Source organism: Tetrao urogallus (genome assembly GCF_951394365.1).
Source record: "Tetrao urogallus genome assembly, chromosome: 4".
Lineage (NCBI taxonomy): Eukaryota > Metazoa > Chordata > Aves > Galliformes > Phasianidae > Tetrao > Tetrao urogallus.
In genome coordinates, this window is record NC_136817.1 from 14,942,184 (window position 1) to 15,014,272 (window position 72,089).

The 72,089-nt window shown below is 42.6% G+C and overlaps 1 protein-coding gene across 1 annotated transcript; it reads right to left on the minus strand.

Annotated features, from left to right (window-relative positions):
• Positions 1-18,586: 18,586 nt before the first annotated feature.
• On the minus strand, positions 18,587-47,734 carry SLC20A2 (solute carrier family 20 member 2; the record flags this gene model as incomplete). The annotated part of the gene is made up of 10 exons (XM_079534551.1): positions 18,587-18,751; positions 23,118-23,202; positions 23,885-24,070; positions 35,137-35,725; positions 37,122-37,325; positions 38,001-38,117; positions 40,119-40,215; positions 41,782-41,867; positions 43,101-43,241; positions 47,446-47,734. 10 exons carry the CDS (start codon positions 47,732-47,734, stop codon positions 18,587-18,589), a joined length of 1,959 nt encoding a protein of 652 aa, XP_079390677.1.
• Between the last annotated feature and the right edge of the window lie 24,355 nt (positions 47,735-72,089).

Consider the following 72,089-nt stretch of genomic DNA (forward strand, 5'->3'; position numbering starts at 1 on the left):
ACTGAGCCTCCCACCTCCAATAGTCTCCCCCAAGGTGCAAGTAGGCCACACCACTTGGGTCCTACTTGCACCTTCCAGGGCCATTTTATTTTATGGGTACCTGGCTCTAAATTTTCAGGGGCAGGGAGCAGAAGATTATTTTCATTACCAATCTGGGGTCTTACCTGATGATCAGTGCCCGTAATTTGGATCCTAAGCGGGGTGGCCCATGTCGTCTGCAACATTCTCAGGGCACTGGGTCTGCCGTCTCGAGGTCTTTCATTCAGGTCCCGCAGGGTTTCATACAGTCTTTTTGTCCACCCCTGCAGGGACTGGGAGTCTGTCTTCAGGGCAGCCTTAAGAATACCATTATAACGTTCGATGAGGCCTGCCCCCGTTGGATTATATGGCAGGTGGAATCGCCATTCGATGTTATTTTCTTCTGCCCAGCGCTGTATCGTTGCACCAGTAAAATGAGTCCCTTGGTCGCTCTCGATGACTTGCGGTGTCCCGTAGGCAGACATCAGTTTAGTGAGTGCCTTGATGGTATATGCCTGGTTTGCTTTTGGTACTGGATAGGCCTGCAGTAGCCCACTTGCAGTATCGACACAGGTCAGGGCGTATCTTGCCCCTTCGGAACGAGGAAGGGGCCCGATGTAATCGACCTGCCATCGCTGGAGAGGATTGTGTCCCCTAGCAAGATGGGCTGTTGTTTCGGGCAACGATCTCGGTCTCATCTTGGAGCAAGCGTCGCAATCCTGGCATGCCTGGATGATATCAGATAGTTGTATGGGCAGTCCCCATGCTTTAGCAGCTGCCCACATTGTCTTTTGTCCAGCATGCCGTAGCTTCTGATGTAACCAGCGGGCGATGTTCTCAGATGGTGAATTCTCAATCCATCGAACTCGGGCCAGTGTGTCGGCTTCATCGTTTCCCGGTGACTGTAGGGGCTGATGACCAGAAACATGGTAGACACGTACAGTCCTGTGTTTGACCGTATTCCATATATCTAACCACATGTCTTTGCCCCAGATCGGTCGGGCATGGATAGTCCATTCCTGGGTGGCCCACTGTGCAATCCAAAGAGTGAGCCCCCGGTACACAGCCCAACTATCTGTGCAGATGTTCAGGATACCATCACCGGGTTCCTTGGTTATAACCATCCACACGGCTCGCAGTTCTGCCCATTGGCTGCTCTGACCATCCCCCTCATCGAACCAGATTGTCTCGGTGGAAGGATGATATGCTATTGCTCTCCACTTGCTCGGGTTGCCCTTGCTGGACCCATCTGTGTACCAGGCATCTTCAGGGATAGGATATTTTCCCTCCTGAACGGGACTCTTCTCTGGTGGAGTGACCAGTATTTCTTTTGGTGCATCACTGTGATACGTCACTGGGCCTAGGATCTTCTGGAGTTCTTCTTTCAAGGGTGATGAAGACAGACTGCTCCTTTGGCTGAGATAGGCGACCCATCGTGCCACTGTTTGTGCTTGGGCCACCCCTGTCTTAGGAAGGTGGGTCAGATCTTTCACCCACCCCTGAATTGGCAGAGTGGTCTTGACTATAACTGCAGCTGTTTGAGTTATTGGCTCTACTGCCTGTAATGCCGAATAGGCAGCCAATAACTGTTTTTCAATCATACTGTATCTTTCTTCTGCTCCGTGCCAAACCTGAGACCAGAAACCAATGGGGGTCCGAACAGAGCTCTGGCGTTGCCACAGGCCCCAGCCGAAGCCGTCTTGGGTAACATGAACGTCCAACTCGGCTGGGAGGGTAGGATCGAATATACCCAATGCCTGAGCTTGTTTAACTGCCAATTTCGCTTGTTGGAAAGCATCCTGTTCGGTTTTCCCCCAGTCCCATAGCTGCCCCTTTTTTGTGAGTCTGTATAGTGGCCGTAGCAGCTGCGCCAGGTGAGGTATAAAGGAACGCCAATAACCCAATATACCTAGAAACTCTTGCAGCTGCTTTGATGTTGTAGGGACTGGGAAGGCCTGAACCTTATCTATGACAGCGCTGGGTAGCACCTTGGTCTTTCCTGACCAAACCACCCCCAGGAATTTTACGGACAGGCCTGGACCTTGCACCTTTTGGGGATTTATAGCCCATCCCCTCTGTTGTAAATAGGCAGTTAATGAATCTGCTGCCTGTCCTACTGCCTCCAGTGAGTCGGATGTCAACAGGAGATCATCAATATAATGATATAGGTTAACACCATCAGGTTTTCTCCAATCAGCCAGGTCACGCGCCACTAGATTGTGACAATACGTTGGTGAATGCACGTACCCCTGTGGCAGGACCTGGAAGGTCCACTGCCTGCCTCCCCACGTAAATGCAAACTGATCTTGCGATTCCTCAGCAATTGGAATACTGAAGAACGCATTTGCTAGATCTAGGACACAATGATAGGTTTTTATCTCCCTACTCAATGTGTCCATTAGGGAGGCAATATTGGGTACAGCCGCATGAATAGGCGGCGTGACCTTATTTAATTCTCTGTAATCTACTGTCATCCTCCATGTGCCATCCGACTTTCGCACTGGCCATATGGGGGAGTTATACGGGCTGTGTGCAGGTCTTATAATACCCACTTTTTCTAATTCCTGCACCGTTCTCGATATTTCATCTTGCCCACCCGGGAGTCTATACTGTCTAACGTTAGTAATCCGGCGCGGTTTCGGCAGGCAAACAGGCTCATGTTTCGCATGGCCTCTTAATATTGCCTGCACCGCCCGGATACTGATACATCTTTGTCGAAGCCTGAACTCTCCCACAGTTGTTTGGAGAGCCAGACCCCATAGAATATCTATGCCCAGGATGTATTCTTGGACTGGGGCGATAGACACCTTGTACTCCCGGGGTGGGAGACGCCCAACCCCCAATTTTAACCATGTTTGGGTGACAGGAATAGTCTGTCCCCCAAAACCACCAATCATCACTCTGTCACCATCAAATTTTCCCGGATCTCCATAGATAATTGATGTTTCTGCTCCTGTGTCTACCAATGCCATTACTCTCTGAATATTTTTTCGGGACCAATAAATCGTTAATTCTACATAGGGCCTCCGGTCCCGTCTGGAGGCCCTACGGGGACTAACATCCCTTGTCACTCCATGAATTGGGCTAGGGCCAATTCTTTTGCTTCTGATGGCTCAGGCATTGTGGCCCGAGACACCTGAGGTGGCTTCTTTTTTCTGTTTGGAATAATAAAATCTTCTAGGTTCCATGTTGTTGTTGGAACCCTCTCTATAGCTCTTACCCTTGATTTCTTAGGGTAGCTCTGGAATTTTTGATTGTCCTTTAGTTGTCTCCAGAGCTGGAGAAGGACATGGTTGGGCTGGCGGTCGATCTTAGCAAATTGGACCCCAGCCCGAATTAAATCATTAAACATTTGTTTTCGGGATACCCTTATGGGTCCCGATGGAGGAGCTCGAGTAGCTGGCATTTTGGTTTTATTTACCGGCAGGACCTCTGCTTCCTCCAGAAACCGAATATTGCGCCTAGTCCGCAGGCGTTCTGTTTCTCCCAGGTCGGCAACTAACTGGGCAGCCTGCTGGACTACGGCTTCTGATGCTACAAGGGGATTCAATATGGAGACTAAGGTGCCATACAGATGGGAGGGAGCTTGCTGTAAAATTAAATCTCTCATCCCTGCTGAAAATTTAACCATATCAGGGCCATCAAATGTATCTTCATAGATGGCCTCTCTTACACCCAGTTCGCGGATATAGTTTTGAAGGTCCTCCATGGAGGACCACATGCCTGTATGTAAAGGTATGTCTGATTTATTCGGCCATACCATACGGCAGGCTGCCATTAACCATTCTAGTATGGAATGGTTTTCATCACGATATTGATTACCTACATATAACCTCTGTCTGAGAGCAGGATGGATGGTCATGGTGGCCAACTTGGCTATTTCTGGGCCATTCACCAAGACACTTTCTGCCCCAGAATCCCATAGTCTCAATAACCAAGCTGGCACACTTTCTCTAGGCTTCTGCCGAAATCGTTGTACTAAGTCCATTAATTCTGTTGCCGTGTATGGCCGTGCCGTTACATGTAAATGAGTCTGGGCAGGGGGCCATTGATCAGGCGGCACCCCTGCTGGTCTGTCCTGTACTTTTTTTGTTTTCTGGGTTACAACAGGACGGATTTCCAGGGGATCAGTCAGAATAGGACATTCAAGGTCTGATTTGGATTTCTTGTTCTCCTGATCAACGAAGTCTGTTGATTCAGGAGTCTGGTCATCATTTATTGAAATACTACGAATTTGGCCTACGGGAAAATGTAGAATTGGCTTCTTCCCTGTTAAAACGCCAAGTTCGTGCTCTAGCTTTTCAACACGGTCTTTCAAAAGCTGATTTTCCGTTTCTAAAGTATTATTTCTTAAGTCCGCATGATTTAAGGCAGTTAATAATGGCCATGCCACCATGGAGGCAGCCAGTTGTCTTTCTTTAGTAGTGAGGACATCCTTGCCGAGTCCTTGAAAATAGTCTGCCATGCGATATGGGGAGATATTGCCCATAACGCGTAAGGGACCCCATTTTTCAATGATAGTAGCTAACTCATAATAGGGCGATCCCTCAAATCCTGGGATCTGCCCTGGAATCATTTTCTCTAGAGGAATATTGTTCTCCCCCTTGACCCATTTATAGAAATTCCATAAAAAAGACATGATGTTAATTTCAGTATATTTGGCCTGCCTGGCTCGCCAAATGTATAATCAAGATGCTATAATTGCAATATAGTTGTTTAATCAACAGATATCAAGATGTTGTAATCACAATATAATCGAGAGAATCAAGCAAGGTAGACAATGATCACAAAGAGAATAAGCGGAAGAGCTTACCCTTCGGCTGAGCTCACCAGAAGACACCAAGAGAGGGGATCTCCAGAAGAGATCCTTCCCCTCTGGTAGCCAGCTCTTAAATAGGTCTAGGAGGGGTGGAGCCTGGCTCCACCCCTTCCGGCAGCACAGGTGAATTGCCTTCACCTGTGCTCCTCTGGCTGACTCATGGCTCGCCTCAGGTGATTAATCAGAGGTTCAGGCCGTGACTCAGCAGTTCCCATACAGGATGCAATATGAAAGTCTGTACTACACAGAGAGCCCAGGGAGTTCCGAGATTCTGCCTTTCTATAACGTGTTCTCCTCATTTCTTTGTGTTCCTTCTGCTATAGTTTAGTGGCAGCCTCCCACATCCCCATGTCTTTCCCCCAATAGCCTACACTGTCTGTATGCTACCACCTGGAGCCTGGAGGAAATTTTGGCTAAGTAAATAACACTTAAACTGCCTCAGTGATGTAGCCATGCACCTGTTGGTGGCCAGAAATAACATGCTGGAGGAAAAAGAAACATTCAGTTATGTGAATTATTGAAAGGCAGCCAGAAAACATATTTATCTATCTCACAGCCTTCTTCCTATCCACAGATGTCAAAAGCCCATCTTCCAAAGTCTTTCACTTCACCTCTGACAGCTTTTGTGGGGCAGCTGTACTTGTTAGTGTCTGTGTCTGGGGTGCATAAAAACTTGAAGTGTGGAGGCCACGTAATGGCTACATCACCAGTCCCCATTATTTATTCACAAAGACTCATAAAAGGCTTAAAAGAAAATCTCTACATCCAATATTTTGGATCAGATCTTCAACTCAAGACTGTAAAATTTTTTTTTAAATAGCCACTTATGTTCAAATTTGCTGTTTTAAAGTAGCAGAAATTTTGCCATAATTAAAAATGAAAAATGGAGCTGTCTGGGACAGAACGCTCTCTTCTATTGCAATTCTAATCAAATTATCGTGCTACTTCAGTTGCTTCCAATATCTGGAATCTCACTTGTTTGTCTTCCATCTTACCAAAGACCTGTGATCTGAGATGGCCTCTTTCTACTTTGATTCCTTCTGCTTCGTCATCCTCATCCAGTGCATAGGATCATACAGCTGATGGGAGACTGTGGCACAACAGAGACAGGGCTATCGGTGCCCAAAGCCACTGGCAGTGGATAGCGTCACATCACAGCTACCTTCTCACCACATGCCTTGACATGCCTTTGACTACAATCAGAGTATTAGATTTGCACATATAGCAATAGCGGCTTAAGGTGTGCCTTTACAAGCAGAAAAGAAGTAGTTTGAGGATCTGAATTGTGTTCCATGGCCACAGTACAGATGTGGTTTTGGAAAATGTATGTTTTATAAGAAAAACAAAAAATCAAACCCAAAGGAAATTGAGTTTTTCTATCACCAGGCTAATGTTGCAAATTCACTTTCAACATACATGACCAAAACAAATATAAGCAAAAAAGTGCAATTCAACTACTTCTGAGAACACAAGTGGCCAAGTTACTGCACCGTGTATTTGTCTGCTAATAACAAGCATAAAGAACAACTTTTGGCAAGGGGGAACATCAAAAGGACTTTCTCTTTCTGTCATAAGCCCCAGGGCCTATAAAAATAACAGAAACCTTAGTGCATGAATCACAAATGGTCAATAAAAACTTTAAGGCTTGTGTTTACACAGAAATATCTCGAGGAATTACAGAAAATCTGCAGAGGATGCTTCCAAACAAAAGAGCTCTGCTCCCATAGTGCTTGCCAGTGGAGCAAGCATCAAATCTGTAGTCCCCAGTTCAGTTTGCTGCTAATAGCTTATTTTCACTCAAAGCACACTTGTGGGAGTAGACACTATTGAGTTCACTAGAACAATTTCATCATGTCGTTTGGAAGTATTTCTGCTTTTTACTAACGGCTGGTAACTCTGGGGACTTAGGTTTGGCACTGAAGAGATGGAACTTCGTAAATGAGAGATCTTAAGGCACTGGAGCATCACATGTGCCCCTGCTGAACCAGAAATACCTTGTGTCTAGTCATGTGCATCTTAAAAGCTTGGTTTCTTTACGAACTGAAATGCTTCTCTGTTCTTAATCACTTGTAGCTAGCAGCTTGTGCAGCTGATCAGTCCCTAACTACTGTGCGCCTCAGACAGTAGTGAAGGATACCATCTTTTCTCTAGCTACAGCTTATGAGAACTTCAAAACTTAGCAGAATGATCCATGCCTTTAATCCACAACCTTCAGCTTCCAAGTGACATGAAGCTTTAATAGCTACCATACCACTGAAGACTAGGAGTCAATACAACTGCCATAGAATAATTAAGGATGGAAGAGACCACTAAGATTGTCGAGTCCAATCATCAACTGCTCACCACCGCACCCACTGAGCCATGTCCCTAAGTGCCACACCCACATGTTTCTGGAGCACCTCCAGGGAGAATGACTTCACCACCTTCCCCAGCAGCCTATTCCAGTGTCTTATCACTCTTTTGGAAAAGAGGTTTTTCTTGGTATTCAACCTGAATTGTCCTGAATCCTCATCTGTTAATTTGGAACAGAAAAGAGTCTGACTTTGAACTGTAATATCTGACAGCTGCTGCCCACGCCACTTTAACTTGTCTTTATCGTGAGCTCTCTTAAGTGCAAGTGGTTCATATGGACAAAAATTCAGCTGTGTTACAGCAGAGCACACTTTTAATTTATAAAAGCAAGCCAAAATAATATCAGTGCATTCCAGAAATATCTATAAAGGCAGAACTAATGCTGCTCTGTTTTTATTAGTACCCAGTCATGTCAAGATGTATAACAGGCCTTCATGATGGTAATAAATCAGTGACGAGGTTTTCAATAAAAGTTGTACTGTAACTTAGCATAATGTTTTCTGATTGGTAACTGATGAAATCACACTACAAATTTACTGGACACTGCCGGACGGGCAAGGTGCAACCATACTGTTTGTGTTATGCACTAGTTTCCAACTTATAGTAAACTAATTTTTTTTGTTCTGCAGTATTTTCTGAAAAATTTTGAGTGTTCTGGCTCATATTACCTGTGGACATGCTTTAAAAAAATACTTCTAACATAATATTAAGTAATTTAAAATACAAACACATTGAAAGTCCTATGATCATACTGTCTCTTTCATCTTTCGTTGTATTGACAAGTATCACATTGGTGCTGTGCATACTGTTGGATATCCATGTTTTGAAACATCCTGCTTAATTTTATTGGAGGTAAATGTTCCAAACAGAGAGGAATAACCAAAGACCCGTGAGAACACGAGCTGGTCAATGCAACTAAACTTGGAACTGTGAGTAACTGCTCACTGAAGAGTCAGAGAACAAGTTCAGGTTATTCTTTTACCTCCCAAAAGAACATTAAAATACTAGCAGGTTACTTTTCAGAATCCTTTGAAATATGGATGTGCCTTAGACACCATCCTGTAGGGCAACAGGTAGCTCCCTGGAGAGAGAGTATGGGAATAAAGGCATGTTTCTTTCTGGCTCAGCCACTGCCACAACACTGTACAGAACTGTAAAATTGTGAATTCTCACTCTGATTAAGAGAGAGACTTGCAGCCAGCTGGTGACTAGCGAAACCAAACTGTAACCAGTGAAACTGTAACTGTAACTGTTCTCAATCTTGGGAAGACCTCAGGAAAAAACCATGCTGTAACACTCTTGTGGAGTAGTGCAAAACAAACACACGTTGTGCTCAAGCTCAAAGGAGGTCAAGAATTAGCTTTCTTGCTTAATGTGGCCTCTGGTGTTTCCCCTGACAAACACTACCACCATACAAGGGGAGAAGTGCAGCCAGTATGGTGTGCACACGGCACGTAATATTGGGCACTTTCCACCCAGCAACAGCTTTTGGGCCAATTGAATATGCCATCAGAAGGCATTCCCAATCCCACAGCTGCTGGCTCATGGCCCCACTACATGCTTGACCAACCCAGAAGAATAAGGAGGTGAACTGACCCTCAGGACATCAAGAGATCTTCAGCAGTGACTTGCTTTTCTGCCTTTTTTTTTTTTTTTTTTTTTTTTTTTATCCCCAGCCCCTCTCACTCTCTCTTTCTCCTTTCTTCCTTTTTTTTTTCCTCATGCCCTCTCCCAAGTTTTAATAAATTAAAGCACACTCTTGCTCAATCAATGCCTTGACTCTGTTCCAAGTTTTAATTCAAAGGGATTGACATCAGTATAACAAACCACAGGATGCTTTGGCTTGCAACAGAGAGCATGAAGGATTGCACTCTCGCTGGTTGAAGAGATTCTGCAAAGGCTCAGGAATTGTCTCTGGAGGGAAACACAGTTGGATCTTTTCCCCAGAAGGGGCCTGTAGTAACAATAGGGTGCTATTGACTAAAGGGTGGAAAATGCTGGCAATACCATTTTACTACATAAAACCTTCATATTGTGCAATTTGAGAACATAGAAAGGGCTCTCCTACATATGCAGAAACAAGTGGGCATACACTGTTATTTCTGTTGCTCAGACGAGAACCTTGCCCGGCTCTCAGCCCCATCAGCCGGGGAGAAGGAGGAATGGGAACTCCGTACTGCAGTAAAACTAAATACCACATTAAAAAAAAGAAAAAGAAAAAAAAAAAAGCTTCCTCCCAAAAAAGGGTTACAAGAAACAGAGAGCTTCCCTGTGGTTAACTCCAAGTACACACAAGCTGATCTCATAACCTGCAAAGGATGCATATGGCCAACTCAGTCCAGTGCTTCAAAACCAAAAATTAAATCATTAAAGGAAAGTAAATCATTAAAGGAAAGCAAATCATTAAAGGAAAGGCAACAGACAACAAGAATGTGGGTTGCTTCTTGGTTTAGGCAGAAAAAGCACTCAGGAGACCTTTTTACATGGTGCCTTTGCAGGATATATGGCATTTTGCTAAATGGGAAGAAACAAACTTTCAGGAGAGAATAAAGGCCAAATGAATTGAAACCGTTTATTATGACAAAGGACAGACTACCAGTCAACCTAGGTCAAGTCATGGCTGTAGAGTGTGCCTGACCTCCACCTCTGCTCTTCCAAACCATCCATCTCTCAGCAAGGCCATTGCATAGTTCTTAATCTTATGCTTTTAAATATGCTGGTTCTGTTTTTATTTTTAAGCTTACCTCTAACTACCTGAACTCTTTTCCTTCTCTTTGCTCTCTCCTTCACTTTTTTTCATGCTCTACTCTATGTTCTGCTGCGCATCAGAATCTCATTTTATCGAGCGTCTGGTCTTAATCAGAAAGATCTTTAGAATAGCTCTTTCTTGGCAAGCATTTTCATGATTGTCTTCTTATAAATGAAGCTCTTTTGTCACAGGGCCTGCTTCCATGATATCAGCCCAGAGTAAACAAGGTAAAATAAAACTCCAGGACTGAAGGACTGGAAAGTCTACTGTCAAAAAGCCACTGAGGACAGGGTTTTTGTTTTTCCTGAATTTAGACACTTAGTGAGTGCTTGCAAGCTCCTTGCAGACCCACCATCCTATAGTGACAAGTTACCCAGATTTAACTGCGTGATATACAAGAAGGCGTTTCCTTTGGCTTGCTTTTAACTTGCTTATCAACCTGATTTCTTCTGTTACAAAACGTATTCCTCATCCCTGTAGGCTGTAGATGTAAAATCTAAACACTCTTGGAAAACTACCTGTATGACACTGAGTTGTTGCGGTACCATATGGTTCATTAATGGACCACAAGACATTTCTGCAGGCCAACAAACTGCTTAAGGGACTCCAGGGCTCACCTTTCTTTTCCCTGGCACCCACAGCTGTACAGCTGACCAACATATTCCTTTCAACACTGTCTCATCATGAAAAAACCTGTCCTACAGACATTTTTCCTAATCCCCCAAATACATCTTTATCGACAAGCATGATCGGTTCCAGGGTACACAACAACGCAGATCTGTTTCTCTCTTAACTTTCTCATCATAACTCACCTGTAGCTACTCTGCCCAGGGCTGGGAGCTGTGCACCCTCTGAGGCTGGGAAACCAGAGCTCGGGCTGACTGTTGGCGTGCACCACCTAGCGATGGCTGGCACAGCTCTTTTCCTTCTGGCACATCGTCAGGGATTATAAAATACGTTTGGAAATCAGAGAACTCTTATGAGCTGCAGTAAGATTGTAGAGCAGATGAAAGGGAAAGGTGAATTCAGTTAAAGCTTCCTATATTAGCTTCATTTTTAAGACAGTGAAGAAAGATGAGCTATTTCCATCTTTCAGCTTTGAGATACCACTTCTCTGCCATTCAGATTTCTTAAATTCATTGGCCCGGATCCTCTAAATAGGGCTTAGTTTATTTCATAGAGACTGAAAAGTCACCTAAGGTTTGCTTTTTAAAGAGAAGTCAGATTGTTACAGCAAAAGAGCTGAACACCAGAGGGTAGGTCACTCTCAGTGCTGCAGTTACTCAAGCTTGGCAAAGCAGAGGATAGCTGCCAGTCAGCATCTTGGAAGAAGCCAAGTCAAATATTCACTTTCTTTGACCACTTTAAATCAGAGCCTCTGCTTTTCACATTACATCCTAATTCACTCTCATCTTTGCCATGTCCTCACCCAGCAACAAGTTTCCTTTTCGAACAGCCTTTGTAATGAGAGAATTTTAACAATGAACACTTGGAAATTTGTTGTTTCAGTGAACAGTCTGCTCTCCCCTCCTTTTCCTTCCTTCCTGCGGTGATTCAGTACACAGTTACTAGCTTACCTTTAATTCCTTGCCACTCTTTTTGTGGAACTTCTCCTTGTTGCTCACACTTCCTTGGTAGTCAAGACTATTTGCCATCATGCAACACATTTAGCTACTTAAAATACTAAGAATAATGCATCCTTTGGTTTCTTACCCCCTCCCATTTTTCCTGGACTACCCATTAAACAGCTTGCAAACATAGTCAAATACATCTTTGGCAAAGCCAATAGCTTTCCCTAGGCACTTAACTCTTAGAAACAATATTCGTCTACTTGCCATAGTGTTGTGGTTTAACCTGGCAGGTAGCTCAACACCACATAGCCATTCTCTCACTCTCCTCCTTCCCAGTGGGATCGGGGAGAGAATTAAAAAACAAAGTAGAACGTGTGAGTTAAGATAATACCATTTACTAAAAGGGAGAAAAGAAAAAGGATAATAGTTATGACTAAACATATATAAATGTATATAAAAAGCGATGCACAAGTAATTGCTCACCTTCCCTAGACTGACATCCAGCTAGACCCCCAAGCATTGGAGGAGAACCAAATGAGCTCCCACTCCTTTCAAAACTCCTTCTGCATGATGTCATATGGTATGGAATATCCTTTGGTCACTTTCAGACAGGTGTCCTAACTCTATTACCTCCCAGCTCCTTGGATCCTTCACTGCAAATGGCCTTGGCTCTATACAACACTGCTTAGCAGGCAACTATAAACACTGGTATGTTATCAACATTTTTTTCCTAGAACCAAAACATAGCATCATACCAGACACTGTGAAGAAAACAATTCTCATCCAGCTCAGACTAATAGATGAGGATACTGTGTTGCCATTATTGCTGTTTCATCCTTTCTCTCTTCACCCCCAGCTCCACATAAACGCTGTCAAGGAAGACACTACTCTGAGATACATCAGAACGCGAGCATTATGAACACCTCTGAGTCAGTGAGGGTCCCTTTACAGTCCCGTGACTTCTTTCCAGGGAAGAATGGCTTTGAGTGAGAAGACAAATACAGTCAGATAGCATAACTCAGACTCAATAAAACTATCCCTGGTCAGGAAAGTCTTAAAATTTCGCAACACTGAGAAATCTTGATGCATCCTAGTTCTTTCGACTGTAAGAATAAGCTGTTTGGAGAGGAACATAATTTTGTAATCTTTTGGGAAATACACCACCGTGGTCCTGATTCAAGCATCCGCATGTTGCTCTATACCTAAATAGCCCTTCAGTCACTGCTCACATTGCTCTTTTCCTTGACACTTTCATTGCTTCAAACACCTGCTTCAACACAGCTGTGATTACCCAGTGACTACACACTATTTTTCTTGCACAATTACATTTTTATTTTTTTTTCAACGAAGGGAAGTGGGCAATGCTGGCATGTGTTTGCCATCAGACACAGCACTGGGAACAATTTATTTGAGAGCAGTAGAGTTCAAGGTCACCGTAAGACAAACTCATCCCTGTGTTTGGAAGTTAACTGCATTTCAGTCCTTTTAAGTTTAACAGAACATTTCAAAGCAGACTTATTTCCATTAATGGTGCAGGGCAGCATTAAAATCCTGAATGCTTGCTCTTGCCAGGAGTTCTATATAGGGTAATATATAGAACTCGGCTCCACCAGAACTGAAAATGCAGTGGTAACTTATAAGCATTGTATATATGAACTATAAGTTTGTATGTGCCAGGCTAGTCTGAAAACTAGCAGATCTACTTATGATGCTCTTGGTTCTACCATCCATTAATCCAGGGAAACAAGTAGTGTTATGTACTGGTGCTGATGACTTACATGCTCTTGGGCATACTGCCTAGAATCGTATTTGTGAAGTCATTCAGGGCAGTAACTGCTAGTTTTACTTAGTGTGTATACCCCAACATCTCTCTGAAATACATCCTCTATTTTTAATGTGCTTAAAGTTACTTGATGCTACCATACCTGAGACAGCAACTTCAATTAGAAAGACTGATAAGGAAAGAATCCACGTTTTGTTGCTTGTGCTGACCCCACATCACAAACAGACTCTGCATCTAGAGGCTGATTAACAGTATGGCAAACTTTCGTAGGTGTTCCAAGTACTTCTGGAAACTCCAGTTAGCTTGAACAGTGATGCAACATGCATATGAGATCCTTCAAAGCAACAACACACGCTGGATCAAGTGTTTAACCATACAATGCTAAAATGGTCACTGGTCAGTAACATGTTTTCAGAGAAAGGTTACTTTGGTAGGATAACCACAAGCCAAGTTCACTTGTGGCAATCAGCGAGACAATCTAACTTGATTCATTGCAACTGAGGTTATCTTTTTCTCTTGGGATCTAAAATAATGAAGTATCACACAGCCAGCGCAATTAAATTTTGATCTCTGGGGAAAACAAACAAACAAACAAAAAGCACCAAAAAACATATTCTGCCAAAGTTTGTGTTTTGCAATTATTTTCTGCTCGGCTCTGTTGCTAAGCAGAAGGAAGGGGCTTAGAGATCTTCATAGTGGCAATAAAATCTTGCTTCAGTTCCAGCTCTCTTTCTCTCTGAGACCAGGAGATGGAAGCAGTGCTCCATCAGATCTATCAAATCATCTCAGCATCTTTAAAGCAAAATAAACACAAAGTAAAAGACAAGGTCTGACATCTTTAAACCTTTCAAAAAGACTTTTCCCAACAGTTGCCTTCCTTAGAGAGGAATATCAGCATGTAAATAGAACCATAAAAATAAACCTTCATCTAAAAAAAAAGCCTTCTGTTCTTCAAAAGCACATATTTATCCAGATCCTGTTCAGCATCAACTGTTTTTCTTAAAGACCATACTCCGCCACTTCACTGCTCAAGAGTTTCCAGGTCTAGGCTATAAGCTTTCACCAAGACGCCTGAGTCCCCCTGCTACTAATAAACATCAAAGAAGCCCTAAGTAGTGCCCGATACCCTTCTGTTACACTACCCTATATATTTCCCAGGAACATAAATTCACAAATACAGCCTGCAAGCAGCATCAAGTTGCATCCAACAGAATTAATCTCAGCACATTTGGAATAGGCAGTTCCCTAAACCCATGAGTGCTGAGCTCTAACTGTCCTCAGAGCACAGAGCATTCACTTTGGAGTCATGAGTCCAACAGGAAGGTGCAGGAAATAGAGATGCTCCAACCAGGACGACGAACAGGGAAACACAGCTTGGTACAACACAAGACAGCAGCTTTTCTAGTGCGGTCACACTGCCAAACAGAAAACAACTAGTAACAGCGACCAGTCCCAGTAGAGGCCATCAGGTAGATGTGCAAAGGCAAAGCAGTTCTGAAAGCAAGTAAGCCAAGCCTAAAAGAGGCTTGCAAAAACAAGGCTGGCTCAAACCCCTCTACAGCGCATCTTCTAGGAAGGGAAGCTCAGACTGGGCTTCTGTAGAGCTATGAGCCATGGCCACAGACTACACAAGCAGAGAAAACCAAGAGGGGGAGGAAGGCAATTAGTGCCTATTAGCCCTTATTAGCCTTGCCAGTTGGCTCTCTTCTATCTGATTTGAGTTCAGGATATTACCAGTGGTCCTCTACATGATGTAAGAGACAGTAGACAGTTCCTTTTCTGATGTTGTTTCTATTTCCTCTGAGGAAAGAGCTGTAGTTGTCTGGAACATTTTAATCATGTTTCTACATTCTTTCTTCACGCTAAAATGTATTTTGTAGTGGCTGAACTAAACTGGCTGCTGCACTTGAGCAGTTCTTTGACTCCCATACTTTTAAAATCTACTAAGAATAATAAGGTGAGAAAACAGGTTGTAATCATCCTTGTCACTCCACGTGGCACAGCTGTGCTATGGCTAAAAAAAACAGCACTAGTGTTGCTGGTGCTGGAACTTAGGTCAGAAATTGTGTTGGAATCCCCTTGCTTTTATCTCATATGTTGCTACTTGAAGCTTTTGGAGGGGTTTTCTGAGTGAGAAGCTGAATACTGGAAGAAGGGACAGAATATAAACATTCTGCTCTTTTGAGAGGGGCTAGATAGTTTTGTTGCTGTCTCTTGGATTAGCTATAGGATTGTAAAGATATACATGTTAAGAAAGAACAGTGTGTGTGTGCTAATTGTGGAGGGAAAGAAAAAGTATATTAAATATATTAACAAGCATCTAGACTGGTAGGGAAAGTGGGTAGGGGTTAAGCTAGGTTTTCTAGCACATTTAATTACCCATCTTGGTAAAAATTCTTTGTGTAAGTGAAAGTCCTCACCTTCATGTTCTGATTATAACTGATTACATGTAAAATTAAGCATCTTTCTGGTATTAGGGCTCCTTTGGTAGTTATCTCTTTGGTGCTAAAATAGACACTAGCAACCCTATCGGTGATTACATTAAAATCACCACACTTCACGCTTCACAGGTGAAAATGTTAAACCTTTTGCTAATGAAAGGCGATACTGCAACTATTCTATTTCCATTCTACTAACCATTCTACTTCAAGAGGTTGATCTGTTCAAGAAGCTTCAAAAAGCTTCAGGCTTTCAAGATTCATATTTTAGATCACTGCAGGTGTGATGTACAGCACGGAGTGGATCTGAGTGTCCTGGTGGAAAATAGGTTAGCCATGAGCCAGCAGTGTGCCCTAGTGGACAAGCAAGACAGCGTGATCCTGGACTGCATTAAAAAGTGCATGGCTAGCAGATCAAGGGAGAGGTTCTTTCCCCTTCTATTCTGTCCTCATGAGGCTACATCTGGAGTACTGTGTCCAGTTCTGTGCTCCTTCGGTTCAAGACAGAGGACTTCTAGAGGGAGTACAGTGAGGGGTCACAAAGATTATGAGGGGCCTGGAGCATCTTCCTTTTGAAGAAAGGCTGAGAGACCTGGGACAGTTCAGCCTGAGAGGAGAAGACTGAGGGGAGATCTTGTCATGCTTGTAAATATCTAAAAGCCAGGTCTCAAGAGAATGGGGACAGGCTCTTTTCAGTGATGCCCAGTAACAGAACAAGGGTCAATGAGCACAAACTGGAACACAGGAATTTCCATACAGACATGAGGAAAAACTTCTTTACTGCAAGGGTGAGAGAACACTGGATCAGGCTGCTCAGAGAGACTGACAGTCTCCTCTGGAGATATGTAAAACCCTCCTGGATAGTTTCCTGCCCAGCCTACTCTAGTGAACTTGCTTTAGCATGGGGATTGGACTAGATCTGTGGAGGCACCTACAATTCTTTAACTTACTTAAATAATATAACATGAAAATGGTGGGATGAGGGATGAGGTTAGGAGTCTTGGGGTGAAGCTGGTCTGCTCCTGACCTGGCCCCAGCTTCAGCCCATGTGGTAGCTATCACCCAAACTGGCTCTAGCTGAGTAGATTACAGTAGGCAGTTATTGTGTATTTGGGTATTGGCTGCGGTACAGGGCTGCAGTTTTGACTCTAGGACCATGTTCTGATTTTTGAGCTGTATGCACTGTTTTTCATATATGATGGTATGCCAAAATGGTGTCATTGTTTCTTCCTCACCCTCCCTTGAGTTATTCTTGCAGGTATCCTCTTCTAAATTCTGCCCTGCTGCTTGCAAACAATGCCCCAGAAGGCAACAGAACCTCATACTTTCCTTTTCTTTGTCCAACTTTCCAGGACCTTCCAATTTTTCAAATTCATCTCAGATATCCCTGGGAACAGCATACATTGCTTGTGGTCAGCAGCGCAGACACACCACCTTGGAGATGGCATGGGTCGGTAAGCTTTTCCTGCTTCAGTGCCCTTCCCCAGCATGGCTAACACAGATGAGGAACGCTTAAAAAATGACAGGTAAAAAGTGATTGGGGCTGTTTATCTTTTATTATAAATTTAGTATGAATGACCAATGGAAAAGTCACAATGGAGTACCAAGACCGTTTATCAAAATTTTAGCAGCATTTAAACAGTAAGAGATTCCCAAACCTCTTCCAGACACCCCTTGCCCTTTGCCTCCCACCCACCAAACAGTAACCTTCACCCAAGTGTGCTTCCCGAAGCTGTGCAGGGATTAGTTCACCACCTCCTGCATCAAGTCCCCTGAGCTGCCATGAGGAATTGCATCCCGAGTGCTGGCCACCAACAGCCAAAGCCCCCAGCCATAAGAGTGGGGCTGAGTGGGTTTTGTGGCCCCGCAGTCATGCCAGGCAGCCCCACTCCTGTACCAGAAGGCAGGCAGCCATGGCTCACTGGACAGAGACAGAGAAGACTGATGGTCTGTGCTGGCACTGAGAATGATGGCAGGGCAATGGGACAGGGGCTTGAGGGAAAGGTGGAAAGTAAGAAGTGAGACACTTCACAAAACAAAGTCAGTGGACTGCCAGCTAGCGTGGACAACAGTGTTCTGCCTACTAAGCAACAACAAGTAGAACAAACTTTTTTGTGTGCTTTTTTGTTTTGTTTTTTTTTTTAAATTACATTAAGATGGGAAGAGCCTGGCTATTGGTAGCGTGGTGGAAATAGTGTTAAATTAGAGGTGAAGAAACACAACACACATCCACACGTGTAGACAAGAATGTACTATTGGCAAGCTATTCCCCTGCTTCTTTGGTACTTCCTAAACTTTCTTATCCAAAATATATAAGGGAAATGCACCATTTAAGAGTTACTGTTTGTAAGTATTTACAAAGCCATAACCATTATGCTATGATACACCAAGATCAATATGATATGAACAGTTATCTTATGAAAAGCACTTTATGCACATTTTGTTCCAGTATCTTAGTAGCTTTAAAAAAATTCATGTGTTACGCAGTCCTGTACCTCGCTTCTTATATCAAATGGACAAGAAACATTTCCTAATCCATACTTCTCTTCAAAAGATTAAAAAATTGCCACCAAAATGATACACTATGTACAATTTTTTTTTTCTAAATATTAAATTCTAGGCAATTATTTTCACCCCACTAATAATATAACTTAGGTATTGTTACCTACTATATGCATATATATTTATTTAATACATAAGAAATGGCACCACATCACCATGTCACCAATATGACACATTGTTATGTACAGTAGATAAGAAGTTAGATATGGAAGATGGATTCTCTCCGACCGGTCCTTTCATGGGAACGCTTCTTCCCTTAATCCTAGCTTGGCTACTTCCCCTGTTTGTGGCTCTTCAGACGTAAGGTAGGATACCATACATCAGCAGTGCCATTACCCCTGCACTGAACAAGCCAGCCACCGGGACAGTCACAAACCAGGCAAGGAAGATGTTGCGGAAGAGGCGCCAGTCAACAGCTTTCTTGGAGCGGATCCAGCCGACGGCCACCACGGAGCCCACCTTGTAAGAGTGGGAGGAGAGAGAAAGAAGAGATGTGAGGGGTATGTCCCAGTTCCTGCACCATGTCTGCACCAATGCCAGTCAGCTGATACCAGGCGATGCTCAAAACCGGCGCACTGAGATATAGAGCTTCTGGTGATGATGGCTGCCCTCAGCCAAGCCCTCCACAGAAAGTCAGCCTTTCTAGACAAGCCACCAAGCAAAGCACCCAGAGCTAACATCCTCCCTGCAGATGAACACATCAGCCTGATGTGAGGCATGCAAACTACAGGAATATCAAGAAGCTTGGCTTCAGGTGGGGAAAATATCCTCACAGACACTAACAGGGCAGCTGAGGAGATCAGCGTTTCAGATAAAACATGCTGCAGCAAAGGTACAGCTACTATCTGTCTGTCATTTATTCCTTCAAATGTGTTTCCAGTTCATGAACTTGGGTGTAAACCCTTCATGTTATTATGGCCACTCTGCCACTAACAAAACAATGTAGACTCATACATGTCTATTCAAAGCAGATAGTAAAGTATTAAAGAATGTGGAAAGAATATTCAGTTTTGAAGGAACTGAAACTCCAAAACACAACCACGCTTATGCTCCCTTCCTGCAGGCTGAAATGACATCCCTGCTTCCTCTTCCTTATTCATTTTCTTAATGGGAGAACTAGTCCCTGTATATAGGCTACAAGCAACTGATGTGTGGAGCCAGGGAAATTATAAATGCTGGAGCGTGATAGGAGAGGATATCTGATCCACATCTTTGTTAATACCTATGTAACTTCTAACTGCTGCCTAACCTCTCTTTTTAGAGGCAAAAGCACTTCCTTGACAACCCTATCATTCTCATATCACTGAATCAAACGCTCCTTTGACAGAACAAGGAAAAATTGAAGTTGATGTTCTGGGACTTGAAAGGACTTGGTTTAAAGAAAGCATGAGATGTTTGTCCCCACAGAGGAGTGGACCCAACGCTTTGAAGGTCAACTTCAAGACTGTGTGAAATTACATGAAGGATCATGCTTTACAGGAGGTATACATCTGAGGGAATAAAACTAAAAGATTGTTTCGTTTTGTCTGTAGGTTGACCTGATCTAATAATGAAATTTGCTAGATAATATTTAATCTGAATACATCAGGACTGGACAATGTGCTAGGCTGTGTTTAGCTGGGGGAGCATGAGGCCTGTCTGTAGGTGGCTTGCAGGGATCTCGAGAAAAAGCAGCACCTTGCCCAGCAAAAAGGAACTCCCAGCTTCCGAACATCTCAGGTGTTTATCCAGGGAAACAGTACTTTTCCAGCAGCTCAGCTGTTAGTCTCTGCTTTACATTTTAGCATCAGTGTGACATGCTACAACAAGAAGCGTTGCTTATTGAGCAAGCCTGAAATCTACATACGGTAATCTCTGAGTCCTTCCTGAAATTTAAAAGGTATCAGCAATGATGGCATTGGTAATTTGTTTTAAACATCATCAAAGTTTAGTTGATTAATAGTAATTCAGATGGACTAAAGGTTAGGAGAGTAGCTAAAACTTCGGTGTAGGGCAACTACACCTTCTGTGGAATTTCAGATGACATCTACTTCGAGATTGGTTTGAAACCAGCGCAGTTTGCCTTCAGTATGCTCTGCTCAGAGCAGATCAACAGGAAATTCCTGTGCAGTGGTGCATCAAAATAATACCCAAACTACCATAACTCTGTTAATAGCAACACAGAGAGTGTTTACAACACCCGAAATAACAGCAAAATAGATCCGGCAGCGTGACCTCAACAAAGTTATTTTTGCACAGAAAAAGTACCTACCTCCTGCACTCTGTTTTTCTCAGTGTGTTACAGCTGAGAAGCACCTGTTTGTAGATTTCACATTTTACAGTAAACAACAGGCACCCAGCACTGGCTGCTTGCCTACCTGGGCAGCAGAATGGGGAGGCATGCATTCACAGCACACTGGCTTTTCCATGCTAACCTCAAGGCAGGCTGAACAGGTGAAATCATGTTTCTGCTGACTGAAAAAAAAAGACACTTCTGTCTCAATGGTAACTGCTTCTTTGATGTGTCTGCAGCAAATTCCATAGGGAAAGACGGAGGAGCTGGCAATGCTGTCAGGGAGACATTTTCCCATGGAGTGAATGACAGATAATCATTCTCTTATGCCTTCACTGGGCCCTTGACCAATTGATCTCTCAACACACAGTTTTGTTTTGCTGAAACACTGAGTTGGTGTAGTAGCATGATGTTCTAGAACAGCCTAATCCTGTTAGGAGGTAGATCCTCCCACTAAGAACAACCTATCTAATTATACATAGCAAGCTGCAGGTAGGAGGTGAAGACTTAACCACATTAATTACTTTAATGGAAGCATTTTTTGAAGAGTTAATGTGCCCTGCCCTTCAAAAAGACCAAGCCTTTGACTGTGTTGAGTCAATGAATACATTCTAACACAGCCCTCTCATTAGCTGATGGCTTCCAAGAAATTTCCCTTTTGCATTTAAAGTTGGTCTATTTGTCTGCACCAAAGTGCATTTTCTCTTTTCTGATGGCTGACTAGAAGGCTCCAGGCACACAGTGAAGATAATCAAAGCTGCATTATTCTCCCTGGCAAATTCTTCCTTGGGCATTTGACTTTGAGTCAGCTGAAAGGGAGGTGTTTTGGAGCTACCATTTTCACAAGTGGTTCATGTGTTACAAACTTTTTCCCTGCTTGAATCAGAGGAACCAGTTAGGCCAACATTGGGAACAGCCTTTCAAAACAGTCCAGGCTTGGCTACTGATCAAAGGACTCGACAGAAGAAAGAAATAAATGATTTTGCAACTCGGGAGCTTTCTGAAGAAGTAGTTTTTACTAGAAAAGGCCAATTGAACTAACTCTGGGTGTTCTGTGAGATTTGTGGATTTTAAGATTCTTTCAATGCCACTGGTGAGTAAGCCCAGTATCTCACTGCCTGCCTGCTGCATTGCAGAGCAGTGAGCCCCAAAAACCTGCCCTGGCAGAGCGGGGAGGGCTCCAAGGCCCCCCAGGTGCAGAAGTGAATCCCTCAGGATCTGGTTCTGCTAGGGTTTACTGGTACATCTCAAAGCAGAGCGCCTGGCAGCTCTGGCTTTGGGGATCCTCACCACGCCCTACAGGAAGGTGACGCATACAGCCAGCTCTGAGTGCCTAAGAAGTCCATGGGAAAGCAAAGGGAAGGCAAAAATTATACTGGACTCATGAATTTCCTGGGGAATCAAATTCCAAATTCCCACTGTGTTCTTCTGCAGTGCAAATGTCCAAAAGCTCTGTGATGTCTACAAGCCTCTACACAGGTTACCTCCCATAGTATGTGGCACAACTTTATTAATCTTATCTATACTTCAAGCTGGGCTTTTAAAAACATATATGTGTGTACATATATTTATATATAAAAGACAGACTGTATTCTGTGTTATAATGCACAAAAGTGAGGATGCATTGGTTTAATAGAAGAAAGAAATTAAATTATTAGCGTAAGGATGTAACGCTGTTTTTTTTTATACAAGCAGCTCTAAACTACATGTAACCTGGATCACACAAACCACGAGCCTATGTTATTTTAAGAAGTCTATATTAGTTGAATACGACTAAGCAAGGATCAAAGACATTCCAGACTTTTGTGCAATTACTTGTAATGCTGACTTTGCTCAGCTGTACCTGCTTTACACAGTCTATGGTGTTTTGTCTGCATGGTGCATCGCGTAGTGAAGGCAATCTGCAGCAATCGGTATATCTCGTATTTTGTTATGGTTTGTCCTAGTGATGTGATTTACTGATGGGGTCACTGCAAACTCCAATACCTTGCAATGGGTGGAGCTTATTGGAATACCCACATTTGAGGCTACAAGTACCGTTAGCGCACACATTACTTCAATGCAAAATCCACTGTGAAGAAATAAAAAAAAAGACATATGGAAAACCTGTAGTAAAAGAGTTATATGCAGGAAATCCCATGCCATGCACTTATCAAGAAAGTGAAGTATAAATGATGAATGGTGCGCAGCCTCTGAACAAGGGAGAAATGCTACACGACCAGGTTCAAATGGCACCTTTGGAGGAAACCAGGCTTTTCACTGCCAGATGCCCCTGCAATTGTTTACTTTAAAGTGAGCTCACGTGTTGGTAAGCAATGTTTTTCTTCAACCACAGCTAAAGGAGTTCACACTCTGGTGGCTGCCATGCCCAATTGCAACAGCTTTACTGTGACGTCAACGCAATATTTGGAATCTTTTATTTTTTTTAAAGAGCTGTTTTCCCTTTGCCACACTTCCCTTGCATAAACGTGCCATTATCCACTGATCTGAGCAGCATAGTTAAAGATGAATAGTCCAGACTGCCCTGACTGCAGTCGCTCGGCGAAGGCATACCTTGCAGTGTGTAGTACTGACAGGAAGTCCAACATTGGAAGCTACCACAACTGTGAACGCCGAAGCCAACTCAATAGTGAATCCACTGCGGGAAGCATAAGAAAACACTTCACAATCACTCTTTGCATCAGCTCGGACTGATACCACGTGCGGTCTGCCAAAGTCTTACCTGTGTTTTCTTCAACCATTTATCTCCACCTGATTTTTGTCATACAAATAAAGAGAACAAGGAACTGCTGAATAATGGAAACAGTATGAGCTAGTCACCTCCAGTAACTGGTGGCACGGCTCATTGCGTCAGGAGCTTTTGCTATGTTATGCTGCAGTGAATCACGCCTGATTAGTGATTTGGTTAAGCATCAGTAGAGGTCTAATATGTACCAAGGACAAAAATTACTGTAATGAATACACAGGTTTTAAATAGTCTGAAGCACACCAGGAAAGCCACTGTAACCTCACAATTTCCACATACACCTTGTGCCACGTTAGTCAAGTCATCAGCAGAAGATTCTGTTCACACAGACCTCCACGCCTCAAACTCACTCTGTATTAGTTTACAAGTATATACGTATTTTTCAATTTTCTCTTTCTCTCTCTCTCTTTTTTTTTCCATCCTTCCTTTCTTTCTCTTCTTTCTCATTTTTTAGAAAGACACAGAAATCGAAGCCAGGTTATCATTAAAGTACAGCAAAACCAGCAAAGTACTGCCAGAGCAGTTTCTCAGACAGAACAAAGATCAACCAGCATAATGACAACTGAGCACATACCTTGAGGGTGTGATTGGAGTGAGGTCTTTACCCATAGTCTGGATAACTCTTCTGCCCCAGACCCAGAGACCCACGCAGATCCCAACCCCTCCATAAAACAGCAGCCAGACAGGAGTTGATGCTTCTTGCATGACACCACCTTGTTCATAGATTAGCCAGAGTGCAACAAGGGGACCGATTGCATTACTGGAAAAAAAAAAGAACATCACTCGAGTTATAAAAATGTAGGTAATTGCCTTCAAAGGGAATTTTTTGTACTTGATTTTTCTTCATAGTGTGTGCAGAACTGCTGACCCTACAAGCAACACTCCACTTGTGAAGACTGCAGCAGTGGACTCTTATCGTGTTGCTTTTTCAGATGTCAATTCACCACTGATAACTATAGCAAGTGCTGAAAACAATTCACTTTTAATAAATCATTTCCAGAAATGTCAGAGTTGGTAATATCTTACATGTCTGTTCTGGGACAAAAAGCAGCATTTTCACTATCATACTGAAGTTAACTGAAAGTCTACCAATTCAAGAGCTCTGCATCTTTAAAATTCAAGACTTAAATGATCTTTTGTCAAAGAGGGAAATTAATGAATAATTCTAGAGAATTTTAGAGAAGATGTAGCTATTATCTAGTCTGATAAGCTGCAACTTTTAGAGATATGAGAAGAATGTGGCTGGGAAGGTGACTCCAAATGCACTGCATAACTGATCAATCTGGATCAGAGATAACTGCTTGGTGACATCGAGCTGGCAAAAGCTCATTTCACTATCCTGCTACTGCTGTCTAGAAATCCATGGAAATTCAGTGACACTGAAGTCCCCACTCCAAAGGCATGCCGCAGGATATGGGTGCCTTACTCGCGCTCCAGTGCCTGGAGGAAGACTTCTGAAAAAACACATGACATTTCTCAGAACGAGAGTTAGCAGAAAAACTTGGAAGCTGGCATCCAGTTATTGTAGAGGCTTTAATACAAAAACAAAAACAAAAACAAACAGATAAAAACTTTGACATTACTCTTTTTTTTTGGCAGTTTTCACTAAAACCAAACTTGCCGTGCAGAGTAGCATTTAGCACAAATTGTAAAAGCATAGAGAGCAAGGCAGTATTGTAAGTAAATCTAAATAACAAAAAGAGCAGCACAAACCTGCCCAATGTCGTTCAAAAAATTTGAATAGGAACAGGAAGCTCCCTTCTTTGAAAAGTGATAATAGAGAGCCCTGGTGGTGAACGACACGTGAAGCACCAACAGCTATGCTCACCCTGTCTCAGTTTAGCTGCTGGTCTTGCTCGAAAGCACACAGTTGGAACAAGGGACATTTTTAATGTCAGTTGTTGAGCAAAGTAAGCCACCGCAACCTACAGTCAGTCATTTAGTTGAAAACTAGAAGAAGTTGCACACTAACAGCCAAGTCCTCAGTACTGCCAGCACAGCATGTCCGAGCAACAGAACACCTCCTTCCGTTCTCCTGGTCCATGTGCAACCAGACCCTAAAACTGAGAAGTGCCCCTGCAGAAAAGTGACCGGGAAGACATTTTGCCTTGTAAACATACACAACAGTCAAACAGCAGGGCAAACAAAAGTGCTTGAAAACACTCTGGTATAAAAAGGAATGAATAATTCTTAAAGATTTTGAGAAAAATGCTGGAAACAAATTAGTGAGCTAACATGAATAATAAAATCCAGTGGGTTTGAAGAAACTGGAATGAAGAACTAAATGCTTTTTAAATAAAGTGAATTCTACTAACAAATATACCTTGACATTCTGCTCTATCTCAACACCTGAATATACATTTGATTTGCTGAATTTTGTGAATGCATAAGTACAGTCATGCTTTAGTGCCTGAAAGCAAGAATTGCTTTGTCTTGAAGGTAGGAAAGATACATGAACTAAGCATTTCTATTATTTTTAAGTTGACTTGCAACTTCTTGGCCACTGTTTGCAGGTGTACATTAAATTACATGCATGTTTTAATGCCTTATTAAAGGTAATTCACTGTACCTTCAACTAATGAAGGCAGCTGTGGATGAGAGTAACTAAAACATCTGATGAGTAAAGGAAAAAAAAAACTGATTTTCCCTTCTTATCATGGTGAATGACATAGGGACAAACTTCCCGTGGAATATAACAAGTACCTTTGGAGCAAGCCCAGGCACTGATTCCTGACTGTTTTGAAGAGATTATGCATGGATATTTGTCAGTCCTAATGTAAATGGGAAGACAGAAAAGGCTTCAAAAACAACAGCAGAAAAGGATGGTCTTTTGTACCAAAATCCAGTTTTAATTATTTGCAAATGCTACAACTCTGCGAATCAACTAATCCTAATCCTCAAAGAAAAGCTTATTTTCTTATTGTGGCAAGAGAGGGCGAGGCAAAACTCCACTGACTTGTACCTAGCTATGGAGGATTGAAGAGGATAATGCTGCAGATCGGAGGAGACTGTACCAAACCACAGAGGGCAGCACTTCTGATACCGTCTCTGGACGGAAAGAAAACAGAGGAGCACTGGATCAGTGCATATTTAGAAGTCAAAAAAGCTAATTAACTGCATTGTCATGCATGGGTATCTACACCACTGGGTAGCTATTTACACCACACAGACATTTCTCCTCTCTATCTATTGTTTTCAATATGGCTTAAACATTCAATTCCTAGGAACAACCGTATCTCTCAGACTGAATACCTGCAAGAGGCTACCATGAAGCAGCAAACAGGCAGTGGTGTGGAGCCAGGGTCTCCAATCCACTACCTGCATGGCTTCTGGGTTTGTTCAGCAGGTCCAGTCCCAGGGACTTGTGGTATCAGAGCTTCCTGTGCCAAGTGGGAAACACCTCGAGATGAAGCCATCGGCCTTGTCCCACCACAAAACTGCCAAAAAGTTATCAATGAATAAATCTGATTTACAAACTGCCGAGATTAGGATCTTGGTACACCATGTGTCATCTTCAAGACACTGCTATTACCATGTGCAACCAGCCATCCTTGGGACTAGGAAGAGTTCATCAATGGAAGATAACCATTCCCAACAGGAGAGTAAGAGAGATATAACACATCAGTAATAAGTTGTTAAAAGACTTTGTTTTAAGACCTTCTGTGGTGAACAGACGTCTCCTGCAGCTGAGTGACTAAGCAGTTGAACCATGATATGGGCTATGTTAGGATGTGGTTTGCAAATATTTCCCACCCGTCTCATTTGATTCAAGATATGATCAGAAGAAAAGCAGACCTAAAATCTTCCAAGTGTTTGGCCAAGACTCATTTCACAAGTATTTTGAATTTGTGATTTTCTCTTACCCTCCCACGGCAGCTCTTTTATTTGCTTTAACCACTGTGTTTTTGTGCTGGAGTTCCTACCTGGGAAAGTCTTATTCACGGTAGTTTAGAGGGTGAAGATAAGAGAAAAAAGAAAAAGGCCTGAGGTGGTCACCAAGTGGGTCTGGGCCTCCATCTGCTTCTATCTCTTTGTAAAACTGCCGTTAGGTTCCTATGCAACTGGCATGCTTTGGAGCACATTGCTGCATAACCTAGTTTTGCATCTAAAAGCCAAGATAACACAGACCCTGCTGGGGTGCTACTTTAGTTTCCTATATCTACAAATCAATGCCATAATACACATTTTTTCACTGAGCAAAAGAGGATTCCAATGCAAGTTAATTTTATGCTGCATTTATAACACATTATAGCAAGAGAGTCCCAGCCCTGAGTCTGCCATGAAGCATGTTCTCCACTCCTAGTTTTTACTATTTCTGCTGGTCTTGGCTGCATGAGAGGTGTCAAGCTGCCTGCCACCTGAAATGCATGATCCAGAACTAGCAAACACCTACAGCAGCACTTGCGCTCACAGACACGTGTCACTATGGCACAGTCAAGCAGCTTGGACCATTTCCGAAGTGCTTGCTGATCTTCCTGGTTATCTTTTAGCTTTCTCAACTAACATAAATTGGCATGACTTCTCTTTTCCTGCTCATTTGTGCCAGTTGAGAATCTGTCCCAGAGCATTTATAAAACTGTTGTGAAAGACAATACTTGACAGTTCATCTGAACTATAAATAGAGTTGGCTTTGCTTTTCCCCTGAGAGACAGATAGTATTACCACCAATAACAAAAAACATTCAGCTGTCATGAGACAGGCTTAGAAATAAGCAGTCTGCCATGCAAACATACATGCACACACATGCATGCAAGTAGAGATTTTTATGTGCTTTTGGGTCACATGTCCAGTTCTTTATAGGAACAAAGATTACAACTTTTTTTTTTTAAGTAAAAAAATTTTTTCAGAAGTGAAAGGATATTACCAGTTGAGAACTCTGTAAATCACCAAACCTCATGCAACTTGCCATAATATTTTGTGAACTAGCAACACTCTACTTCCTAGCTACTTCTTATGTTAGTGATTGGCTCAAAAAGAAAATCTAATTGTAGTTGAATGCTAGACTGACTAAGGTCTCTGTTACAATCTGTGAGCTGCTGGCTACGTGATGACCGTGCTTTGATTCTTTGCTACCTGAAAGTCAGATTGTGTTTTTGCCATTTTTTCAGGTTGATTGGAAGAAGCTTAGTGCATACACTATTGCTGATTCAGACTCAATTATGGGCAAAAAGCTGAGAAATATATATTAAACTTCCAGTATTACACATACAGTCACAAATTTCCCATTCATTCAAGTATTTTCCAAAACAGGCTTTCACAAATGACAGTAAACTTGCCTCTAAACTTCAGCTGGGAAATTAAGTGGGATGATACATTTTTGTTCTATACTGCCATCATGCTCGGAGACATCACATAACTGATAAACACTACAAGGAAAGTTTGCCCATGTGGTGTGCCAACAGCAAAAAACACATCCTAATCTCCAAAGATCTCAGATTATCAAGAAAGGGCTCTTGCTTTTAACCTACTTCCAAAAACCTCCAGAACTGTGTATCATAGTATGTGTACACACCATTGTGTGACAGCTGTGTGTCACAGCTGTGCCCCATGATGTGCAAGCGTTGGGTGTGTTTTGAGTCATAAAAACCACATGTTTCTTCCTATAGCTCATCAGTGTGCACTGTAAATGGTGGCCCTGAAACATAAATCCCTGCAGGCTGCAGGAAAAGATGAAATACATTTTACCACTCACTGCGTCACAGGAATACACATTCCTGCCACTCCTACCTCTTGGAGAGGCAAGGTTGGTAAAGACACATGGGAAGAAATGCCTCTCCCCAAATGGCATTGAGCCATTGCACCCCAGTAGGGACAAGCCATTCCCAAAAATGTCTGTGCTGTGTGATTCTGGCAAAGGAAGAGATAATAGTCTCTTTCTGCTCTTCTCTCACTGGCCTGTGTGGCAAGGATGTGATGGCACTGCTACAGAGGCACTTAGCTGGGTAATTCAAGACACAAGATCCAAACCTACTCAGGAGACCAGCTGTACTTTCAGGACATTCTGCTATTGAAAACCAAAGAAATCAGATTTCAGGCTGCTCTCAGTAGTAACAGACAGATTAGCTTCCAAATTACTCTAAGTGATCTTGGTTGCAGCTCTCAGGGAGGAAATAAGAAATGTTTATTTTGTAATCTGGCCTCATTATATCTCCTGTAGATCCCTTATTCAGTAGGGAAACTGAATCCCACTAAGCGCTCTGTGTGCAGTGAGATACTGACGATGTTCTTGCCCTTTGCTCCTTTCATTTCATTGCATCTACTCTGAGAAGAGGGGAAAAGGTGAGTCCCAGTGCTGCTGGTGTGCTCTGACCTGTAAGTCCAGTTAAGCCTGTAGGGATGGGGAAAGGAGAAGTTTCCTTCATCTATGTTTGGGCAAGCAGATCTTTCCTAGTTTCATTCGCATCACTTTGAGTAACAATATATTCCCTATCTGGTAGAGATTCAGCTTCTAAGACACTGAAATAATTTTTAGAAATATACAAAGTACTTTAGCTCTAAAATCGCTCTGAAACTTCCCTGGCTTTCAAGAAAGGACTAACTCAGGCTTTGTTATGCAGCATCAGCCCTACATCTTTGGTGGTTCTTCCCCTGTCTGCATCTATACAGTAACTGCAGGCTGCCATGGTTGTGGCACTGAACTGCGGATCACCAGGATTCCTGCTGAACAAAACTGTGCTTACAGAAATACAGAAATGCGCTTGGTCCAGCACAACCATAGGTGCATATAATCCCTGATGACCAATAAAGCCTAGCTTCTCTGGAAAGCTGGCTCTGAACAAGCGTTTAGGAAGCTGGCAGCTTTCCCCATGTCACGCTCCTGGCCCAGGTTTTTTTTTCCATCCTGCCCTTTTTATTCTCCTGTTGCCCTTGCAATGACCTGACGTGCTCCTTTGTGCTCGAATGCCAAGCCAGTGTGACCTGCTCGCTCAGCGCCACTGATTAAGTCCAACAACAACATTTTTTCAGAGGGTCTGTCCCAACACATTTCGTTGGGATTTTAAATTCTTTAGATTTCATTCAGCCCATGTGCATCGGAGTGTCACAAGGCTCTGGGCCCAGCTCAGTTAGTCCCGGCCCTGGAAGAGCTCCAGCATCCCCAACACCATGCCTATGAGTATTGCAGCAGGAAGGGATGGTCTGAACTGAGCAGGCTGCCAAATAAGGAGTCACCATGGCTCCCTGCTCCTTTTAACATACAGCTGCCTTGGCAAGGATCCCTGCAGCCGCTGGCCATAACTCCAGTGACAAACATCAGTGCCCAGAGATAGCAACTGCTATCTCTGCTGATAGGTATCATTGCAACACTGAATGGCAGAGAAGAGCTCTGAAGAAACTGAGGTCTATCTACTCTTATGCTGAGTTAGTTCTGCAGTCAAATGCAAACTACTGATTCAGTTCTCCCACGTCCAGGGGAAAGGACTGCAGAATGAAACAAGGGAAATTCACATATGATTTTTTTGCTCGCTACACTGCTATCCAAACCATACGAGGCACCTCTGCTCCATCATGAGTTTCAGAGCAGTATCGTGGCTCAGTCCATACCATATGCTGCTGCCTTTTATTGTAACCATTTAACAACCTGCAAGTTGCACTATCTGTTTTCTATCAGCACTGTTTTCTATCAGCTTTTAATTTGTCTCTCTTTGCTCCTCTCATCTGCTCCTATCCATCCCTAGGATGATGGAAACAGCCTGATGGAAAATAAACAGAAAAAGTGTGAGAAGGGACAGTTCTGAGACACAAAAAAAAAGAAGAACAGAGAAGGCAAATCCAAGGAAAAAGCTGTAGATGAAGTAGGTGCTGCCCTGAATGTATGAGTGAGGAGTTTAAAATTAAATGCAGAAGCAAGCAGGATTTTCATGTCAGGATTCGAGGATGAGAAAGAATAGGAAAGCAGCAGCACCACTCAAAATGAGCGGAAGGAAGAGGAATGAGGAAGACAGGAGGAAAAATAGCAGAGAGTGATGGAAGACAGGTTGCCAAGGCTTGCTTTCACACAGAAATGTGGACAGAAAGCCATGCTACTAGTGAGGTTTTGCTCCCTTATTTTTAAAACTACACATTGTCTCCTAAGCTCTGCAGATCTTTATGTAATATGTTGAGGAGCCAAAAGCCCAGTAAGAAATCTTCTGCTCTGCTAGACACGCAGACAGGTAAAATATCTGTGCTACACAATCAACAGGACAGAAATCTGCATCCCTAGAGCATTTTATCAACTCAACATTTTTGTCTTTAGCTTCCATGAGCTAGCTGGAACTCAGTAAATCTGCAAGAAAGGATTCATTTGCAACCTGGGATAAGATCTTAGATCCATGACCATCTTGCATTTTTAGCAGCTCTGACAAAATGAGCTAGCTTGTTCTTTGGTTTTGCAATTACATGAATTCAGCTTAAGAGATCTTGGAATGAAATGTGTTTAATAAAAAGACACGCTTGCTAGCAAGTTTGGGACACCGACAGAAATAAGTACAGATCTGCAAAACATTAAAACACATGAATTTTCAGGAAAGGAAAGGCAGCAAGCCAGCCTAAATGGAAAATTCTGGGGGAACTATGCTATTGGCATAACAGAGCACCATCAAACAGGGTCTGAACTTCATTTTTCATCCTGTCCAGCTTCTACCAACTACCAATGGGGACTACATAGCAGCCTACTGGTACTTAAAGGGGGGGCACTACAGGAAGACTGGGAAAGGAATCTTTATGAGGGAGTGTAGTGATAGGACAAAGGGTAATGGCTTCAGGCGAAAAGATGGTAGATTTAGATGAGACATTAGGAATAAATTCTTTACTAAGGGGGGTGGTGAGGCTCTGGAACACACTGGCCAGAGAAACTGTGAATGCCCCACGCCTGGTGTTCAGCACCAGGTTGGATGGGCTTTGAGCAATCTGATATAGAGGCAAGTGTCCTATCCATGGCAGCAGGGCTGGAACTAGGTCATCTTTAAGGTCTCTTTCAACCCAAATCATTCCACGATTCTATGATAACTCAAAATTTGATTTTTGAATGGACTGCATTCCTTACAGTTCACTTCTAACTATTTCTACCTTCATCTGCTGACAGAAAAGGCAAGCGGTGCTTGCAAGAACATATCAGTTCTCAAGGAATACCCTTAGACATCAGTTAGAGAGCACACGTGAGCATCACAGGTACTTACTGTTGTAGAGTGCAAACTTCCCACAATGGTCTTTCCCAGAAGAGGGGCAAAGGAAAGCCATTCATCTACTACAAAAGTTAGACGCTCAGCTCAAGATTATCTGACACAAGAGAAATCTTGACATAACCAAATGCTGCCTCCTTGACTTAACGAATGTTCTGTGCTTGGATTTTGACAGGGTCCTTCAACAAGGGCCCTTACAGAAATTAAGTTGTCATGAGATGACAGGAAAGCCTCTCTTAGGGATTAATAACCAGCTAAAAGGGAGCAAGAGAAAACCAGAAATGGCGAGTAAATCTATTCAGATAGCACTTCAGCTCTTTACAAATGACAAAGAGGCTTCACAAGTTATTACAAAAGGAGCGGCGAATGAAAAAAGGAATACAAGTTTCAGATCCATACCCTGCGTGGGCATGTCTCTTCTCCTTTCAGTCGCAGAAAGGCAACCTAGAAGAGATGCAGAAAGCGCAGCAAGAAAAGGACAGTTCCCATATACACAACAGTTAACAGACAACAAATCTTCAGCATGAGCAAAGAAACAAAAAGGGCTCAGAAAGTAATGGGACAAAGCCCTAGAATAGAAAGCCATCAAAGGAGAGCTGCAGACAAAAAGCTCTGAGGCAAGCAGCCTCTCAGCTACAGATGCTGGGAGAAGGAATACGTGAGAAGTAATATTAGTACTATTTGCTCTTCCTCTATGATCTTCCTGTTTGCACCTGCCGTTGGCCTCTGCCAGAACTTTGGTACACTCCTCCATGGGCCTTTGTTCCTGCTCAGAGTGCTTGAGCACAAGTCCTGATCAGTGGGAAACATCCAAGTGAAAAGAAAGTCACAATGCTGCCCTCTGATCCAGAGGGAAGACATCATCATCACAGACAGAAGGCATCCTTCTCAGAGCCAGATCCCTGTAATGAAGAGAGCAGTAGCAAAAGTGAGGACAAGAAGGCTCTTCAAAAAGCATTATTCTGAATTCCCAGGACGCTGGATGGATGAGGAGAGCAGAGACCTTTTATTTAAGTGTTTTTGAGATGAGCTGTGAGTTAAATTGGGCAGCTGACAACAGCTAGGAGCGGTAACTGTTCTCCTTGCTGTGTGGGACAGTATTTGCACAGATGCCTAAGGAGGGCTATGAAAGCTATGATTGCTGTAAAGCCCCGTTGCAAATGTTGAAACTGACACCAGTAACTCACATATAAACTGTGAGGGTTCAGCAAGAAGGGGACTCAGGATGGCCCAAGCTTAACCCAACAGACTGCTGCTTCTACAGTCAGTCCCTCTGAGAAGGCTGTCACAGGAAATCTCTGCAGGAGCATTATCATGTGGATCAGTGCACACATGGGGAATAGGCAGTTCAGCCCAATCCTGAAGGAAAAAATTTTCCCATAGGAAAAGCATGCAAACCACCCTTCACCCACTGAGAGGGTAGGGCGCAGCACGTCTGTGCAGATAAAGCTATTTGGTAAGCAGATGAGCAATTGAGGAAGGCATAAAATGCTCCACCCTGAGCCTACTTCCTGAGTCCTTTGGTCGAAAGTCTTGTATGTCATGGAGTAAAAAAGAAAAGCAAGGAAAGAGATGGGCAAAAGAGTAAAGAGACACTGTCTCTCTGTAAGGGTATTTTTCTGACAGGATATGATCAGGCAGTGGATGGCAAAAAGATGCAGATAAACTATTTCTAAGGCCAATTCCAAGATTTTGTCGGCTGAGTGAATACAAACAGGAGGTAAGACTCTCAGAGGATGACCCTTTTTCTTTATTACTTGAAAATGATGTTAATGCCACAGCGTTTGAAGACAGACATTCTTAAGCCAAATGACTGAGAGACGAACTGATTTGCTTCTTCTGTCAGAAAAAGGAGCAATTCAGCAGTGATAGCAGTTCCAGATAAAACTCCTGCGTATCAGAACTGCGTCAGGAGAATCTTCTAACTGAGCAACGAGGAAATTTGCCCCAGTTCATGTCCTCTCCTTGTACAAGGCACAGAAACATGGCCAGGGATCCTCAGGGTTAGCAACAACATTTAGTTTGGTAAGAGAGTTATGCCAGGTGGAGAAGTGTTGCGTTTATAAACTTTAAAATAACATCAAGGCTTGTTAGAGTTTCTGGGCTATTCAGTGGTATACCACCTCACGTAGTCCTTGACCCTCTTTGTGCCTGGAATATCCAAAGCAAAAGGAACTTTATAAAGGCTGCAGCAATCCAAAGAAAGACATTCTTCATGTATCTCTTTTTGTCATGTCATACGATGAGAGAACAAATTCATCTAATTGCAAAAATAGCCTAAACCTGTCACTTGCTGTTGGTCGCCATTGTTGTAGTTAAAATAGGCTGTGAACTTTGCAGGACAGCGACTGCCTTGTTTGTTTTTAGAGTGGTCAGTATGCCAGGGCATCTATCTTCTGGGGGACTCTCAGTGCTTAAGCCTGAATTAACCTAGCTACTACACAGTTTCTTAGCTGAGAAAAGATGTTGCCATTGAGAAGAAAAGAAGCTATAGACCTAGCAGCCAAACTTGTAAAAAGCACTGTGGACATCAGCATAACAATCTTTGAAAATACAATGCCGATTACCATCTGCTTGCGGAAATAAGTTTTCTGACCAGCTATCAAAACTTGCTCCAAGCTCTTAAATTATAAAATTGCTGGTTTGTGCAATCTCACACTCTTACCTGACATCATTCCCTCCATGGGCAAAGGATCCGAAACAGGCTGTTAAGATCTGGAGGAAGTGGAAGAGCAGATGGACCTGAGACGTGTCCTTCTCTTCCTTGTCCTCTTCCACAGGATCTTCTGGGGGCCTGTTAGAATCTGCGAGTTCAGAGGCCAACTTCATTTCCACTCCACCCTCCTCCGCCTCAATTTCTGCCTCAGCCACTGCGTTGCAATAGCTGGAGTAGCTGTCATAGCGAACTCGTTTCTTAGAGTAGGACACTGTGTCTCCTACTAACTTCTCACTGTCCTCGGGAGTCGATGTATCTGCTGCCTTAAAAGAGGAATGCACAGGCATGCCACAGATAGCAGCTGTATAGCAGGTATAGCTATTGTTGCGTCGTAACAGTTTGTAGTTGTTTTCTTGAGCAGGCTTCTCATCAGTGGACCTGTCCAGGTGCATTTTGTGTAGCAAGTCTTTGTATAAACCTGAGTCTTTGTGCACAGTGTGATAGACATGGCCATCACTCCTCACCTGGCCATCAAAGCTGAAAGTGCCATTAGAGACAGGGGATTTCACAGAGGTGTGCGTCATAGAAAAGGCCCTTCCTAAAAAAGCAGAGATTTGGAGATGTTATTTCTATGAAATGCAATTTTGAAACCCCCTCCCACTGCACAGGATGAAAAAAACAAGAGGAAATGGCTAAAAAAGAAAAGCCTTCACAGGATATGGGACAAAGAAGGCTAATTCGCAATACATGCTTTGAACAAGCGAAGAGTTAATCCACTGCAAAATAAATTCTCCCATCAAAAGTTGGGATTGCATCGAAAGTATATTAAAACAAACACCTTCGTTCCAGCACTGGATCTTCCACAAACATTTGGGAGGACCTGCAGTAAGTCATTTAGGACCCGCCACTCAAAGGTGATATTTGAAGCCCAAGACCTCTATTTTTTTGAAAACTCAGTGATGTAAAAATTCCTTATCTGTAAAGTAAGATCTTTTCTGAGGTTTTTCTTTACTTTGAATATGTTTAAGTATGTCAGGAAAGTTGGTCTTTCTGCAATTTGATACTGAATATGAGGTCACATTTCAAAAACCCCTATATTTAAAAAACATTTACACGACTCAAAAATAATTTAACAGAACAGAAAACAAAAAGCTCACTTTCTGCAAAAAATATTTCTTCAGCTATTCAAATATTTTGTTTATTTTATTTCTATCAACATAGTTATTCCTACCATACGCATTTAACATCAATGTCTGCTGTAGAAGACCTATCACAGCTAAGCCAATATTTCTGAAGAAACTCAAATTACCGCTGTGCAACATTCAGAACTGTTTTATCTGGTTTTGAAGTGGAAGCTCATGCTCAAAGAGCTTCCCACCGTGACTTCTTTGATTTTGTGAGAGTCAGCTGAATACCTCAGGCGTTTACTTACCAAATTACGGGGTTGCATAGACATTAGTAAAATTATATGAGAGTCAGCTGACTCCAAATTGGTGGGAGAGGGGTGATGCCACCACATGGAACAAAAAGGGCTTTATGCACACAAACCTACCTCTGATGAATATACGTTCAGAAAACAATGAGATTTTTCTAGCAGACATGCTCCAAATGGTCATACATTCGTCAACTAAAACCCAAATCTTTTCATCTCCTGCTACTAATCTTTATGCTGCACTTAACCTTCAAACATCAGCTTGTTTATGTTCTCTGTATTTTTCCACTGCTTAAAAGGATAGAAATATCATTAAGAACAGCAAGTAAAGCAGGAAGGAAAGTAAGTACTGCTTTCATAAAATACACAGGCAACCAAACCAAACTGTTTTCAGGCTCTCTATAGAAAATGTCATTTATAAATGAGAATTTTTCTCCACAAGTGGTGAAGAGGGATTAGGGCCGAACATCCCAAACACTAACTTACCATTTATGATACAGACTTACATGCAGCAAAACTTGCTATCAAAACAAGAAGACTGTTGTCTGTCTTAGTTTCTTACCATAAGGTACACGTGGATGGTTTCCATTTGCAATAGTATCTGATGCCCCAGCAGCTTCTGTTACTGAGCCAGTGAGGGGAACTGAGCTCTCATCAGACGCTTTGGCACCGGGAAGCTCTTTAAAGACTGGTGTTTCTTCATCTTGAATTTTATCAAGACTTTCATCTGATATCCTTGACAGTGCAGCATCTTTCTTTAACCGGCCTAATGAAATAACAGAACTGTAATTCTAAACTCAGCCTCTCTGTCACACTGCTTATGTTTCCAATGTTTGCCTCAATGGAACAGATCCATGTGGATACAGTAGCTTGGCTCTGTTTATTACGCATTATTTATTTCTAACACTTAGCTTTGTTAAATTCAACTAAGAAAATGCTCAAGCATTCTATAACTTCACCAGCACAGGTACCTGACGTGAAGCACCAAGCTGCTCATTAATTAATGAAAACCGAAACTTTTCTCTGATTTTGCAATGCTCTATTTGCTGAAAGTAGCAAAGCAAACAAGTAAAAGACTGTAAAAGTAAAAGCTGCGATCAGTCCAGCTCACTGTGAAGTTAGTCACTTGAAGATAATCATTCTGCCAGATTTTTCTCTTAAATATTTCTTTACCAAAACATAAAATGGATTATATTCCAGGATTTATTTTCCTGTTTCTGCTAGACTCTGGAAGGCATAAGCACTGCAGTGGATTGCCTAAAGAGGTTTTGAATTTCTTCCACTGCAGGTTTTTAGGAGCAGGTTACATAAATACACGAAGAACAGCTTCAGCACGCCCTGCCTGAGGACAAGACTAGATGACATTTCAAGGGCACTTCAGTACTGAATTGAAACTCTCCACAATTTGAAATCATTCACATTTCATCAATCAAGTACTTACTTTCTATTTTTCTTTTCATCCAGGGGCATACAAAAATCCAAACTAAGACAGCAAATACTAAGGACACGCCGAGTGATATCAGAGCAATAGCCCACATTGGCAGTACCAGTCCAAGTACTGTGAAGACAAAAGTAAAACCCAAGCAAACTGTAAATTAACTTGACTTATTTATCTCAAGCAGTGGAACATCAGACTTGCAAAAGCCCGTGTCTGCCATGTATTCAAACCCAGCATGAATGAGTTGCTCATTTTTAACACGAATATGTCATATAAGTGCAATATTCAAAAGTCTAGCTGACCTGCTAACATTTATGGGACCGATCCTACAAGCAATTTGTTACCCCCCAATGACCTCATTTCCAAAGAAGTCAGTGGCAAAACATCCATATCAGGGCTGCAAAACTAGTTTGTTACTACTGTATATACTAACGCATGTTAAACTCTGTTGCCCATTAGGTTAAGTATTTACCTGACCTCTGCTCTGGTCAATATAACCTGCTGCTTAGCTTAATCTAAGCCATTATCTGCTTATAATAATAGCTTCCTGTGTCACTTCTGAACTGAGGCTCCAGTCCTGCTATGTGAAACTGCAAACAACTTGTACTCCTTTAAAACCACCTGGCTTCCATTCTCCCAAGAGATCTCCTTGCTCTTGTTCAATTAACCAGTGTGATCAGGCCCTTGATGAAGAAAGAGCCTGGACTCTGACCCTTCTGTTCCATCAATGCATGCTTATCTTGCAACTTATGTTGTTGATTCATACTTTTTCGTAAACGCTGACAGAGTAGAGGCAATAGAGAATAGACATATGTTTTAAACGCGTATTCTCTGCATATCAAAAATGGAATCCCACCTTTTCACTCACACACTTTAGAGACTGCTTAGCTGAAACAGAAGGGACATTAAGATTCTTATTTCATTTATTTTGCTTAATGAGTCACTGCAGACTGCCTGACCTACTTCTGCAAAACAATTAGTCAGGAAATGTTGGTTATACAGCTGATTTACTGTGAAACATCTTGGATATCCATCCAGTGAGGATTTTGACTCAAGAAAAAAGATAAGTTGAATTATGCTTCCCTCAAAGTGGGAACTTTGCAAGCTTTTTGTTAATTTCACTAATGCTACACTATCAACCACAGTTTAACAAATGCATTTGTCTAGTACATTCAGTACAGCACATTTTAGAGAAAACAGATTTCTATTCACAAAAGGTTACTTTCTAAACCCGTTTTCTTAATTCAGGGGGCATATTAAAGATTGGAGTCTCTTTCCAATTGTGTGATCATTCACTGCTCCAGGGCAATGATCTAATCTAAAGATAATGTTCAGTGACCAGACTCTTCAGGAATGTAGTTGAGAGAATTGAACACTTCTTTCTGAACTATCTTACTGCAAGGTTATGTTTAAATACTCATTGCTTAAGCAAATTCAAACATGAACACATAAGTGCAAGCATATAAACATATACATGCAAATAAAAGCATATAAGTATAGAAACATGTTAAAATATATAAATAGGCAAAAACAAAAATACAAATGTAGTTAAAGTCAGGAAAATGAGGTATCATTTCCTTCTACTGAGTTGCAATGAAAAGCACCCAAGAGAGAAGATGTATTAAATGCAGAAAAGACTGTGGGCTCCTTATCACTGAAGGGAAATAAAGAAGTATATTTAATTAATAGGCTCTGCGCCAGATTCGTCAGAACCATGACTCTGCTGGTTTCAGTGGAGCTATAGCATTAGGAGCACACACAGCCTACCAGACTGCTCTGGATCTTCCCTCCTTGCTCTACATATTTGCACATCAGATTTATAAAGCCAAAGCTGGCAGGTTGATATTTCCCTTTCCTCTAAAAAGGGAATTTGTTATAGCTGTGCCCATCTGCACTGAACAGTGTTCAGGGGGGAATCACAATAACACAAGTACACATAGAAGAATGCATGCAAGTACATTTTACTCTTGCCCTTGTGAACTCCTAATAAAAGAAGTAGCAATGTAGCGTTTACAGCTACCTAAAAGCACACTGGTGGAACACTGTTATTCACAATGAATGCAACAACACAACTGCAGGAAACCTCCCAGCCGTGCCTCTGGCTGCAGACAGCTTGCTCACCTGGTGCCCCCGTGTACATGATGGAGAACACGTTAATAGCAATGGTAGCAGCATAGAAAACTGGAAGTGCACGAAGACCATTGGGCACAGGGTCTTCCTGCAGAAAAATCAGGAAAAAAAGGAAGCATTAGCTAGGTTTTCCAACAGATTAATATAAACATGAACCAACATAAGGAAAATACATCCTCCCAAGCCAGTGCCAAGCAGGTGTAGCCTTCATGTGGATGGTGAGGAAAGGATGTTGACCTGGGTGGTTACAGTCAAACCTCCAGAGATGGTCTTGGCAAGCACCAGTATTTTGGGGAAGCCTGACACTGTTCTTGTAGCTTCAGGTCTGCTGCAGACCTGTTGGTTGACCTGGAGGCAAACTTCTTTCTGTGAGCATTTTACTTTGCAGGGGGCTATCCTGGCTGCCAGACTAAGCACTTTAACTGAAGCAGGCATGTCACCGTGCTTCACTGCCCAGCACAGAGCTCAGCAATGGGCACAGAAGGCAAGCAGCTGTGCAGCCTTGTGTCCCTAGTGCTCACAAGCAGAGGCTCAGCTGACAGTGCTGAGGAAAGGCACAATGCAATGCATGGAAAAAGCCCTTGTGAAAAGAGAGCCTTGGCCTTTTGATGGGCTCTGGGAAGCTGATAAGAGCTTGATGAAGCCAAGGGGTGGCTGGCCAGATTTTGTTTCCTAAAGTCATGCAGAGACACCAGGAGTACATGCACAAGGGCATGTTCATGTGATTTTGATGATTAATTTACTGAGTTGTGAAGTTTTTGAATGGGAACTTTTTCCCTACAGTATCTCAGCCTTTATGCAGATCAAGTCATTTTAAATTCAAAGCTGTGTCCATTCAAATTTGCCACCTGCTTTTATCACTGATGTTTATTTACATCAGAACTAAAGAATGATGAAGCTGAGGTTACAGGTGGTGCTATTTATAGCAAAAGAATTAGTTCCTCGTCTATTTAAGTTCCCTGCATAACCACTAACATGGTATCCCTTATTTTAGGTCCTTGTCATGTGCTGTACCACCTATTTTAGCAAATTGAATAGTGTGAGAGAAATGAAAAGAACAGACAGAAGTGTTCTGGTTTCCAGTCTCTGCTGGTGGGAAGAAAGTCATCTTCCACACCAGAGATATATGGACTGATACTACCTCAAAGCTGACTGAGGTCACTAAAACCCATTGATTCAGGTTTCATGAGAATCTAGTAAATAAACAGATGCCCATCTTCTAATATCTGATACACAAGAAAACCAAAGCTTAAAATTTCTCTGAAATATTAATGGGAGTATCTCCCAGTGAGAACTATTCTTTATAAATAACAGTTTGAATTGCTACCATGAAGCTAAATCAACACTGAAATATTTGTACTAATAAAGCAGCCAAGTATAATCTTTCAATGAAACAGAACATACTACATGAATTAGCTTATGATGCACTTGCATAGCGCTTTCTAAGCCTCAAATATGCGTTTTGTTACTTACTCTGAGCTTTCAGAATTGCTAAGAGCAAACAGAGTTCCAATGGCTAGGTAAAGAATGACTGGTCTCCTATCCAAAAAGCAAGCCACAAACTTTCAACTCTGTGGAAATATCCACATTCAAATGATGGGCCAGAACATAGCCTTTGTAACAGGCACTCATTATAACAATGGAATTTGTTTACCTTCTTTAGAATGAAGAATCTAATCAACACAAAAAGTACTCCAGACATCAAGCCAGACAACAGTGGGGAAATAAACCAAGAGGCAACTGTGTTGAGAAAAAAAAAAAAAAAAAAAAAAAAGACAGAAAAGAACATGAATTATATATAGTATAATAAACTCGTATAATAGTCAAGAAGCTAGTAGTTAATGAGCAATGCATTCAAAACTGTTCTTGTACAACTGGAATGTTTCAAATATTTACTTACAACTGGAGCAGCTCAATTTCCACTGACACTCATGAAAGTCAAACTACTGGTAGGCACTATTAGAAACATCAGCCAAAACATTTCCAAATAACTTTGCAAGTTTAATGATCAAATTAGTCAGGAAGAAATTATCTGAGCTGATGCAGAGTTGACTAAGAGAATTACTAAAAATTCCTGATCACCATAACTGCGAAGGGTGTAAGCAAGTGGCAAGCAACTGCATCTATCAGGATGTCATACGGCTCACAGGGTAAGAGTCTCAATTTCCAAAATGCCACAGAAGCATCAGTTGCAGAGAACAATGCACAGAAATTTTTTTGCGGGCAAGATTTGCAAATGTTCAGTACTAATTTAACAGAAGTGGGTGGCAAAACTCCCACTGATTTCAATAAAACAGGATTAGGGCAAAGCTTTGGAAATCTCATCCAGATTCACTTATTGTTTGTGACACAGCTAACAGGTTGATTCTGCTGTTATTCCAAGCTCACTAAAAACTTCATTTTACTTTTGACAGAATTACAAAAAAATACACATTGCTAAAACTTCTTTAAAGCTCAACTGTATTCCTGTGCCTTCAACCTTGAGTCTTTTTAATGCAGGATTCAGGATGTGACTTGGGTTACAAGGCTTCCAAAACAATACAGAACCCTTCCTGACATCCCTGCTTGGCGGTGCTGATGGTGGTAGTGGGAGACTGTGATGTAAACATGTGCTGTGCACTCAGCTTCCACCATCCTGGATCTGGTGGGTGGAGACACATGACTATGGGCATTCATATTGCTCAGAATAAGAACGAGGTGGTATGAGCTGTCACTTTTTGTGGCATTAGAAGAGGAGGAGTGTCACCTTGAAGCACATCTGGGAGGCAAAATGTTTCCTCAGCTTACTGCTGGAAAAGCACAGCTTGCATTTTACCTTTCTCCAGGGCTGGCCTGCAGATGCACTGCAGCCCTCAGGTAGAAAATAATTTAAAGAGGGAACGCTGCCAGTAAAAAACATGCTTCTGTGAAAGCTTCTGCAGTCAGGGCACAATTTTTCCCAGACCCTCCCACATAAAAGGAAATGGCAATTACCAATCTTGACAAGCTGCATCCACTGAACTCCCTGTGTGCCAATTGCAACGAGTGAAAATCCAATAGTAGCACCTACAATGCAATGGGTCCCCGATATTGGGAGTTTCAAGAAAGATGCAATCAGCTGCCAAACAGCAGAACCTGGAAAGTGAGGAAGGAGAAAAAGCACAAACTGTACACAACAATAGTAAAAGTCACACAGAAAATTCTCATTGATATACCCTTGTTCCTTTATGAACACAGACTACGCTCCACATGCACAAGAGAGATCTCCTAAAGAGAATTTTGTTCCTTTTCTGACTGCAAAAGCAGGTACTACAGCAGTCTAATAGCTGCTCTGAACGCTGCATCTTATTCATTATTTTTTGTTACTAACAGCACTTAATGCTGCACAACAGGGCTGCTCTTTTTTGAAGGCTTTCACTATTTTTCACCATTCAGTTCATTCACTGAATCACATGAACACACAAATAGCTCCAGGTATGCATCAAGCTTAGAAAACCTCATTCTCTAGAAACAAACCTGGAAGCCTCCAAATGACCAGTGTCAGGAGCCAACCATGGCTTCACTGGTGAGATATTCAGCTGCTAAATTCAGATGCTACCAGAGAAAGGTTCAAATCCTGGCTCAAGGGGCTTTCATGCCTCTTCTCAGTGATGTGCAGCCACTATCCAGAGTACTCTACAGGATAAATTGACTGAGGAGGGAGTGAAGATGCTTGCTGTCTTCATCTGTAGCTCACTGCAGCTCTGGAGAATTCAAGTTGTGGAAAAAAAGATTTCTAGCACCACAGAAAGGACCTTGTATTCAGTTTTGGTTCAAGATTTTGATGGTTAGATTAGACCACAGCTGGACAGCGAGCCCACCAGCATACAACTCCATGCTCTTCTTTTCATACCGCAGCACAAAGGGTCCCCTACTCCTCTTACAATGGGTTAGCATGGGGACATCAAAATCTTCTGGGCCATGATTCAAGTTTTCTGCTTGTCGAATATTAGAGAGCTCTCAGTAATATCTCTTCTTCATCTTAACGCTTTGTGGTCTTGAGACAAAATCTTACTATGTTATGAAGCTCCAAGGTGACAGCAATCAAACTGCAGTGAGAGATCCCATATTTTCTGGCTCATGCCATCAGTCTTTACAGGTCTGCAGCAGACACAGGTGATAAAGCAAGGCTGCTGAACACACACTGTCACTCAAATCCCAGCCTCCATTCTCAATTCCAACAGGGGAGGATGGTTTGAAGATCTTGAAATGGAGTCTGGTTACAAAACAGTGTTTAAAAGCATTGAAAAAGAGCTGTGTTACAGCTCCACAACATACACATCAAGAAGGGAGAGAGCAAGGAGGCAATTACTGATGCCTTTTCAAGTTGCACAAGGGCTCCAGTGCAAGGAACATAGGGGTGATGCTCACGATGAGGCATGGTGAAGGAACAGTCTTGACAGCAGAGGCTGGTAGAGAGGACAGGTGGGAAAGCATAGAGAACTGAAGAGAAGAATGAAAGGTACTCTGATAAACAAGCCTCAGAGACTGGTTTGTCACTTCAAACAAGCCTTTATACAGTCAAGTTTCTGCCTTATAAATGCTATCCTAAATACAAGTCTTGCCAGTCTGCTGGCATCATATGCAGTGTGGAAGTCAACCAGGCTGTAACACTGATCTTTCCTGGGGCACTATCCCAAAACAACTGGTACACCTACTGGAAATTCTAAATCAATCAAGGAATTCACCTGCCCTTTCATTTTTTGGCCTCTCTTCCCACACACTACAATAATAAATACACTGTGAAACCTTTGACATGAACTTAAGAGATCAGCAAGTGGAAGTGAGGTGAAAGGGAACACACATGGTAACATCTCTGAAGAGCCAAATGAACAGAGATAAGTCAGCCAGAGACACATAATTGCACCAAAAAGAAGTCGTTCTAAAAAACAGATAAAATGCTTCCAAGTCACAGCTGCACTACAAATATGCAGAAATGGCTGGGGTTTTTTATGGGGAAACAGGGAATATGGCACTATTTCTTATTTAATCGATCTACAAAACAAACAGGAGGGAAAGTATTGGAGGACTGATAAATAGCCTAAAAAGGACAATCTGTAGTCTAAAGAAGTTGAAGCAAGCATGTTAGAGTACAGAAGAAAATACAAAATAAGCCACAGCAGGACTTCCCTCTGGGGCTTGCAATGCCTTAAGGCAGACACCTAAAATATCAACATCAATCCTTAACTCCTCTCTGACGAAAAATGCATGTTTCCAACCTTGACAAAACCAGCCCAGAAGCCAGAAGGCTCATTAGAGCTTTTCCTGGCCCACAGCATGAATGCTCCAGAATAGAAGTATGATACAGCATCCCAAAAATGAGAGTCCCAAATATTAAAACCACCAAAAATCAATATTTTAGTAGGTTACAAATTATTACAAAATGCTACATTACAGAATGTAAATGCAAATTATGTCATCCCCAATCCCAGTGCTCCTTGCTTCCTTCTTTCTGACCAGGTGGTTGCTCTGAGAATCCCCATCTGCTGTCTGCAAGCATCAAGATATCTTCCAGTAACAACTAGAAAGAGAACACCATGACTGTTGGTCTCCTCTATACAGCTGGCTCGTGGAAGCCTCAATGAAACTCAGAAGCTAACTCTGTTCATGGAAGCATGACCATGATGCGTAAGAGAACTAAGATAAATATGCAGAGGAAAAAGAGGAAAAGTAAACATACAGGAGAGAAAACACAGAGAAAATATTGTACATCCAGAGGAAAGCTGGAGGTGGATTTGAGGGAAAAAAAAATGGAACCTGCAGTTGGTAATTTGTGCTTAATTCAGAGATTTAAAATGTGGGATTTGTTCTTAATGCCCTTACTGAAGGAAGGGAATGCAACCGGTCATGGAGTTCACACAGGCTTACGTAAACACACATGCAAATAAGTTGTTTTCCTTGAGCTTCTGGCCAGTTGCCTCCACAGGGGGTATAGGGGACAAAAAACATTGCCCAGACAGGATCAGAACATCATGAAGAGATACAGAAAGGGGAAAAGACTCCTGCTCTGCAGGTGGTGGTCAGGAGATGTAAGTCACTACTTACGTCTCATGCGGCGTGAGCTGCTCTCAGGTGCGAGTCGGAAATGATGGAGCTATCTCAGGAAGAAAAGGGTAAATACTGCAAGCAGAGTGACACTCCTTAGTCATCCCACAGCTTGAGGGCAAGAGCAGGAATCTGCAGCTGGCCTTGCAAGGCATCAAGACAGAGGAAGAATTGGAGCTCAGGAGTGCTGAAGATGTTCCTTGCAGTTGCCTTGTATGAGACAGCAGCTAATCAGCTCTTCTTCCTCTTCACCAGGGAAGGCAGCCAGCCCTCTGGAAGCTCAAGTGTGGTGAAGGTTGAAGAGGAGCACTGCCCCTCTCACTCACCAAAACTACCTCAGTCCAGCCCAGAAAGTGGCAGTCTAAGCCCAACTTGATCCATTACAATTTTTTAAAAGTGCAGAAACGGGAAAAAATGCATGTAGTCTGTTTGGAATCACCTATTTTTTGTGCGGGTTCTGTTTGAAAACTTTGGGGAGAGTGCTTCCTGCTTGCTGTATCCTGCCCTTTAAAAGCAGGTTTGCTGTTGATCCTTGTGGGAGCTCTCCAAAAGCTCACAAAGCCTCTTGCATACAAACAAAGGAGAAATACCAGGGCTTAATGTTACTTACCTCAGAATATGCCACTTGTTCTGAACAGAGATTAATTTAACTGCAAACAAAAGTGTACAGAGTACACTCAGAGGTACGCAGAACTGCTGCTGGTTTGAGTTAGAAAAAGTAAAAGTGCCTTTAATGTGTGGCCATCTATCTTTATTGCTCTTTGAAGTCATGGGGCAGGATTAAACGTATGATTAATTGCAATCAGTCAGCAAAACCACCAGTTTAAGCAAATATGCTTCATTTTCTTTAATTTTTAAAAACTATTTAGGCAATTGCTTTAATACTTAATTCATTGTAAACTTTCTGCAGGATTTTCTCTGCAGTCACAAATGGTATGCTGACATATTTTCCATTTACCACAATATAAATCTCCAAAATCTTTTTTTTAGGTACTCTAGGAATACATCTATACGATCCATTACATTAAACATTTTTTCCTCTCTTAGTTAAATGGCTGAATAGCTGGAAAACGAAAACAATTAGAAGTGTTTTTAAAAAGCAGGAGCCTAAAAGGGGAATGCAAACCCCTCTATTTGTACAAAGCCGGACGTGAGTCCAGAAGATGGGAAGATGTAAATTTAATTAAAACGTTCACAATGAGCAGGATGACAAACGTGCAGTGACTGTTACTTGGAACAGGAAAGCATTACTCACCAACCATCGCGCTGACTTCTCCTGCCATCAGCAGCGGCACAGTGTCATTGTACAGGTTAACATCGATTATACCTTTCCGAATCGTCTCTCCTACTTTTGCTCCCAGCAGTACCGAGCCAGTAGTTTCAAAAACTGAAGCCAAAATGCAAGCCTGGCGCAAAGTCACTACACCAGAGCCCACAGCAGTTCCGAAAGAATTGGCAACATCATTTGCACCCACTGAAAATGCTAAAATAAAAGCAATGATAAAACCCACAATGACCATCCACAGGTACTCTTCCATTGCCATCTTTCCCCAAAGCGTAGATCCGTTTCCCCTTTGCAAATAGTTAATAGTCAAGGCTGGAGGGAACCGTAACGGATTTGGAAAGCAGATTTCTTGTAAACAATGAGTTCTCTCTGGTAGTGTTAGAATGTGAACAAACTGCTAACTGCCGATTTTCACACTACTATAAATACTGTTCATTTGCCTGCGCTCAGTCAGCAGTGAAGAACATTCCATATTTTGCTCCCAAACTGGTACAGCAGTGGTGTCCTGTCCTGCAGCAGAAACAAAGAAAAGAAAATTAAAAAAAAAAGAGCCTGCGGAGCCTGTCTCAGTGCGTGTTTTCTGTAGTAAACAGATGATTTGAATCCCCTAATGGGACCCTGCTTTGGCATGTGACTGTTCTAAATCATAAAGCAATTCAAAAAGGTTAAAATTAGGTCACCTCCAAAGCAACATGCTTCTGGAAGTATGACTGACTGAGAAAACATTTTGATCGCTTTAAAAGGACTCAAAGAAGTTGGTGTTTTCTGCCACATTTACCGAGCAGCTCTTTCTAGAAGGATTCATTTTGGCCCTTGGCACCAAGTCAGCATATAGCATGCAGGACATACAGACTACACCACACAGCCTGATTCCCAGCTGATGGGCACTGACCTGCTCCGTCCCCTCTGCAAAGCTGTCCCATTTTACCAGCTGTAAATGGGATGCACTGCTTTGGAAAACGATTTTGTCTATGAAACGTCACCAAAATACTCTCAAGAGCACTGATATTCATATATTGCTATTATTATCACATCCCAGGCAGTAAAAGGATATCATCTTCTTACAGCTTCTCAGCACAGTGATCACAATATTCCATGTATTCCTATAGATCTATATAAGTGTGGGGAAAATCTGACTAGAAAGTTTTAAGCTATCTCCTCTTTTCTGTAGATAGTTACTAATTACTAGTAAGCTTATTATACTCAAACCATTCCTACATTTGAATATTTTTTTATGACTTTGATTGTACAAAATCCTTTTTGATCTATGTCTTAGTCTTTACTTAGTTTAATCAGAAATATGTGTGAGATCTTTAAACCAAAAATGCGGACAGGAAAGAGTTTTAAGAAATAAAAGCTTCACCATCCAAAAGGGTATATCTTGATCTCTAGGTGAGTAAGAAAGCCAGTAGGTATATTTATATAAATCAAACTTAAAAACCACACTTCGACATTCAGCCGTCACCTAGCTCCCTTTGAATACTATGGAACAGAGGCAGTTTGAAACCAAAGTATTTTTGAGAGTACGTAGAGGAAAATTACTATTCTCCAGATTGGCTCAGACAGACTGTCTGAATCCTTCATACACTTGCCCCCTAAGCTCTTCATCTTTAAATTAGATATCACAGGTGCAGAGCATTGCCGAATTCAAGCCTGTAAGGACTCACGGGTCCCATAACCAGTAAGGACTACGGTGGTTAAAGGCTGGAAACAAGCACCAGCCTGGCAAAATCCATCTGCCTCTTCCATTGGCTGCTTCTCTTGTAGCAGTCATCTGCATCTATGAAGCCATCTTGTAACATCTTCCTATCTACACTCCAGGGAGGTGCCATTTTGAAGGTGGTGAGGAGTCACGGGCATATTCAACAGGAAATACCTGCCAGCCAACTGCACACCTTGCAAAAAACATTTCAGAGACTTGGGGGAAGTCAGATGGCAAACACCGAGCCCCACTACTGCTCTACCTCTTCAGCCTCATTCAACAAATCCACACACATGGTTTCAAAACCACGCTGAAGTTCTCTTGAATACACTGAAGGTCTGCATTAGGAGGGAAAGAGGGTCTCTGCAGAGAACATCCAAAACCTCAGCGATCATGATGAAATTAGAAAATCATGAGATTTTGCATATTCCTGAGATGCTGGATCATTGAGAACTACCACAAGGGAAACATCACACCAATAATTAAGTAATCGTTCCCTGAAAAGCCCTAAAGTTTATGTCAAGGATTGATCTTTTTATCCAAACATACATATTAAGGAGCAAAGATTTCTCTTTTTTCTTCCAGACTCTGCAGAGGCTGGGCGATTGTTGCTCTGGTCTTTTCCAGATATGGAGCAGACATCAACCCCTGAATGATTTGCACTCCAAAATAACATCTTGGAAGGTCTTAACTGCTGAAAACATTTGTATAAGGATTTTTATACTATGAGATAACATGTGAAAACGAAGCCCCAATGCATTTTTCATATTTGAAGACTTGTTGGCCATAATTCATGAACACTCAGCCCTTGGAGTAGGAAAAGACTTGAAGAGGGGGAAAGGCTAACAATATTCAGAAGAATTGATTACAGTTAGAGCTTGTCTGCCTGAGAGGGGGGACAAAACTTGTGGTGTGCAACCATGAGACACTGAGACATGCCAATGCCTATTCCATAGCCCGGGAGCCTTTCCCAAGTCATCCTCATACTGAGAGACTTATTACATACCTCATTTCAGATGGAACCACAACAGAAAACACGATTACTCAAGATAAAGTGTTAACGAAGTGGTGGTTTGAGCAGTTCAGCCTGCAAGGCATTTTGAGAACTGACTCGCTGTTGCCTGAGCTGAGAACAGTTGCTTCAAAATTCTGTGTAGAGAGCGTAAGCGTGCAGGCATGGGGGGCAGAGAAACATTTCTCCTTATTCTGTTAGATTCACTCATTTTTACTTATGTATGTTGAATTTTCGCTGAGAAATGAAGTGCTGGACCAAGCTCCTACTTTGATACTGGAGATTCATGATTAAATTCCTTACCCTGCATGCATTTGTACAGCACCTTGGCCAAGTTAGCCTCTGTGCTTCAGCATCCTCTCCATAAAATGGGAAAACTTGCCTGAAATGCACGTGCATCCACAAACACAGTGGTTATGAGAGTCCTGTTTCCTTCAGAGCCATGAGATGCTAGCAAATCCTTATTTCCAGCAGAGGTCTGTCTCCTACTTACCAACCAACCTCACAACTTTCTGTGCTGACCCAATCTCTTGGATGAGGGAAAGCATGGGTATTGTGACATTCCCCACCACAGCAGAGCTCATAGGACAGCATTTATTCAACCAGTTCATCCAGCTTCCATAATAAACTGCTAAGTCACAAGGCTGCCCTTACAGCTTCCCTGGGGAATGAGCTCCAGGTGGTCGCAGAGAAATAAAGGTTGAAAATAGGTGTGCTGAGGCAAAGAGCTCCGAAATCTCCTGGTGAAGATCGCAGAGTCTCAAAGTGCGCTGGTGGGGCTCTTGGCAAAGGGCTGAGGGGCAGCTACGTGACCGCCATCCCTGGAATGTGATACTGGGAGGAAGGGATACCTGCAGCAAGGTGCGACTGCAAGGATCAACACAGAGGTCCTCCTCCGAAGTCTTGACTCAATTTTACCAGGGCCAGAATGCAGCAATAGCTATACTTTGTCTTTAGCACATCTAAAATCCAAGTGAAAAGAGGAAAGGGGATGGGCATGTTTAGAAACTAACACGCAGGCAGTGTTTGAGCAGTGTTACTACTTTCTCCTTAAGTAAGTAGGAGATATTAAAAGCTTAAAGAAAGAAATGGAAAGAAGGAAGAAAAAAACGGTCATATCTGCTCCTCTGTGAAAGTTTTCAGAAATGCAAAATATCCTGCAAAGTAGGCCAGTGACTAAATACAGACTAAATCTTGCAGCGTGCTTCTTTCTGGAGCCCAAAATACATCTGGCATGCTTGGGCACGCTGAGCTATGCCCCTCCTCACCTAATCTAGCCCATGAGCTGCGGTATTTTGAGCTGTTGCTGGGACAAAAAAGAAATGGGTAAAAACACCACACAGGAGAGTCTGACAGACCGTCGGCTTTGCATGACATCTGGAAGCCTCCAACCCTTTTTGCCCTTTTGTATTTTCTTAATACGCCTTCGTGACGCCAAATGCAATTAAGCCTGATCTGCTCAGCACTGGGAGATCCTCAGCCTCACCTGTGGGACCGACGTCGTCTCTCCAGCCGGCTCCACCAGACAGAGATGTTACCCTGTCAGAGCACAGGGCCCTGTGGTGTGTGGCCAGGCTGGGCTTGCAGGGCCACAGCGCACACCTCTGCGGGATGCTGTGATGCGTGCATGTGGAACGACGCTGGGGCGAGTCTTCCGGCCACGGGAAGCTGATTTGGCATTAAAGGCAAAGTTTTTAGCTAACGTGGCTTTCTTCTGATCAATAATTAGTGTGGCATTCTTGGGCCTCGTGAAGTGGGCTCTTTCAGTGGACTTATTAACTTGCACTTCAATGCGAAAAACCTGATTGTTGGAAATGCTAAGCACATCCTCGCTGGCAGATGACCCAGACAGCCCCTGTGATGTCAGTTTGCCTCTTGCTGACTGTCTCCTCCCCGGAGGAAAGGAGTAGAAGGACAGCCAGGAGAGGGGCACCGCAGCTCATTGTGAGCGACAAGCAAATGGGCAGGAAAAGCCAGGAAGCAAGAAGCAGGAGATCATTTCAGGACATGTTTATATGTGGGTACTTACTAAGAAAGCTATTCTGGAAACTATTCACAATACATTTCTAAGCGTAGACAAGTGTTTTGGTGAAAAATTAACAGGAAATTGAATAGATGATGTTGTCAGTTCTTATTTTTTTAGCCAAACAGATTGTTGGTGGAGAGAAAGCAAAACCACCTAACAACAGGGACAAATGGTTAAACAAATGCTAAGGACTAGGTTCAAAGTCTGAGGAAGTGATTCCAGTGCATTACCCACCAGCAGTCCAGCTGGGTGACAGAGAGGAACAAACAGAGACCTGATAAATGCTCTTTCATCTTCTCTCTCCTGAAAATTAGGGGAGAATCCACTGCATTCACGTGAAACATTATAATGTACATAAATCACAGTACATGCAAACCACCTGCTCTCAGCAGCTGCCCCATCGTGGAGTTTAAAGCTTCACCCTGCTACAGGCAGGATGGGGATTCAGTGAGTTTCCATTTTCAACTCTTGTTTTGTTGTTGCTGTTTTTTCTGTTGTTGATCACGTATGAACAAATATCAATAGACAGCAGCTAATGTAGCACTTCTAAAGACAACTATTACAAGTACTCCACTTTGCATTATGATAAGAGATACAGTGGAGGACAATTTCTTCTCCCCTGCAGTGCTCAAAAAAGCAAATATTTTGTTAGACTGCTGTGTTTAATTTGCACCGACAGGACCTTCACTTCTCATTACCGGTGGCTGAAAAGTCTGTCTCAAACGTTTACCACACTGGGGCTTTCAGGAGTTTATTCCATCCCTCCCAAATTTCTGTGTGCTGCTTTTTACATAAGACACATTTGTAAGGCTTGCCACCTATGTATATAAGTGCAGGGATCTTCCAAATTCACAGTAGCTCAGGCATTACAGCCTATTGGTATTAAATACAGTGCTGCACAGAAACCAGACCTGATTTATAAGCAAAGCCCCTGACAGTTCACAAAAATAGTTCTTATCTTTCCTAGTTCCTGCACGGACCTTAAGACTCACAAAGTACCTGCTTTAAGTTACTAATATTACATCTGTGATATGGAAGGTGGTACATTTCAAGTCGTTCGAGACTAAGAACATCCCTATATGGCTCTAAATTACATGCACAGGACTTGTCACAAGGCCAAGCGTGATGCAAGTTTAATGCTCCAGGACACAAAACCCACCAATGCACTTCTAAAAATCAATTACCACATACTTAGAAGCAATTTTGTATCAATCAGTTCCTATTTTAATGCAGTCGCTATGTTTTTGTGCATACTTGGCACTACTGCTCGATATGGAAACTCCACTGAAGTTCACAGTTTTCCAGGGACTCCTATCAAGTTTAACACTGCAGAGAGACACTGTCACCTTCAGTTCCCAAAACCTGAAGAGGATGCTATGTTTTCCTAGATCCTAACAACCTCTGTTCCCACTACCAAAAGGCCAAAAATGCAGATAAAATATTCAGAGTGAGATCATGTTGCCAAAAACATTCAACTCAAGTGATAGAAAGCAGTCATGCATAAGCAGTAATTCTACAAACCAACGAAGTAAGCTAGGCAAGGTATCAACAAGTCCTCATTCACCTGTTGATAAAGATATTTTTATGTACTAAAGAACAGTTTTATCTTTCAGTGCCCAAGCAAAGTCCTTCTAACATGCAAATAGTTTTTATGATTCTGCACAAGAGATTTCTAAGATCTGTTCAGAGAAAACAAACAAGTGCTTTGTGGATATTTAAACTACATTTTATAAAAGAAAGCCATGCACAGAAACCTTTATAACTCACCCAGTACTTAAAAGTTGTTTCAAGAGAAACAGGAGCTAAGTTCTCCCAGCGACATGCCTTTCTGATTGTAAATAGAGGCTGAAGTCTAAAATAGATAGCCTATCATTCAGCACAGCCACATCTGAACATGCAAACTTCCAGAGGGTATAAAAGTGCTGGCGACTTACACAGGCAGTCCTCGGATAGAATTCCCTCCAGCACAGGGGAGCCCTCAAGACAGCTCCGAGAAGCATCAGCACGAGTCCAGAGCCGTGTTCAGGAGGTGGAAATCTGCCTCCTCTTAAGCAAAGAATTCTGCTGGGGGTGGGCACTGATAAAACACAACACTGCGTCACAATTGCACTCATTAGGCAAACCAATCCAAGGAAGCTCATATTAAAACAACAAAATGCGCTCTCTCTCTCTCTCTCTCTCTCTCTCTCTTTTCCCCCCAAGCACAGGCATAGACCAGATAGTGAAACTCCTTTTTTTAAAAAAAAATCTCTTACCAGGAGCAGTGACCACTGGGCATTCTGGGGTGATCGGGTGGGCTCTGAGAAGCCCACTTTGCAAGCACACTGAGCCTACGCTTCATGTAAATGGTGAAAGTGCATTTAGCAAGAAAGTATGCACATCCGACTGAGGAAAGATGTTGCACGCTCATTACTTTATCCATGTCAGTAGAGGTCTCACAGGCTACGCAGACTGCAGAAAGCTGAAGATGTGCACGAGTGTGGGCTGGAGCAATGCCTAAGCAAGCAACTTCACTTACAAAAGTTCAGCCCCGATTACATAGGCATAATTCCTTGAACCACCTTCCTTGGAGTGCGAAGAAATTTTGCATGTGTGTCAGGGTAAAAGTAATGTTTGCCTAAAAGCACCCAGCTTAGCTTTATATAAAATATGTCCTTGAATACCACAGGAGACAATCAAACTATTTAATACAGCAGAAAGGAATTGAAATCAAAACTTCATCGTTGTGGTTTAAAAACCTGATACATGCAGATTTACTTCAAGGATAAACCAGGCTTCTGGTTCATAAGTAAATGACATTTCAAACTTAACATTTTTACCAAACTTTCAGATTTGACTCCATTCTGAATCACGTTCAAACACAACAAACTCAAATTTGCCATGTCCTCCACATTTGAGAAAAATCAAACCACTGATTTAAATCTGCAAATGTAGAGTTGGAAACTTAATTCTTACCTCATCTATTTTTTCAAGTCCGAATGAACTCATAATATTGCTTAACAAGGAGGTAAGGGATTTCCAAACTGAGCTCAGCTGCAGATCACAGTCAGGGATAATTTGGTAGATCTGAAAAGTGGTTTATATTTGTTAAAAAAACTCATGCAGACTGGTAAACCTACATCATCTTCCACAGAGAATTAGGGCAAATCTGCAGCTAGAAATCTCTAAGGCAGAAATGACATTAAAATCTTCCAATTAAAAAAATAAAAATAAAAATAAAATATAAATATCAGACCAGGATTCCTTACAAGAAATGTTAACTCTTTACAGAAGTTCAACACCCAACCATTATTAAGCTTGCCCCAAGGCCGACAGCTTTGTGCACAGCTAAATCTCAGGTCTGGATGTAAAGTCTCTCCTTTTCATGTTGTAATTGCTGGCAAACAAGCTCACCAGTTTTAGAAAAGTGAGAAACTGGTTTTCCTTTCTTACGAAAGCCACATATGTTGACAGTGAGAAGGTAAATCTTTTCCTGAAGATCTAAACACATCCCACTTTTTATCCTAGTTTTTAAAAGCAACATCAATCAATCCAAATGAGAGTGAACCTGATTGTAAACATGAAGTCAGCTTGTATTTATAGGTCCAGATTCCAAGGATTTAAGGAAGTGAATAAACAAACACAGAAACTTTCTTGGAGTACTTATTTAGCTTTATACAGTAGGAAAAACAAATGAAAAAAATACCTAAGAAAAAAACAGAACACAAAATATTATTCCACGTTCTGTTTATAGCCGACATGCTGTTGATGACTGGCATGGTAAAGCATGGTTCAGACACGAAGGATCAGCAGCAGATCCAGCCCCCCTCCAGCTCTCCCTAAACAAGGGCTACTCCAGCGTGGAGTGCCACCACAAGTGTGCAGATGCAGGTAGGAAGGCCTTCCAGAGGACACTCCTCGGCCAGGCTACTTGGGAGGTACCTCCAGCTATCCCCAAAGCCAAAGCTGCCAGCCAACACTGTGGGAACCATCTCAGACCCACACAGACAACAAAGTAGAACCCTTTGGGTGCCACTTCCCATGAGCCAGCCTGACCACAGCCGTGGTTTCTTGTTGACGTAAACTTCAGAACAATTGCAAAGCATATAATAAACAGCACAGAAAAAGGAAATATTTTTCAAGCTTTTGTACTGCTAAATCAGCACTGTGGACCTCAGGCATGGGAAAAGTCGATCCAAGATAGGTTGATCATTAAAAAAAGTTACAATTTGGGATACCACTAAAGAAACAGGCAAAGGAAAATTTATACGACCACAAAATAAATGATGAGGTTCAGCTTCTGGCAGTGGTGGCACCGGTCGGGTTCCCATCAAAACAAATATTTGTAGAAATGATAAATATTACATATTACAATCACAATCAGATATTGTAATTTTTTTTTTTTTCTTCTTGATTGTAATTTACTCTGGAAAGTCCACAACTGAGGGATCCCTGTTTGATTCAACAATTCCAGTGTCGGCAGATTTATATTCTGCTTCAAATAGGCTGATTAAAGTAATCAATTTGCATTATTTTCTGAAAGATGCCAAGGTTCTTTTTATCAGTAACTAAAGCAGCATTAATTGGCAACTTCAGGGCACTGTTACATCAAAAGTAACTGCCTTTTTTGCCATTCAGATGGAAAAGCTACATATTTATGCAGTTAGAGGTATTTTAAAATGCATACAGCTTGAGAAGAAAATAATGGGGGTTGGCTGTCATTTTCTAACATGAAAAATTGTAGGATTTGGAATCTGAATACCTTCAAGCTGTGTTTAGTCAGAAAAAGCAGTGCAATAACAACATCCAAAAGCTGCACAACATTGTTCCAGTTGCACTCTGATGTCTTAAATAAGCTAATTGACCAATTTTCGGACTTTGGCATACCTACTGATACTCTGAAACTGGGAGCCACATGCAGTTGGAACTCAGCACTTCTGATTTCCCTGTGCCTGTGCTCCTGATCCTACAGGGAATCCCCACCTTCAAATGACGAAGAGAAAATGAACAGGCATAAAGGAGAGATGAAGGTGGATGGATGGCCCTGAATTTCTCCTCTGCAGACCTGGAGACACTCCTGAGCAAAGCCACAAACACTGCTTGAGCTGGAAGTAGCCTGCTCCGATCAACATCTGTGTACTTGCTTTTGCATTTTGGGTGTCAAGCTCCAACACATTCTGTAATCTATCAGGATAATCTCCAAATAGAAAGAGATATATCTGTATTTCACTCAACCATCTCAAACAATCTCAGGACTGTCTGTAAAGTCCAATATTATGGACATAAAAATTAAAAAGCTGGTGGACTTTCAGGGATGGATTGCGCTTTTTGCTCTGAGAAAGCAAAAAATTTGGGGGGTCTTTTTTTATCAACTCCAAATTCTGTCACACTGCCATGTGAAACATTTTTTCCAGCAAGCCCTTGATCTCCCAGGGTGGACAGGCCATCCCAACAAGGAGACTTCCATTCCCAATGGCCGAGGTGAACTTGCTGTACTTACATTAGCATGCAGGGAGAGCTGCCATACTGCAGTGTGACTCCACTTGTAGCCACCCATCATCTTTTGAGCAAGTAAGCCCTGGGAAAATGGAAAGGAGGAAGCCACAGCTGGAACTGCTGGAGGCCAAGCCTGGCCTGGAGGACGACAGAGGCTGAGAGAGTGAGCCTGACTCCAGTGCCTGACACAGAACAAGCTCATGCTGAGCCAGCAGGACTTCAAAGGCAGCAAAACCATTCCGGAGAACCAAGGCTTTGGTCAGTGCTGATTTGAGCACTGCTCCAGTTAATGCCAGGAACCAAATGGACTTGTATCACCCCAACTCTGGCTGATTCACTGAGGCTGGGCTTAAACCATTCATATTAAGTGCAAAGGAATGGGAGAACCGCTGCCCTGCGTCTCCTGGGACTTTATCAACTATCTTCCCTCCCGAGCCCCACCTCTAAAGTAAGCAACCAACATAGGCAAAGCACTTCTAAAAACCCTGGCTGCTGCTGACAATTCAAGTAGCATTATTCCAAACTACTGATCAACCTATACTAACTACATGTGGAACACAAAAATTGGCTGTAAAACATTAAAGGCAATTTGGAAATTCAATGTTTTACAAATTCAAAGGCTTATGCAAAGATCTCCTTAGTAAAAAGCCAGAATGAGGTTGCCAGAATTCAGTAATGGGAATTTTCATATAAAGGAAATATGACACCTCAATCCCCCAAATTAACTGCCATTCTCATTTTGTTTGGGCTTTCACGTGACTGCTGTGATGTCTTCTCCCACTAAGCTACAAGAGAACTCTAGGGCTCTCCTGAAGCCAGTGAACCTCTCTCTCAAGAGGGAGGCAGAATGCGTAAGCAGTTATCAACACATTCAAGCATCTTGAGTGGCTCACGCTGGCATCCTCCAAAACCAGCCTACCCACCATGACAGAAGATCAGGCACTGCTGAAGTGAGCTAGCTGACTGCTAAAAGCAGGAAAGGACCAGTGATGAAATTATAAAGGTGGCAACACTGATGCAGCCACCGTAAGCTGTGGCTACTGCTTCATGCTGTTGGAACAGTAGCCAGCTATGACACCTAGGAGCCCGGTAATGACATACACAGGCTTTAATACTGTCTGGAGAAAGGTCCAAGCCACTTCTGTCACCAGAGAGAGCTCCCTCTTCACACTCTCCAGTACATGCTGACCATATGAAGAACAGCACCTGCCACCCAATAGGTCTGGTTGCCCTCAAAGATCAATAGCTGCTGTTCTTCAGAGTCTGTGTAGTGGTCCACTTCTACCTCCTACAGTCTTCACTGCTACAGACATAGGGAGCACAGTGGTGACACGGGATCCTTGCGGTCCAGCTATAAGAAAGAGTTAACACGTTGCTTCACTGTAGGCTGGTGGTGCTGCTGGAGCAAACAGGCGGCTGACAGACCTGTCACACTGGCTGGTAACTAAATCACTGCCGATGTGACATGCCAAAGAATGTCCCACGATTGGGTGCATGGCTTGGCAAACATCTGCAAGAGGGACTTACTGAGGGCATGTGCTGTGAAGTAGGTCAAGCAAAGCCAGGCTTAATTCTCTGCAAAGGGCCAGTCTCCACCTCAGTGTTTCTCCGGTGCTAGACCAAGCTCTGAAAACCTTGGGAAAAGTTGATATACAAACAAGATTAATGTAGGGAGTTGGTCACAGACCTTGTTATCAAGAATATCCCCTCAGATGAGTGACTGCTGATGAAGAGATGACTCTGTGTTTTATCTGGGGTTCTTTTAACCTGCAAGCACGCCCTAGTAACATCAGTGTTTCTACTTTGGCAGTCCAGAGCCCATGTCTCAGTGGAGAACATGGAAGGGTTCTGAAGGCACGGGCAGCATAATGGGACACGCGCTGCCTCCAGTGAACTGTCAAGTGCATTCATCTGCAGCAAGAGCTCGAACAGCTAAAATTTCTCCGCTTGCTGACATACAAGCTATAAAGAGAAGAGAAAGTCATTAAGGTAGTGGGAGATATTTCCTTGAGTACATAGCACCAGCAAACAGTGCCAGTGACTGGTATGCCTTATCCTCTTAAAAAGGTGTTTATAGCTAAGCTGTGATGGTGATAATGATACATTACAGCACCTCAATGGCTGCCTGAAGGAGGAAAGACAGCATGGATGCAGCTGAGAGGTAAGTAATAGCAAAGGGTATAGAAAAGGAACATTCCTCTCCTCTTGCCTTTATGGAGAAGGGCAAAAATCAAACACAGCTACGCTAGGGCTCTGCTGTGCCCACCACAGCTTGGATAGAGACTTTCTTAATCTGCCCAGTGTGAGGAATAAGCACCTCAGCACAGCCCTGTTCAAAGAAGAATGCAAAAAAGAAATAAAAAAAAGTCTACAGTAGCCAGGTATGACAACATCAAGCGAAGAGGGTCCTCTGGAGCACAGGTGCAAGCGTGGAGCACAGTTCTTGCAGGACTTGGAAGAGACTACTGTTTCCTCCATGGTATGGATAAGGAAAAACGACTCAGAATCAGAGAATGGCAGTGTTTGCAGGGGACCTCTAGAGATCATTTAGCCCATTCTCCCTGCTAATGCAGGTTCCCTATAGTAGGTCACACAGGTAGGTGTCCATATTGGTCTTGAATATCTCCAAACAGAGACTCCACAACCTCTCAGGACAACCTGCTCCTGGGCTGTCACTCTCAGCGTAAAGACGACACATCGTTATCTTCAAAATGAAGATCAGGAAAAAAGAAAAAAAAATTAAATACACTAAAAGAAAATCATTACACAAATAATCTACCATTAATAAACAACTGGTTGTTTCTGGTCACTGAGATCTCCAGCAGTCACAGAAGGCATTTCCTTTCATATCTGTTCTACACAGAAATTGAAAAGGGAAAATTAATCACGCCATTCTTACGACTGTCAGTCAGTTCCTCAGCTTTGAATTAACTGTGCATTGAAGTGAATCTGATTAACACAATTATGCGAAAAAAAAAAGAAGTTGCTCTGAAACTGTGGAATACATTACTCCCAAAATGGGTTTAATATTTCAATCAACGCTTTCTCCAAGTGTTTAACCAATTGCTTCCTGCAGTTCAGTTTCTGTCTTCCTTAAAAATTCTGTTGATGTGAACTCCTTTCAGTCACTTCTTGTAATACAAGTAGCTAAACAAATTACATTTAAATTATATTGCAAGTTTCTTTTTCCTTCAAATCTGACCAAGCAGGGTTTTAAAATAAACATGATCTTTTCAAGTTTTAAAATTTCTCAACTGAGAAAAAGAATAATTTCCCATTCTCCAAAGCAATCCAGAACGCAGACCATACTTTTCAGTCGTGTACATTCAATTTTGAAGGACGGTGTCACTAATCTAACGTGAAATTCAGGTATGCAGAAGGCTGTTACTTATCTACTTCAAAAAAAAATTGTCAGTTGCTGACAAATGCTTTCAAAATTTTTAAAAATTCCAAGCAGTCCCATCAGCTCATCTACCAATCCTGGGCTTCTCTGCTGCCTGGGGTTCAAAAGGACTTACTCAGAAAACGTAGAGAATTTCACTGCACAAACTCAGAGGCACAGCTGTCCACCAAGCAAGCCTTTCTGGCTGAGTGCCTCCCGGGTGGACCAACAAGACGTACACCACGCAAGGAGCAATGCTGGGGAAACACCAGCTGCACAGAGTGAGAGGTGATACAAAGAAAAGAGCAATGTTCAGGTTTGCTTGTTTGCTTGCAGCAACAGACACTGAAGTTTATTGATTCCAGTTTCAGCAGCTAAAAATCCATGAAAACATTTTAATATCATACAGACAATACTATCCCATATTAAATTTTCTATCAAAGTAATGCTATAGGCCAGGATTTTCTCACAGTCATTGTGATTCACTTATCAATTAGTACAATAACACCTATTTTAAAATATAAATATTAAGAAGTGCAAATGGCTTTTTTATCTCTGTATAATTCAGCTGTTCAATTATACGGAAATATCTAAGGAAAGAGATTGAAAAAAGAACCCAGTGTTACAATACAACAGTTAGCTGTAAAAATAGCTGGACACATTCTCAGCCACTGTCTCTCAACCGTTCCCTTTATATCCACTGTGAAACTGTTTCCAACACACTAATCACATCCATTCTGAAGCAACTAAAATTACATGATTTCAAACTATTTTCATTAGAAAAACAGTCCTTTAGCAACTGCTTTTACTCTTCTAAGTAATTGTATACTCTTGAAGGCCAAATATTCAGCCAGTGTGCAAAAATAACCGTAGCCTCTTATTAAGGATAAAAGGCCAGATTAGACTTCACATTAAAAGCAAGGATGCCTCTACCAGCAGCACTGCTCAACACTGAAAGTTACACTTAATGTTAAAAGTTTCAATACATAAATGTTAAAATCTTAATAACATTGAATCGGTCTTACAACAACGTGCAGAACAGCTGGGCTAGTATTTCCTTGGAGGTACTTCCAGTAACAGCCAAGATGTTCAAGTAACTACCTCTGTAAACAGCTCTCTCAACTCAGCTGTAAGAAATCTGCACTGAACACCCCACAGCTCTGACAAAATGCTTTCTCCATCTGGAACATTTTTGGGAGCAACAGCCAAATAGACTGAACTGATTAATATTTGATTACATCTGTCTATGGATAGCATAACAACAATGCATTATGAGGTTACTCAAATCAGAGGGACAGCAGTCTTTTTTTGCTTTGACCTAAGCACCTGTCACACTTACAGGCAAAGGCTGTTAATTAAATGCAAGCAAGACCCCGGATCTCCTGTTCTGTAACTGCTGCGTCTGATCTTCTCCCTATTCAACATGTTTTGACAGAAAAATGAAATTGATTTAAAGTACAAAGTGGCAGCCATCTAATCCACAGATAAAACCACAGTGATATAAGTTATGCTCTTCCTAAAACAAGCTTGAAGCCATGATTATATTAAAGACACAGATGTGAGGGGATTTTTCAACTTCCAAGCAGATATGCAAGCAAGGTATTACAATCCAGGGGTGCAGGTGAACGAATAAGCAAGCAAACTACGTGATGTTTGTGCAGCGTCCTCTCAATCCTGCAATCCCTTCTAGCAAGTCTGGGTCTACATCTCCCTCTTCTTTACTCATGTTCTTCTCGCATGGCTTGGTCTCAGAAACTTTCCATGCCTGTAACGGAAACTTGAGCCAACTTCTTAAATGTATGATTTCTTCATCTCCACTCATCATCATCCACTTCTGTTTCTGAGAAGCTCCTCATCATGACACCTGTATCTCAAGAAGCAAAACAGGAAACATCACAGGGATGAAGCAAGGAAAGATGAATAATAATATGCCTCTGTGTCTTTAATAAAATCACAACTTTCACTCAAGTTCCTTTTAGGAAATAGAGTTCCTTTTGGTAAAGTACCACCAAACCAGGTGTGTAAGCACCCAGTGCCACAGTCGGCGTAACCAGTGACACCTCCTCATCCACGTCTCTGCTCCTATCACAACGAGCAGAAGAAATCTTGTGCCAGTCTTACATGCTGTGGGAAACCTCCTCAGGTGCCAAGCCTGCCAAACTCGTCTGCAGCAGGCGGCTCCGCTGCCAGTACCTGCTGACCCATCTGCTGCCCTACCCGCAGCGAGCACAGTGTGAGCTGTCTTTACCCAGGAAGCTGCCTTTGCCCAAGGAAGTAGCGGTACAGCCCACAATTGATGTCACAGACTTTACTTCCCCAACTGCTTCTAAAGCCACTCGATGTTTGGGTTTTTTTACACACTTCTCAGCTAGTGGAGCACTGCTACTAACAGTGACAGAGGTCTCAGTAAAGCCTTGGTTATTTCCAGCATATATTTGTCTCCAGAACAATATTCCCAAGCTTTGGGGTGGGATGGACTTGCCTGGCTGTTACCACATGCACTTCATTCCGTGGGCTTGCAGTCACCTAAAGCTTGGGACCAGGTGGGCCCAGAGCCAACAGCACTGCTCAGAGCCAATAGCACAAAGGCAGGCCGCAGGATGAGGTGATCAAGGCCAACAGGGCAACGCGGCCACCTCATGCCTGAACAAGCTGCCCAAGCCCTCCGCCCGCCTTGTGACCTCACCAAATACTGACCAAGGGCATCAGGAGGGAAGGTCACCGAAGGCAGCCTGCAAGCCAGCTCTCCATCAGACAAAAGCACAAAACCAATTTCATCCCTGCCCATTATGTTTAAGGCTGTATTTAAGAAAACACGAGCACCCAAATTTCCTCCAAGCAAAGGCAGAGCAGTGCCCACTTCTTTCAGTTCCTATCTCAAATGTTCAGAACTCCACCTTTGTTTGAAACTCTCCTTTCTTCTACAAAAGCCCTTGGCAGCAACACTCCCCATACACCTGGCTCACTTTGCTTGGAAAGACAGCACTGCCCTTCATCAACATTGCAAATCCACAGTGGGGTTGGTTCTCTTCAGCTAGCAAGCAGGGACAGCTTTAGAGACAGCAGCACCAAAAGGCTTAGCTTTGCCTCTCACACACTGCAGTAGAGAAGATAACTTTGCCTTGGACAAAGAAACCCCTCTGTCAATGCTTTGGATATCGTAGGAGTGATAGCTGACAAGTAACTGGGCAGAAACGTATGTGCTCTGCAGCGATTACATGTCAAAGAAAACCATACATTCACCTATTTTTGAACTCTTGAAGAAGTCTTTTCCTTCAAAAGTGCTTACAAGGCAAACTGTTCCGAAGCCCATGCCTCAATTGTATGGCTGCTGGTCTCAGGGAATCCAACTACCACGGGTTTCAGGAGCTCAGAGTATAAAAGCAGAGGCAGCCCCAGCACTGAGAACATGCCCAGATAACCATCCAATTATTGTATACTGCTGTAATCCTCCATCTTTTATCATGACGATCACTGTATGCAAGATACAGAAACTGCAATTTCACTGTTTTGTAATCATCGTAACTCCACGTTATTTGTGAGAGCCAGAAATGATCTGGCAACAATTAATTCAATTATTAACAACATCCTCACTCATTAATCAGATGTCTACACTCAGCATATGCACAGTAGAGATTACAAGACATCCGCACTCCTCATTGTTGCCTTCCCACAGAGAACTGCAGAAAAAGACGAATATTTGCAGCTGAACCTGATGTCAAAAAGATCTGATGCCAGCCGTCACCTGAATGCCTCAAACAACTGAAAAACTTTTCATTTTTCTTTTGAAGAGACAACTTGCTGGCAGGCTGCGCCTTCTAACTTTGATCTTCATAGCATACAACACCAGCAGAATTTTGTAGCTCAATAACAAAACACAGAAACCCCACGGGCTGTTAACTCAATTACCATACTTTGGCAAGGAAGCTTTCCCCTTATACCTTGGGGAAAATGTTTAGATTAGACAGCACTTGCTTTAAAGGCATATGCGCCTCAAAGATGCAGTGTAACTGTTCACGTAATTGATTTCTTTGAGGGGAAAAACATTGCACAACAACTTGCTTGCAGGACTGGTGTTTTCCCTCATTTCCCCAGGAAACAGCACTTACATAACCGTGCCGACTGTCTAATGCACAGACATGGCCACTGCAACCCCGTCTGATGGAAAAGGACACAGATTCCACAGGTGCTCCCTGCAACAACCGACTTGCAGAGTAACCAAGGGATGCAGCCCGCAAGCGATGAGCTGCTTCACAAACATGGGCAAGCACAGCGTTTTCCTTAAAACACTGACAAAGCACAACGTGGTGCTTGGTCTCTCAGACACCATCCTGCTGGTAATGGAAAGAAATGTGCTTCAGCTACTGCAGTGCTACCAAAACTGGGAAGCTGCAGGAAACTCACCTTATTAGCTGAGCTGCTCACAGAGCAGCTGACGTGTTAGCAGCCAGTGCTCTCACTTTCATAAAGACATTTGGTCAATAGTTGTCACCTTTCACCAAGGAAAGCAGATGCACACTGCAGTATAGATGAGCCAAGGAATCCCTTAAAAAAAAAAAGCCTCTCAATCCTTTCCGAGAGAATCCTGCCCAGGGTGGGCGCGCTGCAAACTGCCAAGACAGGTCAGATTTCTGGTCCATCTGCCTGAGAGTTCTGCCTACCCTGATCGGGACCAGATGCTTCAGAAGGTGGAGAAGGTTGCAGAGTGAACAATGATGTGATTCACCCGGAGGGGAAATTCCTTCCTGACCTCATCAATTAGCATGAAGGTTTATAGCCCTAATTTATTTTTAATCTTATTTACTGCTACTCTGGATATTATCATTATATATATATAAACGTTCAGGTCTGCTTGGAATCTGACTAAACTTTTGGCCTCAGTAATATCATGTGGCATAATTATATGAGGTTTCAAATGTACTTATTTTCTATTTCATTTAACATCCCTTTGTTCTTGCACTGTGGGAACTATTAACCACCTCTTCCCCTTCCTTTGGCTCCAGCTGGCTTGCACCATAAGCTACCATGCCACACTGCTTTCTGGTAGATCAGAAACATGATCCAAGGGCCTTTAAAGCCATAATTTAGCAACTTTATTAGCCAGCAATGTTTCTACAACCAGAGTTTCTGGGATCTGCTGGAAGTTGGCAGCTCCATCAAAATTTCACCAGCCACTACCCAATTCCAGATCTGACAGATTCGCTTTTCTGATCTTTTCTATTTAAGTCCTACCACCTTTAGAAGCAAACTGCTTTGCCTGCTACCACATTCTTCAAACTCCCTTGAGATTCCGAGAAATTTACATCTAAAAGAACAAAGAAGCAGCACAACATGCTTGGTTTTGAAGGTCATACAGGAACCTCTCCCTCTGAGCAAAGAGCTCCCCTCCCATCTCCATGCCTGAAAAAAGAATGGTGTCCAGCTGAGCTCAGCCCAGCCCACAGTGCTCTTGAACAGCGTCTCTGTGGGCCAGAGGTTCCTGTGTGCAGTAACTTCACCCTTTGTTGCTGCTTACAGATGAGCTGATGACGTACTCATGAAAACTCTTAGGCTGAGCTGTAGCTGAAGCTCCAGTGCAATTGGTCACTGCCGCTTCTAGCATTACACTTGCAGAAGGCATCAAGGTATAAAGCCACACCTTAATTCAACAGAAGTTTGGTGACAAAAAATAAAAATAAAAATAAAAAAATAGAACTACATACAGAAGCAGCAGACAGGGAAGGGAGAACACTAAAACAACCTTGAGGGTTCTGGATCCTCTCTATTCCCCAAAACACAGTCTTCCTCTCGCAGCTCCTGGAGCTAAAACTTTGCACTCCAGGCCAAAGAATTGTAACCCCTAAGTCCTTAGGAGAAAAGGAGCAAGACTGGATGATATCTCACTGGAATACCTCGCGGCCCTTCAAAGAGATCAAAGAATTGTTACAGCATCTGTGAGAAACACCACATACCTAGCACTGTTTTACCACATGTGCTTTGATTATGGGCGTAGAACTAGTGAATTATGTCAAGTGAATACTTCTTGCCCTCGAGCAAAACGAAAATTACAACATTTCTTCCTTTTTAGCGAGATCTTCAGGCATGGAACCAGTCAAGAGACAACTCCTGCCCCACCCTTAATGTAAGGTCCATAAACAGATGGAGCTCTTTAATGATGAAAACAGTGCTAACACAACTGGTACGTGCACCACTTTCCCAACTGTCAGCTCACTGAATAATACAGTCCCATGCAGCTTTTCTACCATATGTGAGACTTGTGATTTTGTTGACTCCAATCAGCACATGCTCCTCAATGACTTCCCCATGATGTTTAATGGCTACGTAGCAACGTTAGGGATTCTGCTCCAGAGCAACAATCTTAATATTTCTTTCCAGAGCTCATGAATGTTTTCCTGTTCTACAATACATCTGTAAAGATTGAACCAAGTTCTTGCACAGTGCTCTCTCAGGCAAGCCACTTACACTGTGGTCCCAGCCACAAGTTCCAGAGCACTGCCTTATGTTCTGTCCCACTTGGTGGGCCAAGGTGAGGTTAACCTTTTAATTCTCTGTGCAGTAACCAGAAGTAATGACAATTACTTGAGGGATTCAAATAAATAACACATTTACTGATAACTCAGGGGAATTATACTCCTGTCATGTGTCAAAAGAAAGAGAGAGAGAGAGTCTGGTAGTCTCAGGTTCACTCAGAAGGGGGGCAGGGGGGGCTACTCTTAGTATCTCCCTCCTCCCTCACTTTAAGTTAGAATCAAAGTACCGCTTGAGTCAGAAAGGACCTCTGAAGGTCACCTAGTCCAATGCGATGAACACGGATACCTATAGCTAGATCAGCTGCTCAGAGCTTGGTCCAGCCTGGTCTTGAGTGTCTCCACAGATAGGGCATCCACCATCTCTCACTGGGCAAGCTGTTCCAGTGCTTCACTACCCTTACTGCAAAAAACCACCCTCCTCATATCCAACCTAAATCTCTTTTCACTTGAGACCATTTTGCCTTGTCCTATCACAACAGACCCTGCTAGAGTCTATCCCCTTCCTTCTTATAGCCCTCCTCTAGATACTGAAAGGCCGCTCTCAGGTCTCCACAGAAACTTCACTTCTGTAGTCTGAACAGCCCCAGCTCTCTCAGCCTGGTCTCACAGGAGAGGTGTTCCATCCCTTGGATCATTTCTGTGGCCCTCCTCTGGATGCTCTCCATCAGGCCCTTGTCTCTCCTGTACTGAGGACTCCACATCTGCACGCAGAGCTCAGATGATGTCTCACCAGTGCAGAGCAGAGGGACAGGATCACCTCCCCGACCTGCTGACCATGTTTCTTTGGATGCAGACCAGGTACAGTTGGCTTTCTGGGCTGTGAGGCCACACTGATGGCTCATGTCCAGCCTGCTTTCCACCAGCACCTCCAAGACTATTCCTGCAGCGCTGTGCTCTATCCTCCAGCTTGTTACTGGGAAAAAGAGAGGGCAAAGATCTGGTAACACACCACTGCCCAGGACAACCTGCCTTAGTCGATCTGCCACCTACAAGAGAATTACATCTCATTCTTAAAACCCCACTGAATCTTTATGTTTCTAGATGGAGGAAACATAAGGGGGAGTCTACAAAAGCCTTACTGGGGCTGCCAAAGACCTCAACTTCCATTTCCTCTCTGCAGAGTCTGAAAAGGGCTTTCCTTTCAATAAATCTCTGTATCTGTATCCACATTTTTACCTGCAAACTGGGGATGGCTATGCCACCCACTCATTCTCAGGGAATACCTTGATCCAGACAGATTTTCCTCAACTGATTTCTTGAGGCTCCTCCCACAAGGCTTCTAACTCGGGCAGAGTATTTTCCCCTCTGCCTAGGGAAGGCAATAATGACAGAGAACAGTTCTCCCATCAACAGTGGCAAAAGCAATCTGGGATACCTTTTACTGCTTTTGAATCATTACTGAATTTAAAATGAAAAAGATCTGATACTTTCCATTTGTCACATTCAAAAGTACAGTTTGGGTAAGGAAATCTTTTAATGGACTCAACAAAGGTATTTTTGGCTGCTAGAATACTCAATCTGTTGAGCTAAAAATAGCTTTAAATAAATTTGTAATACAAGCAGTACATACTTTGCCTAAGAAAAAAAAAGTGCTGGCCACTCACAGATCATGTGAACTCAGTTATTTAGTTGTACAAAGAACATGAGTAATTCCAAGCCTTATCTGACTGTAGATTTGGATCTATTTAGCAATGGTGCTGTCACATACCAAATGCAATACAATGGGGAAGGAAAGTTCCTACTAACAAATGGTTGCAGTCATTTAATGAGACGATCACAAAGAAAAGAGATGAGACTGGAAAAACCTGGGCCACTGCCTTCATCCTCCCAGCTTTCTCCGTGCAAAGAAAAAGCAAGGCATCCTCCTGCTCACCTTCTCTTTGATACTGCAGTATAAGGAAATGGGATGCCTGACACTACAGCACTGCCTGACATCCACCAGCCGAAGCTATGGAAGAGAACAGTCTTACTTTTTTTCCTTCCAAAATTCCATGGGCCAGTAGAAGGGCTCCTCAAAACGTACTGTTTGGACAACCAGTGTCACACAAGCTGTTTCTGACACTGCTCACGGGCGCACAGCATGACCTGAGCAATGGTAAAATAGGGTAGCTAAACGTACCCAGTACTCTGTGCCAGGTTAAGTTGACAGCAGCTGCTCTGTTCACAGAAAAGACATCTGAGAGAAGTGCCATAAATAACGAGATCACATGGAGTCTCCCATTGCACAACCAACATATATCTTTCCTGCTCAGGAATTTATGCTTCACACCCTATGCCGTCAGTCAAGAGCACGTTACCAGCTATGTTCTCAGGATGAGCCGGAGGATATTTTGGAAAGTGATACAGCCCTCCTGCTGGCCAGGTCTTTTCAAAATACATTCTCTTCTGCTATAATAAAGACAAATGTTTCTGTGATCTCGGCCAAACTGTGGTCTCTCTCTCTGTGGCAAACTATGTATCCACGTGTGCCTTTTACATATTGTGGGACATACATACTGCACACGGAAGTCCAACAGTCTGATGGAAACTGAAGGGAACTATTCCTTCGTGGATTTGGGAGCCAAGTTTTTATTGATCTGCACAACTGAACTGTATTTCCTCCGACTTCAGTTTCTGCAAATCCCTAAATTGAGCAGCCCCTTTGAGGATTTCCAATTCATGTTAACGTTAGACTAAAATTAAACCCAGTCCTCCTAAAACACCCCATATCTAGGGCTCTGCAAGGGGATAACCACATTACAAAGCAGTATGGCTATAACAAAGAATAAAGACATATAGTTATTTTATATAAATGAGGTTTTGTTTGTTTTTTTTTTTTTTTTAGTTCCCCTGGAGTTTTGCCACAAATTGCTTTCAAGGGCTTGGTTCAGAAATTCCAAATTCAGATTGTTTTTTTTTCTCATTGAGAACTAACTCTTTTTAACAATTCTGTTAATCTTGGAGTTTGGAGTTATTTTTATTAAAGTAACGCCCAGAGTTTAAGCAATTCCATTAAAAGATCAGGGATTATTTTTATTAAAGTAACACCCAAAGTTTAGACGTTCCTTGCAAAAAATCAGGCAAAGAGCTTCCACTCTAAAGAAGAAAAGGTTATTTGCCCTGTCCTTGTAAACAGAACTCATGGAGACAGCATAGCTCTGATGCGTTTTACTGATGCCTTTTTGGCTTTTACGGTAAAAAAATAATTTAAAAAAATTAGTCAAATAAGCCTTTTGCTCTTAGCACAATTGTTTTTTTCTCTCTTCTCATCTTCTTTTGCAGAAAAAGCAGCCACGATTTCCAGATTTCTCACTGGACATTCACAACATTTTTGAGGTGTTCTGCCATCAGTGTCTCTGTCATATTCAGTACCAGACTCCTCGCCTGACAGGAGACCCACTGCCCTCGCTGAGACTGATGTCAGATGGAACTTGTTAGGGTACAAGAAGCTTGCTCATTGTCCCATAACTCTTATAAAACAACAGAAATGAGGCTGCAAAGGAAAGGATCTTACCTCCACTCTTGTGGCCCTGTGTCACAGAAACCGTCTGTCCTTCAGTGGCAGCCCTGTCTCGAGGACAAGATCAACTGCTGCCTTTTTGTTTGCCCAGCTGCGTTAACAACCTAGGGTTACATCACCCAGGATCCTCACTGTGACTAAGCCATGGCTGAGGTGTTTGGAGGAAAAAGGCAATGCCATTTGATCATGGCTTCCAATTCTGAGTGTAAGCACCGTCACTGAGGAGCGCATGCTGTCAGCAAGCCTCCTCCAAGCACCGCTGCTCTTCAGGCATAACAAGCCGGAGGCATCACAGCATTAATGACATGTTCAACACGATGCTCCTTCCCTGCTGAAGACTGGCCATAGTGACAATTCTCAACTTCTTTTATGTAGAAATTAGGGCTGGGGCAAAATCTCTTCAATTCCTCAGAAGGAGAGGCTGAGTGATGACATACCCACTTTTCTCTTTGCGGCGTGTATAATTTCAGGTTGCCCAATAGTAGCAACACTCCTGAGTTCAGGAAGACTTTAAAAGGAGTGATTATGCTCACGGAAGCAAGCTAGCATGAATAAACTACCCAGGCAACAGGGAAGCATTCCAGAGCCCTGTGCTGTCACCAGGCTTTTGGCCAACACTGCTTAATCATATATGCAAAACACACATTATGGAAAGATTCATCATTGATTTGAATATTCTTAATCAATTACCCTGCACTGAAGAAGCTTCCCTGAATGCTATTCTCACATGAAGGGGCTGGGATCTCCTCCTGCCTTCAGAGCTTCTGTCAGTGGTACAGATCAGGCTTCCCCCTCAGCACTAGAAACCCATCAGGCAGTTTCAGAAGGGACATTTTAGAGCTTAGCGGCACCTGAGCACCACACTGCTGAAATTTGTAACTGCTAGCGCCACGAGTTATGCAGCAGCTGCTATGGGCTGTGCTCCCATCTGGTCCTGGCTGGCACATGCCAGTTCATACCAGCTGGGCACAAAACACAGTGCAGACTG